General features: G+C 59.5%; 4 protein-coding genes across 9 annotated transcripts in view; 3 read left to right on the plus strand and 1 right to left on the minus strand.

The window, feature by feature from the left end:
* Positions 1 to 4,175: 4,175 nt before the first annotated feature.
* LOC143833746 (TLC domain-containing protein 4-B-like) lies at positions 4,176 to 13,399 on the minus strand. 2 transcript variants are annotated; one of them, XM_077329934.1, is made up of 7 exons: positions 12,994 to 13,399; positions 11,004 to 11,178; positions 10,709 to 10,798; positions 9,846 to 9,904; positions 8,905 to 8,999; positions 7,805 to 7,878; positions 4,176 to 6,417 (listed from the first exon to the last, which is right to left on the minus strand). In XM_077329934.1, exons 2-7 carry the CDS (start codon positions 11,156 to 11,158, stop codon positions 6,126 to 6,128), a joined length of 765 nt encoding a protein of 254 aa, XP_077186049.1. In that variant the 5' UTR covers positions 11,159 to 11,178; positions 12,994 to 13,399; the 3' UTR covers positions 4,176 to 6,125. The 2 variants fall into 2 exon arrangements, with proteins under 2 accessions (XP_077186049.1, XP_077186050.1); XM_077329935.1 differs by lacking the exon at positions 12,994 to 13,399 and adding an exon at positions 12,435 to 12,837.
* A 214-nt stretch (positions 13,400 to 13,613) lies between these two features.
* On the plus strand, positions 13,614 to 22,070 carry ECSIT (ECSIT signaling integrator). Its single transcript, XM_077329929.1, has 8 exons — positions 13,614 to 13,754; positions 14,194 to 14,374; positions 14,537 to 14,954; positions 15,598 to 15,821; positions 18,886 to 18,943; positions 19,390 to 19,542; positions 20,994 to 21,095; positions 21,591 to 22,070. Exons 2-8 carry the CDS (start codon positions 14,267 to 14,269, stop codon positions 21,803 to 21,805), a joined length of 1,278 nt encoding a protein of 425 aa, XP_077186044.1. The 5' UTR covers positions 13,614 to 13,754; positions 14,194 to 14,266; the 3' UTR covers positions 21,806 to 22,070.
* A 3,966-nt stretch (positions 22,071 to 26,036) lies between these two features.
* ZNF653 (zinc finger protein 653) lies at positions 26,037 to 36,639 on the plus strand. Its single transcript, XM_077324319.1, has 9 exons — positions 26,037 to 26,365; positions 28,802 to 28,845; positions 31,885 to 32,100; positions 32,512 to 33,090; positions 33,637 to 33,838; positions 34,231 to 34,342; positions 34,643 to 34,757; positions 35,097 to 35,196; positions 35,639 to 36,639. The coding sequence occupies exons 1-9, from the start codon at positions 26,037 to 26,039 to the stop codon at positions 35,814 to 35,816; spliced, it is 1,875 nt and encodes a 624-aa protein (XP_077180434.1). The 3' UTR covers positions 35,817 to 36,639.
* An 18,637-nt stretch (positions 36,640 to 55,276) lies between these two features.
* ELAVL3 (ELAV like RNA binding protein 3) overlaps positions 55,277 to 67,050 on the plus strand; it is a 56,256-nt gene continuing 44,482 nt past the window's right edge. For 2 of the 5 annotated variants that reach the window (XM_077329942.1, XM_077329946.1), the window contains exon 1: positions 55,361 to 55,845. In XM_077329942.1, the coding sequence (XP_077186057.1) occupies positions 55,837 to 55,845 (9 nt within the window). In that variant the 5' untranslated portion in view covers positions 55,361 to 55,836. Of the gene's footprint in view, positions 55,846 to 67,050 lie in introns of all 5 variants that reach the window. The other 3 variants (XM_077329945.1, XM_077329944.1, XM_077329943.1) reach the window with 3 other exon arrangements.

The raw sequence follows: 67,050 nt of genomic DNA on the forward strand, positions 1-67,050 counted from the left end.
GGAATAGGAAGGAAGGAAGGAAGGAAGGAAGGAAGGAAGGAAGGAAGGAAGGAAATTGGAGTGGAATAGGAAGGAAGGAAGGAAGGAAGGAAGGAAATTGGAGTGGAATAGGAAGGAAGGAAGGAAGGAAGGAAGGAAGGAAGGAAGGAAGGAAGGAAGGAAGGAAGGAAGGAAATTGGAGTGGAATAGGAAGGAAGGAAGGAAGGAAGGAAGGAAATTGGAGTGGAATAGGAAGGAAGGAAGGAAGGAAGGAAGGAAGGAAGGAAGGAAGGAAGGAAGGAAGGAAGGAAATTGGAGTGGAATAGGAAGGAAGGAAGGAAGGAAGGAAGGAAATTGGAGTGGAATAGGAAGGAAGGAAGGAAGGAAGGAAGGAAGGAAGGAAGGAAGGAAATTGGAGTGGAATAGGAAGGAAGGAAGGAAGGAAGGAAGGAAGGAAGGAAGGAGGGGGGGAGGGAGGGAGGGAGGGAGGGAGGGAGGGAGGGAGGAAGGAAGGAAGGAAGCCAGCCAGCCAGCCAGCCAGCCAGCCAGCCAGCCAGCCAGCCAGCCAGTCAGTCAGTGCTGGGAGGCTGGGTTAAGATAGCAGAGTTTTGCCCAGCCATAGAAGTGTGATCCTGAGTGTAAGAAATAAATCTCCCAAAAAGCATATTGCCAAAAAAGGTCAATCGGCATGGACTCAAGTAGATCCCCTTCACATTCAGGGTGCAGTTGAAAGGAGAGAGAGAGGTCCTTTCCTGACCGCAAGTGGCCAGCTTCTCTGGCATCCTCTGCAGGGGGGTTGTGTGAGGGATTGTCTCTCCGGGAGAGACCTGCAGAGAGAGCCCTGTGTCTCCACAGCAGGCCACATAAAGCGAGGGAGAGGTCTACGGGAGAGGGGTCAGAGGCAGCCCCATGGAGGAGAGGACAGCCCCACACCCTCAGCGTGATCTAGCCCCCCCCCAATGGCCAGGCCTGCAGGGGGGGTCCCTGAGGTTAGCCCTGTGGGGGACAGAGGTCTGGCAGAAGAATGGGCATGCGTCCTCTCCACTTCAGGCCAGAGAGGGGGCCTGTTCCCAGAGGCTCCCCCTTTGGGGCCGCCTGGAGCCCGGGGGGGGGGGGCGGGGAAGGGAAGCATCCAGGGCCCTACTTCTTCCGAGCCATGGAGGGGAGAGGCTTGGAACAGGGGCCTGCCGGTCCTTGCCTCCCCAGTCGGAGGGCAGAGGGTGCTGCTTGGGGGTCCAGGGCCTGGGAATGTGGCGTGGGGGCAGCCTGAGTGACAGGCTCTCCCTCTGGGCCTGAGGGCAGAGATGCCTCGTGTCCTTAAGAGGGGGGGAGGGCTCCGGAGGGGCCCCTCGGAGGAAGCGGGGGGGGGGGGAGATCCCCGCCCCTCCTACTCTGCTATGGCTTCTGCGGACCAAACGGAAGCTGCTGAGAAACCCTGAACCTTTTGGGGGGGCGGGGGGGCTCCTCAGCGCTGGGAAGCTAAGCGGGGTCAGCCCTGTTTGGGATTTGGATGGGAGTCCCCCAAGGAAGGGCAGGGCCAAGGCAGGCCTCCCTCCCCCCCCATTTGGTTCTTGCCTTGACTGGGAGGAAGACCTGGAAGACCCCGAGAAGGGCAGAGCTGCTCTGTAGGGGCAGCTGGGGGGCCCACCTAAAGCCCCTCCGTCAGCCAGAATGCTGGAGCAGGAACCGGGAGGGCCGGGTTCGAGTCCTCACCTTCACCATAGAAGCCGGCAAAGCCAGCCACACCCTCCCAGCCTAGCCTACCTCAAAGGGCTGCTGTTGGGAGGATCAAATGGGGGGGGGGGGCGGATTCTGTCAGTCACCCTGGGGAGTGGGGGTCTCTGTGTTAGAAATGAATATGTCCCCTGGGGCTTGGCAACGTCCTCCCCCCTCCAAGAAGCCCACAGGAGTAAGTGAAAACCAGCCCTTTGTCCCCCAAGTCTCCCCCCAGCCTCTGGCAGCCCCTTCTCCCGTTTGCCTTGACGGGTCCTCAGAGGAAGAATTGGGGTGCCCTCGTGCCCTCCTCCACCTGACTGAGCCCCCCACACCCTCCTTCTGAGGTTACTCCTGGGGGGGGGGCATGAGGTTAGCCTTTGTGGACCCTTCCCATGTCTCTGGAAGAAGGACCCCGAGAAGGCCTGAGGTGGACGCTGCAGCTGAAGCCCCTTCGGCCGGGTGGGGGGAGACTTCCCGGGGCTCTGCCTTCCAGCCAGCCTGGCACCCGTGCCAATCGCTCAGAACCGAAGGGTCCCCTGGGCGGCCTGGCCCTGCCATTCCTGAGGGAGCCGCTGGCCGTGTAATTCCTGCTGCTGCTGAGGGTCGGGGATGCGGGCCCGCTGACTCAGAGCTAGCTGTCAGTGTGGAGAAGGAGCATGGCCATTTATAGAGCTGGGGGCGCTGCGGGGACGTCACGCCTGGGCTCACTTGGGAAACGCAGCCTGACCGGGGCTCCTGCAGCCTGCTCCTGGCCAGGAGGGCTGTGAGGGACTCTGAGGCCTCCGTGGCCGCCCAGGGGAGGGGGAGGGAGTCCTGGCTCCGGGATTTCCCCTGCAAGGGCTGGAGGGTCTCCCCTGGGAGGCAGCCTGGCCACCTCTTCTGCTCCTTGGCACTCTGCGGGGGCCCTGAGCGGAGACCCCCAAGAAGCAGGGGATTCCGAGGGAAGGCTCTGCTGGCCAGAGTGATGGCAGGGCCCTCCGGGTGGCTCCCCTAGAGACAGCTCTGCTCCGCACCAGATTTATTTCCCAGTCAGCTCCTGGGGGCCCCGAGAGCCCTCCTCCTTCCCTTGCCGCCTGCTGCCCATGGGCAGAATATAGCCCACCTCGCAAGGGGGTTGCTGGGAGAAGGAAAAGGTGCAGGGGAGAACAGTGTTATCGGTTGCTCTGGCTTCCCCCTGGAGAGAAGACCGGGATAGAGATCTATAAATGCGTGACTTGGCAGGCTTCCCCGTGCCCTGGATGGCCCTGATCCAATCACGGAAGCTGAGCAAGATCAGCCCCGCCTACTACTTGGATGGGAGACCCCCCAAGGAAGTCCACAGGCCGGCCCTGGCAAACTCTCTTGCCCTGAACGCTTTACGAGGTGCAGCTTCCCCTGTAAAACGGAAGCCCTTGGTCCCCCCAGTCTCCCCCCAGCCTCTGGCAGCTCTTGTGCTGTGTTTAGACACCCTGGGCGGACTCCAGCCTGGCTGGCCTGCCCTGCCCTGCCCCTCTTCTGCCCCTTTGGGCCAGAGCCCCCCTGCCCTCCTCCGTGGCTGCTCCAGTCCGCTCTGCTCCCAGTAGGCGCCGAGGCAGCTGCCTGAAGTCCTGGTGTCCCGGGTCTGGAGGCTTCCATGTGGGCAGGAGGCCAGCCTGGGCCTGCTCTTCAGAGAGCTCCTGAGCGCCAGCACATGCCTCATCCTCGGAATATGCACACGCATTTTGCTACCAACTTCAGGGCTGCACAGGAGGAATGCGGGGGGGGGGGGGGAGCGATTCACGTTCCTGGCCAGTGGCCACACAGGCGCAGCTGGCTCAGGCTCTGGCCATTTGTCTCCATGGTGCTTCCTCGCAGAGATTTTGCTCAAGAACGGGGTCCTTTTCCAGGGGAGGGTGAACCAAGCCTCATCCACGATCCATGGTTTCCCCCTGATTTGCTCTCATCTTTCCCATGTGTAGTTTGGACAGGCCACCCTAAAGTTGTCATGGGCTCATCGTGTGGAGAGGAAGATGCCCCCCCAAGAACCACTAAGGGCTAGTCAGTCACTACCCCTTGTTGTTGTTGAATTACACCTTTCCCCTTATACCTCCACAATGAAAAAAAAGCTGGAGATTACGAGGACCAAAGGTAATGGCAACAGATGGTTGCAGTGCTCCAGCCTTGGCCAGTTTTTGTCCTGTGATGCAGCAGGGGAGAAGACAGCTCACGGTGGAACGTGTGTACATAATTCTCCTGTGGACATGCGGATAGCAATGCTGCTTCATGCGCAGCAACAATAACAGGGAAACGGAGAATCCCGTGTCTTGCCTCTGCCTCTCTTCTCACTCGGGCATGCAGACGTCCCGCCAGCTGTGTATTCAAGGAACAGCTGGGGAAATGTACCGAATGGACGACACGCCTCATTTCTGGTTCACTTCTTGCGGCATTTGGAAAGGCGCATGGCCGCAAAATATAACACACCGATGCAAGCAAGACCGGGTAACAATGAGCAGAGGTCCCTGTTTAATAAATTAGATCTTTATTATTTTAACATGATGATTTCTGTTAACAAGATTAGAAAATTACAAATACTGCACGGCTTAAGAATTCTCCATTGCAGGTAAAAAAGAATCAGCAGAATTTCAACTGCCTGGATCTGTGGGAGACATTGGCCAGACAAAAGTGTCCAGTGCCTGAGCTGCCTTTAGGCTGGCCACCAAATCTGGTGCTCAAGGCTCAAACGGGTGTAAAGGAACGGGGGCGGGAAATCCTGTGTGTGCACGGGGGGGGGGGGGGGGGCTTGTGTTAAGGCAAGCAGCGCCTGCCAGAGGGTCAGCGTGAGGCTGCTGAAAAGCTGGTGCCCCTGAGGGAGGAGAGCAGCACCCCTCACCGTGGGGCCTTGGGGGATTCCGTGGGGCCTCCAGGAGCACCCCTAGAACCTTCTTGCTCCTTCAGGACCTTGGGGGTGAAATTCAGAGCCTCTCGAATGGGACAGAAAATGAGAGCCAGCTTTGGGGGTTCCCTACCCTTGGGTGGCCGGCCAGCCTAGCAAAGCAACCCCCTTCTTCCAGGCAGGGGCACCACACACCGGGCCCTGCAGGGAGTGACCCCTCCCCGTGGAAACTGAGGCCAAGCTGACCCCAGATCTCTCCGAAGCTGACCCCAGATCTCCTCTGCAGCAAGCAAAGCGCATCATCTCAAGGTGCGCGTTCAGAAGCAGCCACCCCCATCAGAGGCCTGGAACCTCCCAGCATTGTGTGATATAACAACAATAAGAACGCCCGACCCTGCTGGTCAAGGTCTTGCTACTTGTCTACTTGGAAGTAAAATTCCTTCAGCTCAGGCTCTGCTTCGCTCTGCTTAGCCCTTTGGGTTTAGCTTAATTTAGCCTCTCTGTTCTCCAGGCTTACGAATTCTTTGTTGGGGGGAGGGGGAGCAATTCAAAGGAATTGTGTTTACTTTGTAGTGAGTTCATAATTTAAAAAAAATTGTTATGATAACACAACTGCAGAACTACGGAGTGAAAGAGCTGCAGTTTGGCTTGTTAAAAAGTTATTTTCCAGAAATGGCCGTGAAGTCTGCTCCCTCCCCCATCTTGCGGCCGTGCATTTACTCAGGAGTAGTGGGAGGGCAGGCATTCATCTGGGCTCCAGGGGGGAGGTGAACAGGTTGGTGGATCAGTGCTCTGTCCCTCCACACGGGAGAGCCTGGGGCGGCAACCCCAAAAGCCCAAAAATCTGCACCAAACGAAAAACTGCAGGCTTGTGTTGCCCTCCATGCAAGCTGGACTGTCTGCAAACACCTGAGCGAGGAGGTGGGGACCCCTCCGGGCTCCTACAGAACCAGCTGCCATATCTCCCGTGCACCACCCCGGTCCAAGGCCCCTCAATGCCCCCTCCCCAGCCACTCCGCGGAGGCCCCGGGCAAGAGGACACGAAGGCAGGCGACTCCCCAAAGGTTTGCCAGCCCCAGGCTGCCAGATACACTGCAGACAGAGCCCACTTTCCAAAGCAGATGTCGGCTATGATCCCGGGAGATCCCCAGCCACCAGCTGGAGGTTGGGAAGCCTCACACGGGCATCCCACCCCTCTCAAGGCGCAGACTTCCTGCTGAGGCCACACAGCTTCCTGCCAACAGTGCCAGCTGCCTGGCTCCACTGAGTTCCTTTGCCAACGTGGGCATCTGTGGCTGAGCCGTGCCCCCGGGGCCACTCCCCCTCCACTCCGCCCCTCTCCCCCTCCCTGGCACGCCCAGCTGGGCCGGCTCCCGGGCAGATGCCCCACTCAGGGCTCCACGGCCAGGTCTGGTCCGGACGGCACGGGCGTCCCCCGGAGTCAAGAGCGGACCGAGCGCCCCGTTGTGTGGGCCCGGAGGAGGCTGCCTGGCGGAGTCCTGGAGGTTCGGGAGTCTGTCAGCTTGGCCTCCGGCTGTGCTCCGGAGGATGTCCGACTTGGCCCGCTGGTGCTCCGTCTTCACGCTGCCTTGTGTGGTCGGGGCCGGCAGAAGGTCCGGTAGAAGCCGCGGGTGATGCGATACATCCAGACCGCGTTGAGCACCTCCAGAGCCAGACTGGGCACGATCCAGGCCAGCTGCACCCTCAGGCCCAGGCGGTCGTACTCGGGAGTGCCGTACCAGGCCAGCACCTGCGCATAGTAGCTGGGGACGACGGCGATGCGCACCACAAAGAACACCACTGTCATCGCCAGGCCATTGGCCAAGGCCAGCCGGGAGGATCGGGGCCAGCCCACCGTGTCCAGGAACCAGCTGAAAGCATTGCAAACGGGAGGAGGAGGAGAAGGAGGAGGGGGGGGTCAGGCGTGCCGGGCCCCTGGGGCAACCCAACTCCTCCAGGTCAGCCACGCAAGGAGTTTGCACAGAGATAGTTGAACCCAAAAAGAAATGCCCTTGCAAATAGGGGCTCTTAAAGATTGACACTCCCAGAAGCTGGAGGGGTCAATGTCGGCTCAGCTGCCAATGAAACGCTTTGCATGCTTTGGAAAACTCATCCTGGAGTATATGAAAAGCTTTGCTTTTGTGGGAATTGTCCATTAAGAGCGGTCCTAAACCCTCATTGTGAGGATTTGCTGCGAGTCAATTGGAGGAGAGGAGGCTGGGATGGATCACACCCCAGGCAGGAACGGCTCCTTGTACTCGAAGCCACGATCTGCATAGGCATTTCTTTAGGCTCCAGCCATGGAAGGACCCTCCCACCCTCCTCTTGACTTGTGTGTCGCTATTGCTTCCGGGGTGGGGGTGGGGCATCGAGTCTCAGCCCACTTATAGTGACCCCCCCATGGGGCATCGGAGGCAAGAGAGGCTCAGGGGCGGCTTGGCCACTGCCGGACTCTGCATCGGAGCCTGGACTTCCTGGGTGGTCTCCCGCCCAAGGACTCTCCAGGGTCGACCCAGATTAGCTTCTGAGATCTTACGCGTTCCGGCTCGCCTGGCCTACCCAGGGTCTGCACTCAGTCATCGTGGAGGAGGGACCATGTGCAGCCGATGCTGAAGGAGCTGCACTGGTTGCCAGCCTTCTTGTGGATCAAGTTCAAGGTTCTGGTTTTGACCTTTAAGGCTATATGCAGCCAGGGCCCTACCTGTCTGCGGGACTGCTTGTCTCCTTATGCTCCCTGCAGGGCCCTCCGCTGTGCGGGTATGAATTTTCTCCGCCTTTCAGGCCCTGGGGAGCTTGGAAAGTCTTCTGGGAGCTCCTTCCAGCGGGCCGGAGCCAAGGCTGAGAAGGGCCTGGCTCCTGTCAAGGTCCGTTGAACATCTTTGTGGATGGGGACCACTAGCCTGTTTGCGCTGACTGAGCACAAGGCTCTTCTGGGGACATGTTTGGAGAGACGGCCCCTGAGGTGCACATGGCCCAGGTCGCGTGTGGCCCTGAACGTTCGGATCATCACCTTAAACTTGGCCCCAGATACAACCGGGAGCCACGGAGCGGGAAGCCTGAGGAGTGGGGCTCTGTCACTGGCAGCTCCAGATTACAGGGGTGTGCAAAGAGTGTAAAGGCAGGAGGGGCTTATCCATTAGCTCTTTGGCCGGGGGGGGGCAGCATCTCTCCCCCGAGACCCACATCTGCAGCGGCTGATGCAAGCCCTTGGCCCAGCCCGTGACTTTGCCACCCATTCAACCACGTTATACGACTCACCGGAGGTTCACGAAGGGCGTGGACAGCTCTGAGAGGAGACGGAAGTTGGCAAAATAGGGCAGGACCCCCCGGCTCTGCAGAGAGAGAAAGAGACACCGCGAGTCTGTCTCCTGCCCTTTTAGCGACCTCCATGCCCATGGCTGTCCCTCCCTCCCTCCCTCCCTCCAGTGGCAGGCAGTTCCACCGTTTAAAGAGCTCTTGAGTAAGATAGAAAAGTATTTCTAGTTGCGCCTTGTCCCTAACCGCTTGGGGTGACTCGGGGGGGGGGGGGGGCTCCAATCCCTGCCCTCCAAAGAGCCAGGAACATCTGGCCTACCCCAATACAATTTCATCCCAGCAAGGAAATGCTGCCAGAATTATACATCCTCCCCCCCCCCGGACTTTACAAATAGAGAGGGACCGACAGAGAAAGAGCTAAGTGATTTAGGGGATGCCACAGCTACAGGACTGCCACACCTGGAGATTTGGGGCTGGGGCCCAGGGAGGGTGGGGGTGGACAGCTCCATTCAGCCCACCTCCCAGAGGAGCCCTTTCCTCCTGAGGAACTGCTCTTGGTCATTTGGAAATCCATGGTCATCACAGGAGTCCCCAGGAGCCAACTGGAGGGTGGGAACCCCACCTCATCTGATTTGGGGTGTTCTGAAGTTAATTTTGGGGTGAGGAGGTCAGATAATTGTGGTCAGGTTTGCTTATAAGGAAACAGGAACTGCCTTGTTTCAAAATCCGCTATCTGCAGGGCCAGAGAGCATTGGTCCCACATTATGAGAAGCAAGAAATGCTAAATGTGGCGGATGAAGCCCTTAATGCCATCAACCTAGGTGGTGTCGAAAAAGACAAGAGTCCACGTTGCACACAAATCTGCAACAGACAAAATGGAAACCTGATTCATTTTCTATCCCATAGTAAACAAGACTGGCTACAGTTCCAAGTTGGAGATGCCAGCAGATAAACCCCCCAGACTGTTCCTCCCCAGTTTGTTCCACATGACACGCCCCATCGGCCCATTAGGGTGCAGGACTGCAGCTTCAGAAGCCCACTCGGACCTCCCCGGGGCTCAGGGCAGAAGGGGACATGCGCTCGGTGGCCAAACACACACTGACCAGCACGTATCCGTAAGCGTACAGCGCCACCAGGTGGTGGCAAACGAAGAGGGCATCGCCCAGCGTCCTCCAGTAGCGCAGGAGTAGCAACAGATCTAGAACACAGAACACAAACACGGAGGGAGAGTCTACTGCAGGGGTAGTCAAACTGCGGCCCTCCGATTCCTGTTTGCTGGCAGGGGCTCATGGGAATTGTAGTCCATGGACATCTGGAGGGCCGCAGTTTGACTACCCCTGGTTGACTGGGACCAGAATGGGTTGGGCAGGGTTCAAGTGAGGTTGCCCCCTTTTCGTTCTAGCCCTGCCTGCCCCCAGCCGTCGCCTGGCAGAGACACAACTGGGCAGAGAGGTTGCTGCTGCCCGTTGAGCAGCTGCTAAAGGCCAGGAGGAGAGCTGGGGGAGGCCAAGGGGGGCTGGCATTCTGGCCACCCATCCCTGCATGCAGCACAGCCCATTCTCTCTCTGGGGCAGACTTCTGTGTGGTGGGGGCCATCTCCTAGCTCCTTGCCCTCTGCATCCATCTAGCTCACTTCCCCAGCCCCTCCCCCCCACTCTGACAAAATCTAATTGGAAACATTCACATATTATGAGGGGAAGTAATGGGAAGCGAAGAAAGTCCCTCAGAGCCCGTGCAGAAAAAAGCTCTTGTCCCAAGGTTGGGTTGCCCTGGATGCAGGTAATTCCTACCTGTATGCCGGGACACCTGTTAGCAAGAGCCAAAGTGTGCTCACTTCACAAATGAAACTTGGGACTAGTCTCTGGGTGACCCTGGGCTAGTCACAGAACAGTTCTGTCAGAGCTCTCTCAGCCCTACATGCCTCACTGAGTGTCTGCAGCAAGGGCAGGAAGAATCTTCCCCCGGCAGGAGTCCCTTGAGGCAGGAGTCCCCTGAGACTGCCTCGTGGGCCCTGCAGAGGTAAACTGGGGGGCCCGTGACTTACCATAGAGCAGGTAGCCGGAAGTGATGGCGACATTCAGCTTGACCAGGCGGGGCTCTCCCCTGCAGGGAGAGGAGAAAGTCGATGGGGGGGGGGGGCTGAGCCGGCCTCAGGCACTCCCTCCTCCCCCACAGGCAGGGGGCATCCTTGCGCCATTCCCTGCCCTCGGGCCTCTCCAGAGACAGTCCCTCCTGGCGTGGCCAAAGGGCCCAGGCAAGGACAAGTGTGGCTGAAAAGCGCCCAGTCCTCTGGCCTGGCTCCACTGCGGCCATTCCCACCGCTCTGGCCACCACCACCCTTGGGCAGGCATCAGACCGAGCCCGGAGGAGCCCAGAAGCCAGGGGAGCGAGGTTGCCCCCGTCAGCTCCCCACACTGTGGGGCTGGTCCCCAGGCTGCCTCTGATCTGGAAAGCCGGCTGGATTCCCCACTCCTTCTCCTCCACATGCAGCCAGCTGGGTGACCTTGGGCCAGTCCCAGCTCTCCCAGAGCTCAGCCCCACCCAAGCTGCTTTGGGATTCCTCCAGGTAGTGAAAAGCGGGACACCCTGACACAGTTCTTCTGCTGCTTCTCTTTCTCAAGGAGTGGGAAGGAAAAGGGGCAGAGAAAGAGAGAGACTCTGGCATGGGCAGGGACCGAGCCTCCACCTCGGCCCAAGGCCAGTCCTGGCCCTCTGGACTCCTGCCCGGAGCGGCCCCCCACCCCCTTCCCCAGCCCCAAATCCCCCGGGGGAACAAGGGCCCTTTGTCCCGCCACACAAGACGGCCCTTCACTGCTTCCCATGTGAGCCCCCCCGCTCCCCGCCCTCGGCCCTCCAGCTTTCCTGGTGCCAACAGGTGGCGGAACCAGGCGGGCGGCTGAGCCTTACCAGATGGGGTTGGCGTTGACCGCGTCGTCATACTGCAGAATGTAGAGGCAGAAGAGGCCGACCACCACGGCATGCACCGTGGACACACATCTGGGGAGGAGCGTGGGCAAGGCTTGGGTTACCGGTGGGGGGAGGGCAACGCTGGCGTGTGCGCACACAGACACACGTGCCCCCTGGCTCCTGCTCTCTCTCTGTCACACAAAGACACACACACACACACACCCCGCCCAGAGGCCCTCTGGCTCCTGGCCCCTCCCCCAGAGAGTTGCGTGCTCTCCTCCGCCCTGGCAGGTACCTGGAGTCCCATTCGCTCCGCTTGGTGGAGGGGAGGCCGGAGTAGCCGGGGCAGAGCGATGCGGAGAGCTGGGGGCTGACAGCTGAGAAGCAGAACTGGAAGGCCACGAAGCTGCCGGCCACCACGCAGCAGCCCAGGCGGCTGGAGTCCTCCATGGAGCCCTGGCAAAGCCTGCCTGCAAACGGAGGTGGGGGGGGGTTGCACAGAGGGGGTAGACAGGAGCACAGCCCCCCCCCCCCCCCCCCGGAGAGGCCTGCTGGGCTGTTTGGCAGCTGGGAAAGGGAGGTTCTCGTGGCCAGACAGCGTCTAGCAAGGGCACGCCGGACTCTGCCGGCCCAGATGACCTGGGCCCTGGGAGACAGATGCTGGACGGCCGAGGCCTTTCCCTGCAGCTGCCCCCTGGCCCTGGGATGGAGGTGGAGACTGCCTCTGCATGTGGAGGCTCTCTTTAGCCGCCCCTGAATCTGTCTAGGCCTTCCCAGGGAGCAAATCCCCCCCCTTCTTCCAGGATCCCATTTCCCATCGGCTCCCTGCAGCTCCTCTTCTCTGGGGAGGGGAACAAGAAGCCTCCCCCCAGCTGCTGCTTTCCACACAGGGACACACTTCCGGGGGGGGGGGGGCTGGGCGGCCCAGACAGAGCAGCTGAGCCATCCCTCTGGGTTGGGAGGGGGCCTGTCTGCATGCGGCACCCCCCCCCCTCAGCGTGCCTGCTGGAGTGGCCTGCTCCGGCCCTCGGGTCTTCCGGTCAGCCACAGAGGACGCTGGGCAAGCAGCCCCTCCTCCTTTACAGCATGGAGGCGGAGGGTCCAGAGGCGCCTGGAGAGCCTTGGGCAGAGGCAGCCGTAGCAGCAAGGGCCTTGCAGAAGCATGTCAGGGGCCCAGCGGGGGGGGGGAGGGGGCTGGGGGGAGCCAGGCAAGGCAAGCCGACCTCTTGCAGAAGCAGCAGCAGCAAGAGCAGAGGGGAGGATCCCGGCTGCTCCTCCTGGGGCTCTTGGGCTGGGGGGGGGGGGAGGCTTAAGCAAGGTGCTAAATATAGGAGACGTGCAACAGGAATAGCCCCGGGAAACAACCTGGAGCAGCAGGTACAGAACCACGGAGGTCAGGGCTTCCCTCAGCCCCACAGGAGGGCGGGCAGATGGCTGAGCCAGGCCCAGGAGGATGCCAATGGGAGGAGCCAAATGGCCAAAGGCTTAAGAGCCCCCCCCCCGCCCCCCAGGGGAGTTGAGCAGGTGATCAGGGCCCAAAAAGGGCCTCCGAGGGGAAGGAGGGCCAGCCAGGGGAGCAGTGCAGGTGGACCGAACTGCCGGGGAGGAAAAGAGCTTGTCCCCTTCTTGCCCCCGGGAACAAGGAGAAAACTGGCAGCAGCCCCCCCCCCCCCGCCCAAGGAAGACGTGTGATTGCACACCTTTTGAAACCCCCTCACCGGCTTACCCTGGCATGGCACAGGGGAGGACAGGGAGCCGGCTGCTCTAAGCTCTGCCTGCTGCCAGGACCAAGAGGTTTCGTTTTGGGCAGGAGCGGAGCTCAGCCGCCAGCAGCATCAAGCACTGGAACTGCCCTGGCTCCTTGAGGCCGAGGGCCTTCTTGACCCCACACCTCCTTCCACCACATGGACTACAATGACCAGCGTGCTGGCAGGGGCTCGGGAAAGCGTCGTCCACGGACATCTGGGGAGCCACCCTTGGGCCCCCTGGCCGCGCACCTTTCCTACACGCATTCCTGCCCCCAAAAGCCCTGGCTGGCACCGCTCTCCCTCGCACCTTGCCTCGCCTGTCCCCAATTCCTCCCTTGTTTTCTTGTAGTCCTTCTTGGCTCCAGACCCCCCTCTTCCCCGCCCTCCGCGTCCCCCCTCCGCCTCTCCACCGCCAGCCTTCTGAGTGGCTGCGTGGCGCAGGGGGTGGACTAGATGACCCCGGCGGTCCCCTGCTGCGGCCCCTCCGTGGCCCGCCCGCCCGCCCACTCGCCCCCGAGGGCTTCCCCGCGGCCGTACCTGCGCGGCGGTGCGGGGCTGTGGCGGGCCCTGCCCAGCAAGACTTTGCCCCCGTCCCGTCGGTCCGCTGCCACGTGGCCCCGGCCGATCACGCGCCGCCAGGCCGGCTAAGCCTCCGCAAACAGCCCGGCTCCGGCCGCCGGAGGGCAAAGTCCGGCCCCCGCGGACAGCGGGGCGCCCATCCCGGGGGGGGGCCCTCTTGGGGGGGAGGGGACTCCCGGGCTGCCTTCCTTTCATCTGGGCCAGGAGGAGCCCCCCGCGCCGCTCGGCCTCCCGCCGGGACACGCCGCTCCCGGGCGGGAGGGAGGGAGGGGGGTTCGTGCCCGCCCCCCCCAGCCAGTAGCAGCAGCAGCAGCGCACGGCGGGAGGGGGAGGGGGAGGGGGAGGGAGGGGCGCTTTGCGGCGGGGGGGGGGGGCGGACACGGGCTTCCCCTCCCCTCCCTCCCCGACGCGCCCCCGGCCAGGTGGGCCGCTCGCCCGCGGATTGGCCGTCCGGAGGCGTGCGTCACGCGGGACACCCAAGATGGCGGCGCCCGGGGAGCGCTAGGAGGGCGGGCAGGGGCGGGCAGGGGTCGTGCGGCGGGGGGTCTGCGGCCCTCCCAGGGGTCTCCGCCGGCACCGGGGCTCGCCGGGCATCGCGCGGGGCGCCCGCACCTCCCTCCTCCCCCCCTCTCCCCCCCTCTCCTCCCGGCGCGGCCTCTGCTGCGGCTTCGGACCGGGGGAGGGGGGCTGGCTGCTCGCCCGCACGACGACCCTGCGAGGTAGGTGCCGCCCCGGCCAGCCCCCCGTGGCCCTGTGGGAATCAGACCCCGGGGCGGGGCGGGGGCCTCCGAGGGCTTCTTGCAAAGGGAGCCTTCCCAGGCCGAGCTGTGGAGGCCCCGAAAAGCCAAGCGAGGGACGAGGGATGCCGAGAGCCCCATAGGGGACAGGGCATAGGGCCAGCCAGCCAGCCAGCCATGTGCTTTTGCATCCCGCCCCATATCCTCCTGCCAGCCCAGTTTCCCCCCGTGGCTCCATCTCAGTGCTCCGGCTTGGTCCATCCTGCCCATTGTGTTGGCATCCCCCTGGGTGGGCGCTTAGTAAGGGAGGCAGAGCCCGGGGTGGAGCCCTGCAACCTGCCAGCATGCCCAGGGTGGGCTGGCTGGAGAAAGGACAGGAACAGGGGCTTGCGTGTCCTTAACATGTGTCGCTCTTTGCCAGGCCTTGACCGCAGGGATCGCTGGTGCCTGTGACCTCAGCCGCTGACGCCCCCCCTGGTGCCAGGGAAGCAGCCATGCACCGAGTGCGCCCGTCCCTGCTCATGCCCGCGTGGGCACTCTCCTCCGGAACGGCGGCTGCCAAACAGAACCTCCTGCAGCTCCTGAGGCCGGATGGCCTTCGGGTAATGGGCCCCCTGAATGCCCCTCGAGGCTCCTTTCCCCCACGTGCCGCACCTGCTTTCCAGGGAGGGTGCGTCTGGGCTGCGCCTCTGCAGGACCCTTCTGCCCCCCCCCCCCGCTGCCCTGCCGTCATCCCTGCCAGCGTCACCTTTTCTCTTTCTCAGGGCCCCCGGCCGGTCCCTGTGCGGCACTTCCGACTGAGCTCGGTGTCCTGGTCCTCCAAAATCACCTGGCGAGGCAAAGGGGACAAGGACCGGGATGAAAAGGAGACCGGCAAGAGCCTGGTGACCACTGACCATCTCTTTGAGGGAGGCCCGAAGACCAAGGCCGTGTTTCAGCGAGGCGTCGATGTCTTCTGCCAGCGGGACATCCGCCGTCGGGGCCACGTGGAGTTCATCTACGCGGCCCTGAAGAAGATGAAGGAGTTTGGCGTGGAGAGAGACGTCGCCGTCTACAACAAAATACTGGACATCTTCCCCAAGGAGGTCTTTGTCCCTCAGAATTTCATCCAGAGGATGTTCAATCACTACCCCCGCCAGCAGGAGTGTGGAGTGCAGGTGCTGGAGCAGATGGAGACTTACGGTAGGCCTCCGAGGAAGGGGGGGAGAGGGGGGGACAGAGTGGGAGGGGGCGAGAGGGAGGGAGAGGGATAGAGAAAGGACAGGAGAGGGACAGGGAGACAAAGAGAGGGGGGAGAAGGACAGCGAGAGAGAGAGAGGGAGAGCCAGCACACTTTGCAGGCGTCTGGCCGAGCTGTGCTTTTCACAGGGGTGTGAGCGGGATTCCCGGCCATAGGGAATTCTGTCACAGGTTTGCTGCGACAGGAGGTGTGGCATGGCTCAGTGGTAGGGCATCTGCTTGGCCTGCAGGAGGTCCTGGGTTTGATCACCGGCATCTCCAGCTAGATGGACTAGGCAGGAGGGGATGGGAAAGGCCTCTGCCTGAGACCCTGGAGACCACTGGCCAGCCTGAGCAGACCATGCTGTCCTTCGTGGTCTGATTCTAGAGGAGACAAGTACTAGGGCCCTGGGAGGGACCCTGGCTCTGTGTGGTGCCTCTGCTTGGCCTGCAGGAGGTCCCCGGCTGCCCCTGGGAAGCCTGGCCACAAGCAGCAGAATGGGCTAGCCCCAGCAGCACTCGCTCTGGACGGGGGGGGGGGCACAGAGCAGGGAGCTTCTCCCCTCTCCTGAGGGGGTTCTTCTTCCTTTCCTCCCTTTCTTGGCAGGTGTCATGCCCAACAAGGAGACGAAGCTCCTGCTGCTCCAGATCTTTGGGGACAAGAGCCACCCCGTGAGGAAATACCAGCGGCTCATGTATTGGTTCCCCAAGTTCAAGCATATCAACCCTCACCCTGTTCCGGACCCTCTGCCCCAAGACCCCGTGGGCCTGGCACGGCTGAGCCTGCAGAGGATTGCCGCTGACCTGGATGCCAGAATCACGGCCTACCAGGTGAGCGGGGGCCGGCCGCTGGGGGGGGGGCGAGCGGAGGGAGTTCCGGAAGGGTCGCTTGCGGGATGGCAGAGGGGGCCCCGTCCGCTCTGTTGGGGCTCTGGAATCTGCCTGGGCCTTGTGCTCCCGTTGCTGCTCACGAACTCCTTGCCTCTTTATGGGAAAGGGGTTTGTTTTATGCGTTTATAATTTGATATCTAGACCTCCCTCTCTCCCTTCTACTCGCTCACAGCAGTTTACAACATAAGTCCCCAAAACCTATCCCAATACAATGAAATACAGAAGAACAATAAAAAGGAGGGGGGGGAGGGAGAGAGGTTTCTTTTAAAAAATCCAAGTGTTACCTCTCTGGACTGTGCCACAAAAATTATTCGGGGAGTATTTATGCAGAGTAGCCGTACGAAGCGCTGACCGGGACGCCCCAGGCTGACTCGATCTTGTCAGAGCTCAGGCGGGATCCTGGGTGGGGAACGGCCAGGTGGAGTCCAGGGCTGCCGCAGAGAGGCAGGCAGGCAACGGCAAAGCCACCTCTGTGTGTCTTCTGCCCTGACGTGGATGGCCCAGGCTGGACTGACCTCATCGGGTCTCGGAAGCTGAGCACGGAGGGCCCTGGTCGGGATTCGGATGGGAGACCCTCGCCCCCCCTCCAGACAGTTCTGCTGTCTTCTGCTGGGGGAGAAGCTGATGGGAGGGCAGGAAAATGACCCGAGAATGGCAGAGTCTCTCTCAGGCTGTAGCTGCTGCCACTCTGCCATGCCTCCGTGGGGCCACATTGCCCAGGGCCAATTCGGGGGGAGGGGACAGGATCAGCCTGCACTCGCAGTACTAATTTTTATTACTATTATTTATTCGATTTCTAGCTCGCCATCCCCAAAAGGCGGGTTACAACATACATAAAAACCCTGATAAAACTACCCCTACATAAAAACTACTCAGTGCACATAAAATAACCAGAACAAACACAAAATGTCCAAGGCAGTGGAAATTACAATAACTAGGCCTATCCCACTAACAACCAGGGGGGGGTTGCTGACCATTCACCCGCCCTAAGTATAACCCAGAGCCCTTGTGCTCCTAAGATGCAGTTGCCCACAGGAATCGTTGTTTCTTTTGCTTTGCGGTATTGCTTTTGTGTTCACCTAGAGTGCTACTTCTCTAAATAGACCAGTGGCGTGACCCAGCAGGGCTCTTCTGCTGTTCTTCCCAGGGGCAGGCCTCAGCCTCCATGATCTAGTTTGCTGTAGCAGTTGGCTTCCAATCTGGAGAGCTGTGTTTGATTCCCCACTTCTCCACACACAGCCAGTTGGGTGACCTTGGGCTAGTGACAGTCCTATTTGTACAGTTCTCACAGAACAATCCTGTCAGAGTTCTCTCAGCCCCACATATGTCACAGAGTGTCTGTTGTGGGGAGAGGATGCGAAGGTGATTGTCAGCCACTTTGAGGCTCCTTCGTGTCCTGTTCTTGGCTCTGCAGAGGAACTGGCTGGCCCCTGTGTGAGATGGGAGGCTGGACTGGAGGGACCCTCCCTGGCCTGACCCAGCAGGGCTGTTCTGAGGGTCTTCTCAGGGGAAGGCCTCGGCCTCTCTGCCCTGTGGCTGGCCCTGCAGAGGAACTGGCTGGCCCCTGGGTCTTCTCAGGGGAAGGCCTCGGCCTCTCTGCCCTGTGGCTGGCCCTGCAGAGGAACTGGCTGGCCCCTGGGTCTTCTCAGGGGAAGGCCTCGGCCTCTCTGCCCTGTGGCTGGCCCTGCAGAGGAACTGGCTGGCCCCTGGGTGAGACGGGAGGCTGGACTGGAGGGGCCCTCCCTGGCCTGACCCAGCAGGGCTCTTCTGAGGGTCTTCTCAGGGGAAGGCCTCGGCCTCTCTGCCCTGTGGCTGGCCCTGCAGAGGAACTGGCTGGCCCCTGGGTGAGAGGGGAGGTGTGACTGGAGGGACCCTCCCTGGCCTGACCCAGCAGGGCTCTTCTCAGGGGAAGGCCTCGGCCTCTCTGCCCTGTGGTTGGCCCTGCAGAGGAACTGGCTGAGCCCTGTGTGGGACGGGAGACTGGACTGGAGGGACCCTCCCTGGCCTGACCCAGCAGGGCTCTTCTGAGGGTCCTATCAGGGGAAGGCCTCGGCCTCTCTGCCCTGTGGCTGGCCCTGCAGAGGAACTGGCTGGCCCCTGGGTGAGACGGGAGGCTGGACTGGAGCGACCCTCCCTGGCCTGACCCAGCAGGGCTCTTCTGAGGGTCCTATCAGGGGAAGGCCTCGGCCTCTCTGCCCTGTGGCTGGCCCTGCAGAGGAACTGGCTGGCCCCTGGGTGAGACGGGAGGCTGGACTGGAGCGACCCTCCCTGGCCTGACCCAGCAGGGCTCTTCTGAGGGTCTTCTCAGGGGAAGGCCTCGGCCTCTCTGCCCTGTGGCTGGCCCTGCAGAGGAACTGGCTGGCCCCTGGGTGAGACGGGAGGCTGGACTGGAGGGACCCTCCCTGGTCTGACCCAGCAGGGCTCTTCTGAGGGTCTTCTCAGGGGGAGGCCTCGGCCTCTCTGCCCTGTGGCTGGCCCTGCAGAGGAACTGGCTGGCCCCTAGGTGAGACGGGAGGCTGGACTGGCTGGACAGTCAGAGGTCTGGTTCAGCAGGGCTCTGCAGGTGGCCTTGCATTTGGGGGACTAGGGCTCCTTCAGAGAACTGGTGTGCCTGCACCTGGACCCCACCTTGCCTTCTCTATGCCGGACATTCCAAGGGCTGCACCTTCTGTTCATGTGCATGTTCCACGGGGGGGGGGGGGGTTGGGGGGCTCTGAATGATTGTGTTTGTCACCCCCCCCCCACATTTAAATCTTTAGTTTTTGCAAAGGCAGGTTTGCTGCCGCACTCTTCCCATTTGTCCTTAAGGCAATTAAGCGTGTTCCGAGTGATTTGGTCAGTGAGCGGAAATGCTGCTGGGACTGGCTCTTGCCCCCCAGTGGGAAGTTCCTTTTAGTTCCAGAGCCTGAAGTGTCCTCTCGCCTGGGCCTCTAGTGTGAATCTCTCCCCCTGCTTGTGGCGGCCTTTCAATGTGTCCTTCCTGGGTTTGTCTTCATCTTTACAGCTCCCTTATGAAGAGGTCTTGGACTCTGGGAAAGTGATCGACCACCCGCACATCATAGGTACGCTCTCCTTTGGGCCTGCTGGGTTTGGGGTCTGAAAACAGCTCCACTCTTTGAGATCTCCGCAAAGGAGGGTGCAGCAACTGTGCCAGAAGGCGGGGAGGGTGACGTGCAGCAGACCAACTGGGTCGGGGTGCTGGGGAAATATTTGGGGGGGGGGGCAGAATGGCAGCTCCGGGGCCTGTGGGGACAGTGCCTGGGCTCTCCCATTCCTCCTCCACATTGGCTTCCTGGCAGCCTGCCAGGTGTGCTCTTCCCAAAATGAAAAGCCAGCTGTGGAGGTGGAGGAGTGGGCACTCCCTCCAAGGAACTTTCTGCCTCCCTGCCCCCTCCCCCCCACCTTTCTCCGAGTAACCCCTGCCCCCCCCCCCGCCAGTCCAAATGCAGCAGCCGAGTTGGCGCGTCTTTGTTCTTGCTGTTCCTCTCCCTCCCTCCTCCCCCTGCAGGGATCCAGAGTCCGGAGCAGCAGTCGCTTCTGTCCCGCCACCGCCCGGAGAGGCCCGTCTTTGTGGAGGGCCCCTTTCGCCTGTGGCTCAAGAACACTTGTGTTTATTACTACGTGCTCAGAGCAGAGCTGCTGCCTCTCGAAGAAAGGGCAAGTGGCATCAGACCTGCTGGTGTGCTTGGGGGGTGGGCGGGCTAGAGAGGGTCTCCCTGGAGCAGCCTGTTAGCAGGGCAGTGCCCTTGAGCCTGACTCCTGTGCAAAGGCCGGCGGGGGTGGGTGGGATCCCGATTGGGGGAGCGTGTCTGGCCCGGGCCCACGCCAGGAGAGCCTGCTGGAACCTGCTAGCATGAAAGAGGAGGCAAGCCACCCCCTGAAGCCTGGCCAAGCATAAATGTCCATGCGCAGGCCTGCCCGCTCTCACACTGCCTGGACACCTCGTGTGGCTGATCTGTCCTTTGAAACCAGGGCAGTTGGGGTGGATTGCAGTTTATGGGTAAAGTGCGTGAGGCTGGTGTGCACGAGAGGGGTGGGGGAAGAGGCTTGGAGCACAGGAAACGGAGTGTGCATCCCTAATATTTCAGAGTCCGGCAGGGGGGAGGGAGGAAAAGTATCCCTCCTGATATTTCTTCTGAAGAGAACTGATCCCTTGGCAGCATGGGGCTGTAGTTCAAATTTGGAGGAAGCCAAGGTGAAAGGAGACCTGCCCATTTTTCTGGTATTTTGGGGACTGCAGCCTTTTGGGCTTGGTGCCCCTTTGGACTTGCAACCCCACCAAGGGGGTGAGGGTGGGGCGGCCTTCCTGTGGGTCCCCAGCCTGGCGAGGCAGCTGTCCTTAGCTTTGGCCTTAGTGGTGCTGCGGTGGGGAGCCCCGTGATTTCTCTTCCCTGTTAAGTGAATATTCTGCAACAAGCTGGGGACCCCAAGTAGCCTCCAAAATCAGCCTGACGCTTGTGGGGGGTGGGCAGGGGGAGCGTAACAGCTCCAGAATATTCTACAACAGTGGTCCCCAACCTTTTTATCACCGGGGACCGATCAATGCTTGAAAGTCTTACTGAGGCCCGGGGGGGGGGTAGTCTTTTGCCGAGGGACACCGCTGCCTCTTGAGCCCCTGCTCCTCTTGCTTTCCCCTCCGGCACCCAACTTCCCGCCACTCACTGGGGGGCGCTGCCAGCAGCAATTGCGCAGTGCCATGCCAAGGAGGAGCCCCAGCCGTGGCGGCTGCTGGAGAACACCAAAGGTGAGCCGGTGGCAGAGTGGCAGGGCAGCCCCCGAGGCAGCAGCCGGGGAGGAGGATGAGGAGGAGCCGCAGCCCGGTACCGACTGATCCATGGACCGGGACCGGTCTCCAGACCTGGGGGCTGGGGACATCTGTTCTACAATACTCCCCGAAGTTAAGACCAATGTATGCGTCGGTCTGTTTACTGCTGGGCCTGCTTTCCATCGGCACTGGAGGTGCGTGCAGCCAGGGATAGACATGCACGGAAAGTTGGGTGCCTCACAGCCCAGGGGGCTACGTGGGAAACTACCTGGGACCCTGAGCCCTGGGCATTGACTAACGGGGAGGCCTCCCCTTCCTCCTCCTTTCTCTCCCCTTTCTGCAGCAAGAGGAGATCATTGACCCGGAAAGGAACTTCTACTACCCCATGCAGCTGGACTTTGACCTGGAACGAGGGCCTTGGGACAACGAGGACTTTGACATAGATGAAGGTAGCTCTCCTTTCTCCATTTTAAAAAGAATTACTGGGGAGAGATGCTCGGCCGACACTGCTTAGTTGCCTGGGCTGCTCCTGGGAGGGCCAAGTGGTCCCCAGGGAGGGCCAGCACAAGGAGGTGCTGCTGAACTGGCCAGGGTTCTAGACAGCCCCCCATGGTGCCGTGGAGGGGGGCTTTGTTTGGGAGGGGCCAGGCTTAGGGGTGGGATCTTTCCTCACTCCTCTGGAAAGGCCTGTCAGTCTGGGGGGACTGGAACTGCCGTGGGCCCCCAAGGAAGTTGTGCCTCGGGATGCGGGGTATGCAGAAAAGGTGTCGGAGGAGGCATCTAGCCCTTGCCGAGGTCCTTTACTGGGGGTGGGATGTGGGCTGTGGGATGTGGCAGAGTGAAGACTGGATCTTTCCGGGCTCTGCCTGCTCGTTTGAGTCCTTGCTGAGGTTTGCTTTCCTTCCGCCTGCTCCTGCTGACAATCTTTGTGCCTCTTTCTGCAGTTGAAGAGGGCCACGTCTTTGCCATGTGCATGGCTGGGGCCGGCGACCAGGCCACCTTGGCCAAGTGGATTGTGGGCCTTCAGGAGACGAACCCGATGCTGAGTCGGACGCCGGTCGTGTTCCGTCTCACCCCAGGGCCTCGGGAGCTGCAGGCGAGGCCTGACGCGGAGGAGAACGGTGAAGAGGAGACGGCACAGTCTCAGAGCAGCAGCTGAGAGTCCCGAACTTCTTCAGATTCTTGTCTGGTGGCGAGAACAGCTGTGCGAACTGGGCCTCAGAGCCTCAAGGCCTTGGTGCAGGACCCTTTGCCTTGCCTTGCCAGGGCAGGAAGGAGCACGTGGCCCGCCCGGCAGACTTCCTCTTCGCCAGTCATGTTTTGAATGTAGCCAGGCAGGCCTGCTGCTTCTGCCGTGTCGGGAATGAATGTTGGGGGAGCTACTCTGCCTTTCGGCAGCCGTGCTAATAAAACTGTGAGGAGTTTGTGAGCATTTCAGTCCTTGCGTCTCAGCTGTCTTGTGCTGCAGGGGTCTTCCCCTTCTGGAGAGCAAGGGCTGTCCAGCAGAGAGGCTGTGCCCACGGAGGGGTCCTCCTGCTGCATTTCCTGGCTAGAAGGGCCCTGACCTTTTGTGCTCCCTGCTGCTTGCCGGACAGGAAGGAGAAACTCATGAGAGGTTCTCCTTCTTCCTGCTCGTCTCCTGGGTCCTGAGGATAGCAACACCTGAAGGGTCTGCAGAGACACAGGAGGGAGCCAGGAGCATGGGGGTTGCTCCCTCCTTCCTAGCCGATTAGCCAAACTCTGCCAGGCCGAAATCCTGATGTCTGTGGGCTCAGAAGCCTCTCCCTGGAGATATGCAACATCCTGAGGCTGGCCTGAGACTTGAGGGGTTACTGGGAGATTGTTTTCGTCCCTGGAGCAGCTCTTGGGTGGTTGCAGCTACTCCCACTTCCCAGACACCCAGTGTGGTCCACAGGGGAGACTCCTGGGCAAGATGCTCATTCTTAGGGAGCCTTTATAATCTGGATGTCTGCAGCACTTGGGGCCTTAGCTCAGTATGCATCTAGAGGAGAAGACCGAGAGGCTTAAAAAGAATAACTTCCAGGCCCTGTCCAAGAGGCACAGGTTGGAGAGAGTTGGCAAGAGGGAACTTCTTGCTCCAAAGACGAACGGGAGGGCATCCGATGCGGCTGATGGGCAGGAGGTACAGAGCAGACAAAAGGAAGGGATTAAAATGTAGGATTCACCATCAGAGGTCGTAGTGATGGCGACAGCAGTAAACAGCTTCCAAAGGGGATTAGACAGATTCGTAAGACATCAATGGCTACTAGCCATGGGGGCAGAAGGAAACACCCACATTCGGAGGCACTAATCTACCAAATACTGTAGGTAGGAGGTGACATCAAGGGAAGGCCTCAGCCTCTCTGCCCTGCAGGGCTCTTCTGAGGGTCTTCTCAGGGGAAGGCCTCGGCCTCTCTGCCCTGTGGCTGGCCCTGCAGAGGAACTGGCTGGCCCCTGGGTGAGACGGGAGGCTGGACTGGAGGGACCCTCCCTGGCCTGACCCAGCAGGGCTCTTCTGAGGGTCTTCTCAGGGGAAGGCCTCGGCCTCTCTGCCCTGTGGCTGGCCCTGCAGAGGAACTGGCTGGCCCCTGGGTGAGACGGGAGGCTGGACTGGAGGGACCCCCCCAGCAGGGCTCTTCTGAGGGTCTCATCAGGGGAAGGCCTCGGCCTCTCTGCCCTGTGGCTGGCCCTGCAGAGGAACTGGCTGGCCCCTGGGTGAGACGGGAGGCTGGACTGGAGGGACCCTCCCTGGCCTGACCCAGCAGGGCTCTTCTGAGGGTCTTCTCAGGGGAAGGCCTCGGCCTCTCTGCCCTGTGGCTGGCCCTGCAGAGGAACTGGCTGGCCCCTGGGTGAGACGGGAGGCTGGACTGGAGGGACCCTCCCTGGCCTGACCCAGCAGGGCTCTTCTGAGGGTTTTCTCAGGTGAAGGCCTCGGCCTCTCTGCCCTGTGGCTGGCCCTGCAGAGGAACTGGCTGGCCCCTGGGTGAGAGGGGAGGCTGGACTGGAGGGACCCTCCCTGGCCTGACCCAGCAGGGCTCTTCTGAGGGTCTTCTCAGGGGAAGGCCTCGGCCTCCCTGCCCTGTGCTGGCCCTGCAGAGGGACTGGCTGGCCCCTGGGGGAGACGGGAGGCTGGACTGGAGGGACCCTCCCTGGCCTGACCCAGCAGGGCTCTTCTGAGGGTCTTCTCAGGGGAAGGCCTCGGCCTCTCTGCCCTGTGGCTGGCCCTGCAGAGGAACTGGCTGGCCCCTGGGTGAGACGGGAGGCTGGACTGGAGGGACCCTCCCTGGCCTGACCCAGCAGGGCTCTTCTGAGGGTCTTCTCAGGGCAAGGCCTCGGCCTCTCTGCCCTGTGGCTGGCCCTGCAGAGGAACTGGCTGGCCCCTGGGTGAGACGGGAGGCTGGACTGGAGGGACCCTCCCTGGCCTGACCCAGCAGGGCTCTTCTGAGGGTCTTCTCAGGGGAAGGCCTCGGCCTCTCTGCCCTGTGGCTGGCCCTGCAGAGGAACTGGCTGGCCCCTTGGTGAGACGGGAGGCTGGACTGGAGGGACCCTCCCTGGCCTGACCCAGCAGGGCTCTTCTGAGGGTCTTCTCAGGGGAAGGCCTCGGCCTCTCTGCCCTGTGGCTGGCCCTGCAGAGGAACTGGCTGGCCCCTTGGTGAGACGGGAGGCTGGACTGGAGGGACCCTCCCTGGCCTGACCCAGCAGGGCTCTTCTGAGGGTCTTCTCAGGGGAAGGCCTCGGCCTCTCTGCCCTGTGGCTGGCCCTGCAGAGGAACTGGCTGGCCCCTTGGTGAGACGGGAGGCTGGACTGGAGGGACCCTCCCTGGCCTGACCCAGCAGGGCTCTTCTGAGGGTCTTCTCAGGGGAAGGCCTTGGCCTCTCTGCCCTGTGGCTGGCCCTGCAGAGGAACTGGCTGGCCCCTTGGTGAGACGGGAGGCTGGACTGGAGGGACCCTCCCTGGCCTGACCCAGCAGGGCTCTTCTGAGGGTCTTCTCAGGGGAAGGCCTCGGCCTCTCTGCCCTGTGGCTGGCCCTGCAGAGGAACTGGCTGGCCCCTTGGTGAGACGGGAGGCTGGACTGGAGGGACCCTCCCTGGCCTGACCCAGCAGGGCTCTTCTGAGGGTCTTCTCAGGGGAAGGCCTTGGCCTCTCTGCCCTGTGGCTGGCCCTGCAGAGGAACTGGCTGGCCCCTTGGTGAGACGGGAGGCTGGACTGGAGGGACCCTCCCTGGCCTGACCCAGCAGGGCTCTTCTGAGGGTCTTCTCAGGGGAAGGCCTCGGCCTCTCTGCCCTGTGGCTGGCCCTGCAGAGGAACTGGCTGGCCCCTTGGTGAGACGGGAGGCTGGACTGGAGGGACCCTCCCTGGCCTGACCCAGCAGGGCTCTTCTGAGGGTCTTCTCAGGGGAAGGCCTCGGCCTCTCTGCCCTGTGGCTGGCCCTGCAGAGGAACTAGCTGGCCCCTTGGTGAGACGGGAGGCTGGACTGGAGGGACCCTCCCTGGCCTGACCCAGCAGGGCTCTTCTGAGGGTCTTCTCAGGGGAAGGCCTTGGCCTCTCTGCCCTGTGGCTGGCCCTGCAGAGGAACTGGCTGGCCCCTTGGTGAGACGGGAGGCTGGACTGGAGGGACCCTCCCTGGCCTGACCCAGCAGGGCTCTTCTGAGGGTCTTCTCAGGGGAAGGCCTTGGCCTCTCTGCCCTGTGGCTGGCCCTGCAGAGGAACTGGCTGGCCCCTGGGTGAGACGGGAGGCTGGACTGGAGGGACCCTCCCTGGCCTGACCCAGCAGGGCTCTTCTGAGGGTCTTCTCAGGGGAAGGCCTCGGCCTCTCTGCCCTGTGGCTGGTCCTGCAGAGGAACTGGCTGGCCTCTGGGTGAGACGGGAGGCTGGACTGGCTGGACAGTCAGAGGTCTGGTTCAGCAGGGCTCTTCAGGTGGCCTTGCATTCGGGGGACTAGGGCTCCTTCAGAGAACTGGTGTGCCTGCACCTGGACCCCACCTTGCCTTCTCTATGCCGGACATTCCTGCAGAGGGACTGGCTGGCCCCTGGGTGAGAAGGCGGGGGGTGGGCTGGACTCTTTGGCCCCTCGCTGTTCTGATCCTGCAGTTCCGAAGGGGTTTGTCCGGCCAGTCTGTCGCCCGCAGGCTGGGATCTATTCTAGGGGCCTGTCCCTCCCGGCGTCCCCCGCCGGGGCTCCCGTGCCGGTTGGCATCCCTGGTCCCTGCGGGTTCTGCGCCGGGCGGCCAGAGGGCGCCGCTGGCCCATTGGTTGGCTGCGCCTGGGCATCGCTCCGCCCATTGCCCTCCGGGTAGGCCCCGCCTGGCGGGGGGCGTGTCCTGGCGCGGGGAGGGGGCGGTCGCGGGCCGTGACGCCATCGGTGCGCGCCGGGGTCGGGCCGGGTCGGGATGAGCGGGGCGGCGGCGGCGGCGGAGACGGAGGAGGAGACGGAGGCCGAGGCGGAGGCGGGCGGCGCGGGGCCGGGGTCGGGGTCGGGGTCGGGGCCGGGGCCGGGGCCTGGCGGGGGGCGGGCGCGGGGGCGGCCGAGGCTGGCGGAGCCGGACCGGGCGAGGCGGCGGCTGGCGTCGCGCAAGAAGTACGACGTGCGGCGGGTGTACCTGGGCGAGGCGCACGGGCCCTGGGTCGCCCTCCGGCAGCGCAGCGGGTGGAGCGACGCCAAGCTCGCCGCCTACCTCCTCGAGCTCGAGCGCACGCAGCGCGCCCCCGGAACAGCACGGTGAGCCCCACGGGGAGGGAGGGAGGGAGGGAGGGAGAGACCCCAACCCCCCCCAGCCCCGGGCAGCGGGCAGAGCGCCCTCGGGGTCCACGGGGTGCAGCTGCAGGTCAGTCTGCGGAAGGGGCACCGTCCGAGTCCCTCAGCCCCAATTCCTGAGAATAGAGTCTTTGGACAGCCTCACGGAGAATACGGCCATAGAATCATAGAGTTGGAAGGGACCTCCTGGGTCATCCAGTCCAACCCCCTGCACTAGGCAGGACGTTCACAACCCTCTCGCTCATCCACTGTCACCTGCCACCCCCTTGAGCCTTCCCAGAATCAGCCTCTCCGTCAGATGGCTCTCCAGACTCTGCTTAAAAATTTCCAAGGATGGAGAACCGACCACCTCCCGAGGAAGCCTGTTCCACTGAGAAACCTCCACTGAGAAAACTTCTTCCAGGTGTTTAGACAGGATTTCTTTTGAATTAATTTCATCCCATTGGATCTCGTCCGTCCCTCTGTCTTGGCTACTGTGGATATGGAATCACTGCACACCAGCCTCCCACACAAACCATGAGGAACGTGATTTCTGACCATGCCACGGCTGACTTGGGCATTCTGTACTCACTCATAACCACTTCAAATGTGATGCTGTCTTTTTCCTTCAGACTAATGGCACAGCCGTGGGCAACCACAAGGCCCCACAGTACGTTAACATCTATATGGCTGACCTGGAGCAACACTTCTTGAACTCTGATTCATTCACAGCTGTCTCATACCTCTAGTTCATTGATGACATTTTTGTTGTCTGGACACACGGTAAAGAAGCTCTGGACAAATTCTGCCGGCATTCATCCGCTTTTATCCCTCTATCAAACTGACAGTGAACCAAGGAATGTATTGGCTGAACACTACTGCAAAAATACACAATGGACCCAGAGATGCCACCTTGCACCAGAAACCTGCTGACTGACAAACATATCTATAGGCTTCCAGCAACCAGATGATCCACTGCATTCTATTAGTCTCCCCCCCCCCCTTTCAACCTTTTTGGAACTGAAGTATCCACCTGATGAGTCCAAGGAACAGATTAACAAAGCCAGAATTATACCCAAAGAAAACCTGTCACTAGACAGGCCCAAAGGAGTTCCTAACAAACAGAACAAGCTCAGCGCCTCAGCAACAACTTACACTCTGCATAATGACAGTTCTCTTTCACAAGTACTGGGGGGCAAATCTTTTCTTGCCCATAGACAGCTCCCCCATCTTAAACAACTCCTCACCCACAATAACGCAATACCTAATTTGAACAGGAACACTGGGACCAGAGCTTGCAATAAACCCAGATGCCAACTTTGCTGCCACACACACCCAGAGAGCACAGTCAGTGGACCTCACAGTATCAGCTATGGCATCTCAGGTGCATTCTCTTTCTCATCCTCTAACATGGTATATGCCAACATTACCCTTCAGTTGACTATCCAGGGCAAACAAGTCAAACCCTAGGCCAAAGGATAATTGGACTCATGTCTGACAACATCAAGTATATTAAAAGAGAAACCTACAGAAAGACACTTCAGCCTTCCAGGGTATTCAATGGAAGATCTCAGTGTAGCTGCTTTATTGGAAAGGAACTTTAGAAATGAATTAGAATGGGCGATGCTGAGGTGACAGGTTATCACTACATTCAGGACAATGGAACCTCCAGGGCTTAACATAGACATGGATTTCTTATCTCACTACACATGCTAACGTCATTAAGTTCTCATATCTATTTTTAAAATCTTTTATTTTGCTGTATGATGATTTGTTGCTATTCACAGGTCTTACCAATGGCCTCCATCCAGTCTTAGCTATATTTACTGCTCAGTTACTTCTGCATCTTGACTGTAATTGGCCCTTCCTGGGAACAGCCTCCCCATCACCACCACCACCACGTGTAGGGGATGGTTGGTGACTTCTGTCTCAGTGTCCCTGATGAGGTGTGCATGCACACAGAAGCTTATCCCCAGAGGAAATCTTCATTCGTCTTAAAGTTGCCCCTGGACTCAAACTTTGTTCTCAATAGATGGCCATTCTTAGCAGATTCCTCTGTGCTGTAGTTATCAGGGGGTGCATATTGCTCTGGCTGAGGGAGAGTCATTAGCCACTTCATAATTGCATTAAATGTGTGACATTAAGTGCAAGTTTGCTGCTATGCCTGGGTTGAAGGGTAGTCTTGGGCAAGCCTCAGCCAGTCTGTGCTCTCAATCCTTCATAGGGATTCTTAGGAGTAATGAGAGAAGCTGTAAAGCATTTTGCATGAAGCTGCAAGGTTTGCCATTGCTTGCTGTGAGAGCTGGTACCCCAAAATTGTTTGTTTTGCTCTGGGGGCCCCAACTAAGCCCTTTTCTGATTCAGAGGGGGCTATTCCTTTGGAGACTGCCTGCTGTGATGCACCCCTCTTCTCTCTTGCAGGAAGCCCTGGGAGCAGATGCCTCATGAGCCACAGCGGAAGAAAAGTAAGTAAATGTTTTGCCCGTCAGCTGCCTGGCTTGATTTGTGATGCTGGCTGAATAATTTTCTTAGCAGAAAGGGCAGCTCTCAGCCACACCTGGTCCTCACTTCCAGGCTTGCTGCTGGCGAAGCAGTGACAACGGCTGATAGTTGACATGGCAGATTTACAAGGCTTAGCTGGGTTTGCAAAGCCTTTGGGGTCTGAGACGGGGACTCTCACCTATTCCTTGAGGGGCTGACTGAAACCCTATGAATGGCAAATTAATTAAACTTGGAGGTGAAGATCAGGTAGAACACACTTATTATGTCAGCAAAGGAACGAAAACATCAGGGGAAAGGTAACCAAAGTGGGCTGGTGAAGGTAGTGCAAAGACAGTATGCATTCACAGGAGGACATTTTATTGAGTTTGAAATTTCTTAAGAATAAGCAAGCAACAGATGATGCTGTGAGAGATTGCTCCTGACACTAGGAAGTAATGCCTGTTGATTTCAGAATGGCTTTTCCAATCTAAATTAAGTTTTGGTTTTGTTAAAGTTTATATAGAATAGAGTTCAAAGGGATCTCCAGGATCCTCTAGTCCAACCCCCTGCAGAATGCAGGAAACCACGACTTCCTGCCCATCCACAGTGACCCCATTTCCATGCCCAGATGATCCCCCCCCAAAAAAAACCCTACCAGAATCTCTGACCTGGAAGAATTTTGCCTCCTGGCCCCAAAGTAGTGATCAGTGTTTGAGAGACAAGGAAAATCAGGAAAATAACTCCGCCTACCTAATCTGTTGGCTGATAATTTTCTTGTCGGAAAGCCTGCCAATTTTTATGCTCAGTCCAAACCCCAAAGAGGACCAGTGACCCCTCCAGTCAGTGCCGCCAAGTAATGCGCACTAACTTAATGGCTGCTGCTTCTTTCTCCCAGATTGCCCAGTTCCTCTTGGTGACACGTACGTGCAGGGATGCAACTGCCTCTCACCCCCCCCCTTTACAAAATTATGCCCCCCCCACTGCCTTGTCGCTTGAATTGACCTGCAAGACAAAGGGTCCCATGCGGTTGGCGTGGCAGAGAAGGGGCTCAGTGGTAAATAGCCGTTTCTGCTCTTCAGTGGACCATTGCAGCGGTGCTCCCAGTCATTTCTCGTGCCCCTAGAAGGGACCTGCTGGTCTCACAGCAGGTCGGCCCCATTTCCCGCCCACTTGCAGGTCTCCCTTCCCTCCTCTTCCAATTCCACTGAGGAAGGTGGCATCAGATGCTCCACCAATGGCGTCAAGAGTTCACGAGCCGCTTTGCATGGGGGTCTTGAACCTCCGGCTGGGGTAGCCAGTTTCCTCGGTCCCGATGAGGTGCTTGTTGCGACGGCCCCCGCTAGCGGTTTCGCCTCTTTCTGTGAGGGGCAGTCGGCGAGGAAGCGACGGGCTCCTCTGCGTGCCCCACACAGGTCTTTCTCCTGGGGATGGTTGCGCTCTGCTGTATCCGGACCGCTAAGCCTCCACTTTGCCATGATCCGGAACTGAGCCTCGATGTCTCCTCCGAGACGCACCCACCCAGTTACTCAGCTCATAGTCATAATCTGTAGCCATGCGGCTTTTTTGCCGGTTGGTCACATAGCACCCGGGAAAAATAACGGAGCAAATGGGTGGCTTAGCAGTGATATGGGGGCGGGGGCGGAGGGACGGAAATGCAGGAACGAATATCGGGGTCATAAACAAAAGCAAAGGAGACAAGCTGCCCCCATCTCCTACACAGGAATGCATAGCCTAGTCACATAATGGCAGAATCCACAGGAACTTCTTTTGGATGTCTAGCCGAAAGTTCTTTTGAATTAATTTTGACTCATTGGTTCCGGTCCCACCCTCTGAGGTCAGAACCATCCTTTCTATAAAGTTTCTGGCTTCTTTCAGCTGGGGGAAGATCCACTTAAACCAGAAAAGGGATTCATAGAATCATAGAGTTGGAAGGGTCCTCCTGGGTCATCTTGTTCAGCTCCCTGCACAATGTAGGAACTCACAACTACCTGCCTACCCACAGTAAGCACAATTTCATGCCCTAATGATCCTCCCCCCACACCAAAAATCTCCAGAATCCAGCCTGTCCTGGACAGCCATCTGACGGAGAGGCTGATTCTTTGAAGATTCAAGGGGGTGGCAGGTGACAGTGGATGAGCGAGAGGGTTGTGAGTGTCTTGCATAGTGCCAGGGGGGTTAGACTAGATGACCCAGGAGGTCCCTTCCAACTCTATTCTAGGAAATTCACCCACCATCCCACTGTGGCCATCAGCAGTTCCCTGGGGATGCAAGGAAGGGCCACAAACTGAAGAAGAGTTGGTTCTTATATGCCGCTTTTCTCTACCCAAAGGATTCTCAAAGCGCCTTCCAATCGCCTTCCCTTTTCTCTCCCCACAACAGACATCCTGTGAGGGAGGGGAGGCTGAGAGAGCCCCGATATTACTGCTCAGAACAGCTGGGGATGCAAGAAAGGGCCACAAGAGACAAAAACTGGCACATCCCTTCCTGCCCACCCACTCACCATCTGCCTGAGTTCATAAAATCAGCATTTCTGTCGGATGACTCTCTAGCCTCTGCTTAAAAACTTCCCGAGGAGGAGGACCCACCCCCTCCCGAGGAAGCCTGTTCCACTGAGGAACCGCTCTCACTGTTAAAGAGGATCTTCCAGATGTTAAGCCAAAAATCCTTTTGAATTAATTTCAACCCATTGGTTCTGGTCTGACCTTCTGGGGCAACAGAAAACCACTCTGCTCCATCTTATTATATATTAAATAAAGAAATCTTCTATATGACAGCCCTTCAGATATTTGAAGATGGTTATCATGTCATCTCTCAGTCGTCTCCTCTCCAGGCTAACCCGACCAAGCTCCCTCCACCTTTCCACGTACGACTTGGTCTCCAAACCCCTCCCCATCTTGGTGGGCCTCCTGTGGACACGGAGGGACACCTTCCACCCTCCCGTCTCCATTTGGCAGAGCCTTCCGTTCTGTATTCTGCAGACTGACCTGCTTTTCCTTCTTCTCTCCTGTTCCCCATTTCCTAAGGAAGAAGGCGGAATGTGAACTGCCTGAAAAACACGGTGATCTGGTACGAAGACCACAAGAACCGCTGCCCCTACGAGCCGCACCTCTCGGAGCTGGACCCCACCTTTGGGATGTACACAACAGCCGTCTGGCAGTGTGAAGTTGGGCACCGCTACTTCCAGGACCTGCACTCGCCTCTGAAGCCGCCCAGTGACTCCGACAGCGAGGGTGCAGACGGTGAGCCCCAGGGGACCTCGGCTCAGAAGGGCTCCCGCTCGGGCCTGGCATGGCGGCGCCTCCCCTGGGGAGGGACCAGGCCGGAGGACGTCCTCCTGACGGGCGCTGCTGTCCCTCCGTGTTCAGGGCTGCTGTGGGGAGGCAGGGGCTTGGGGACAAGACTCAGGAGAGGGGGGCAGAGAGGAGAAGGAAGGAAGAGAGGAGAACGTGGGAGTTGGCTGCATGTGGGGTGCCTGGAATTCTGAGCGGCCCTGACCCACAAGCATCCGCACATCTGTGGGTGGGGAAGAGCAGGGAGATCCCTTCAGTGTCGCGCTCAGGGAAGCCAGTGGGGAGCGACCGCTCTTTGGGTCGGAGCCTGCCCTGGGCACAATGGCCTCCGCGCTCACGATCTTTGCCTTGACCTTCCAGTTGGCAATGGCCCGGGGGCCGGGTGCTCAGAGTCCTCAGACGCCGGGTCCAGCTCTGAGTCGGAGGAGCAGCCCGAGAGCCAGATGGCCCAAGCCCCCGGGGGCCAGCAGCCGGGCCCGGCCGAGGCGGACGGGGAGAGCGCCAGCGGGCTCATCACGCCGGAAGGCATCCACATTCCCTTTGGGCCACACATCGAGAACCTGACTGCGGAGCAGGGCTCCGGCATGTGCCGCAGCCCGCCCCTTGGAGGCCCGGAGGCTGTGGGGACGGTGGTGTGCGTGCCCGTCCCCGTGCAGATGAGTGGCGGCCATGGGGCGCTGTTTGAGAGCATGGCCCAGGAGGCGCTCGGCGAGGTGGTGGCCAGCTGCCCTGTGCCAGGCGTGATGCCCGGCTCGCAAGTGATCATCATCGCTGGGCCCGGCTACGATGCCCTGGCTGCAGAGGGGATCCAGCTGAACGTGACCAGCACGGGCGGGCAGGAGCTGCCTTGCACCCTGATGGAAGGGGTGGCCGCCTACACGCAGACGGAGCCCGAGAGCCAGCCGCTGAGCACTGCGGGATGCGCCGGGACCAAAAAAGGTAGAGCCTGCCCCCACCCCCAGCCCTTCTCTCCGCATTTCAGCAGGCCACGAGTCTGTCGCTCCGTGGGGAACGGCCCACGGGAGGCCAGCCTGCCCCTGGCTCTCCAGGCCAAACGCTCCCTCTGCACTCTGCTGCGTCCTGCCGGTTGGAAGCCCGAGGGGGGCCTGCTGCCAGGAACAGACCGCAGCTCCAGCAGGCAGCTCTTTCCCAAGCTGGGAACCGGCTGCAGGAGCCTGATGGGAAAACCGCCTTAGCCACTCAGGCCAAGGAGAGGACGTGTCCGTTCCCTCCGTCTCTCTCCGCCTGCGTTCGAGGATCGAGAGCGAGCTCTGGTGAAGGCCAGGGGCAGAGCAGCCTTCTGCATAGCTTGTGGAAAGCCAGGGGAGGGCACAGGGAGGGGGGGGCAGTGGGGAAGGCCCGTGGTGCTATGTGTACAGCATGTGTGCTGTACAGCTGTCCAGAGAGGCCTGAGGGTGCCTGCCTGCAGAGGGGGTATTTGCCTCCACTTTGGCCTGAGCTGGATTCCTGGCCACTCTTTGCCAGAACACAAGGAGCTGCTGGAACTCAAAAAGGAGGCGCCTCAGGCCCTGGCAGAGCTGGACGCCCCCTGCGCCTCGGAGGCAGCTGGTGACGACGGTGTGGCTGGGGAGCCAAAGCATGAACCCGAAGAGGGGGAGGAGGAGGAGGCGGCAGAGGGCAGCCATGGGCCCTCCATCATCTACGAAATCCCCAAGGAGCCAGACAAGTGAGTGGGCCGGAGGGTTTCTGCGGACCTCACACAGGCCCTGGCTGGCTGGCTGGCTGGGGGGACTCCACCTTCCCTCCGGCTCTGGAAAGTGGCCGAGGCGGTTTGGCAGACATTGCAGGGGCTTCGTTCACACGTTGGTCATCCCAAGCCCTGTTTGGTCTCAGCATCTTCGAGCTCATCGGTCCATCTTCTCTTCTTTAGCCCCCAAAGAGGATTCTGGCCAGGTTGCCCTCTGTTGCACCAGGTGGGCTGCCTGATGGACTCTTTTGATGCCCCCTGTCCAGGTTCCCGGGCTCTCCTCCTCCTTGGGCAGGGAAACGTTTCCGTCGGGATGGAGGCCCAGAGGCGGTCCTGGCTCATGCCTTCCCTCCTGTCCCCCCCCCCTTTAGGAGGAGGCGGAGCAAGCGGGGACGCATGATGGACGCGGACGGCATGCTGGAGATGTTCCACTGCCCTTACGAAGGGTGCCCCCAGGTCTACGTGGCCCTGAGCAGCTTCCAGGTGCGGCTTCTCTGCCTCTCCCCAGTCCCCTGGCGGCAGGACCGACCAGTTGCCAAAGCAGTGGAGGAGCCTTCGCTTCGTCCGAGCTCCACCTCCTTTCCTCTTTGGTTCCGCGTGGATCAGCCCTCGGTGTGGCCTGAGCATGGCCTTTGTGTGGCAGTGGGGGCACTGCGGTGGCGGCCCCCACGGCTTCACTGGCAGCTGCCCTGGGGGCCCTCCTGGTTTATTGGGTGCGGCAGGAGCCCTGGAGCTGGCCCAGTGATGCCCTGGTGTGCCTTTCTCGCTTCTTCCCGTGCTCAGAATCACGTCAACCTTGTGCATCGGAAGGGGAAGACGAAGGTGTGTCCTCACCCCGGTTGTGGCAAAAAGTTCTACCTGTCTAATCACCTCCGGAGACACATGATCATTCACTCAGGTGTGTTGCATTTCTTGGGGGACTATCAAGCTCTTGTCCTGTGGGGCGTGCTGTGAGGAGAGGAATGCATGTGGGAACTAAGACCCTGCTGGGTCGGACCTGGGAGGGTCCCTCTAGTCCAGCTTCCTGTCTCTCATGCAGTGGCCAACCAGGTCCCTCTCTGTGTGGAAGGGGGGAGACTCACGGGGGGAGGGTTGGCGTTGGGCCTGGAGCCTCTTGAGCAGCATGGGGGTGCTGCTGGCACGGCCTCTTTCCGGAGCTCCTGGGGCAAGCGTTGATCTCCTGGCAGGGAGGTCTCTGGGGGAGGCCTCTGCTTCTCTCCTCCCTCCTCCCTCCTAGGAGTCCGTGAGTTCACCTGTGAGACCTGCGGCAAATCCTTCAAGAGGAAGAACCACCTGGAAGTCCACCGCCGCACTCACACCGGGGAGACACCTCTGCAGTGAGTGCCCTGGACCGGGGGTGGGGTGGGGTGTAGAGGAAGTCATACTCTGGGGCCTGGTCCCGGGGTGGGGGTCGGGCTTTGGCCCCCACTGGGCAGAACAGAGGCCATCGCCAGAGTCCGGCATGGCTGAGTTCCTACTCCGGCCATTTCCAAGGGCAGCGTCATGGTGGACGGCCAGTCGGAGACATCCTTGCCTATGATGACGGTGGGCTTCACCGGCCTGGCTTCCTGCAGGCTTTGGGGAGAGGGGAGGGGGGATGTCAGGAGAGGCTGCCTGTGGGTTTCAGAGTGCTGGCAGCTGAGCAACAGAAGGGTCGGGGGTGGGCGGGGGGGGGGGGAGAGGGGCCTCCAGAGGAGAGCCTCACTGGGGCTGGCCATAGGCCCACCCTCTGTGGGGTGCGTAAAGTGCCTTGGCCTGAGGGCACCCTCCCCCCTGCAGGTGCGAGATCTGCGGCTACCAGTGCCGGCAGAGGGCCTCCCTCAACTGGCACATGAAGAAGCATACCTCCGACATCCACTACAACTTCACCTGTGAGCACTGCGGCAAGCCCTTTGAGAAGCTGGACAGCGTCAAGTTCCACAAGCTCAAGAGCCACCCGGACCACAAGGCTGCGTGACCTGGCCACGGACCACGCCGGGGCCCCGGAAGATAGGGGCTGCTGTTCCTCCGTAGCCAGCCAGGGGAGGGAGGTGCCCCTGCAGGCCTGCCCGGCCCGTGAGCGGCGGGAGAGCCGACAGGCAGCCACTGGCAGCGGTAGCTTGGTTGGGCGAGGAGCGTCCACAGAGTGCCGGACTGCCCTTTCCTGGCCTCCGGGAGGGAGGGGGAGAAGAAGCCCCCCAGCCGATCGCCAGCCTTAGTGCTGGGCCACGCCCGTCTGGACCCCCGGCGCTTGGACAGAACCAGGAGCGGAGCCCAGGGCCCGACCGCCGGACTGCCAGCCGTGGGGAAGCTGCCTCTGGGTTGGGGCCTCCCCGAAGGGGCTTGACGGGGGCGATTGAGGCCTCTCGATGACGGTCCGAGGCAGCCCCTCCGCAGACTGCTTGTTGCTCCTCGCTGGCCACCCGGCTTCGCTTCCCTCTGGTGTTCAGGGAGGGACGTTGCTGTGGGAAACACCCCAGACTTTGCCTGGGGGGGGGAGGGGGGGCTTGGGCCCCTTGCAAGCGTAGTCACAAGTGCTCCACCTTTGCGGGGGGGGGGGCAAGATCCCGGACCGCCCCGATCCTCTCGCTTGGAGGGAGGTATTGAAGCAGCCCTGTGGGCCGGCTGAGCAGAGTGGTCTGCGTAGGCCCTGCAGGTCTGCCTGGGAAGCCCCCTCCGCTGCTTCCTCGTCCCCGCCCAGGCAGAGCCCGCAGTGCTGAAGCCTCTCAGGGGCAAAGGGAAGCTTCTGCTTGGAGAACAGCCTCCAAATCTTCCTCTGTAAAATGTGAGAAAATACGAAAGCCTAGTGGATTTTATTGGGGCGGGGGAGGCGGGGGAGGGGGAGGGGGCAGCGGGGTTGGTTTTTGCTGAAGTCTGACGTGATGAGCGTTCCGGCCACGTTCTCTGCCAGGGATTGGGATTGGCCTGGGCCAAGATTTGTGAGTGGCACCCTGCCTCATTTCCTGTGACGAACTCTGGAAAGCAAAGCAAAGCACTGCAGAAAGCTGGAAATCAAGTTTCAGCCTTGCCCCAGATGTTCCCGTTGCAAAACTTGAGGGCTTCGGAACAGAATTCCTGGCAGGGCAGCGGAGGAGCTGGCACAGTGGGCAGTGGAGGCTGGACGTGGGCAGGCTGCTCCGTGTGGAGATCCCGCAGGGCCCTTAGCTCCTCCGGGAGCTCGTTCCACCAGGTCGGGGCCAGGACCGAAAAGGCCCTGGCCCCGGTTGAGGCCAGGCGTGCTTCCCTGGGGCCGGGAACGAGAAGGCACGCCTCCTGGACTCTGGTGGCCCCCTTCCCTTTCCGTGCACCTGCATAGCTCAGAGTTCTGCCTCCGTGGATCCCTTCCCAACTCTGCATTATCTGTGGTGCAGAGGATTCTGGGACAGGCGTTCCCAGCGAGGGCAGTTGCCGCTTCCTGTGTTGGGAGCCCTCCTGCTGGACACCCCCCCCCCCAGCCTCTTCTTTGGGGCTGTGCTGCCTCGGGTAGGGTGACAGGCAGCCGGAGAAATCCCTGCCTGCCTTAGAGAGCCCAGGCTCCTAGTACCAGAAAAGCAGGAAGAACCTCCCCCCCCCCAGCCCTCCTGCACCTGGCAGGACGGCCTAAACCAGGGGTAGTCAAACTGCGGCCCTCCAGATGTCAATGGACTACAATTCCCATGAGCCCCTGCCAGCAAACGCTTGTAGTCCATGGACATCTGGAGGACTGCAGTTTAACTACTCCTGGCCTAAAGCATCCTCTGCAAGCCGGGAGGGAAGGAGCACCACCACTTTCTGCAGCGGAAGGGCCCTTGACACCTGTGGTCCTTCTCCCGCCTTTCCTCCCCTCCCCCATGCCCTCCAGTCCCGAGGCCCTTGGGAGGGAGACTGAGAGAGTGATGCACCTATGGGCCTCCTGTCGACCCCTCTTCTTGCCCCTTGAAGGGACCGGCCCTGGACCCCAGGCAGATGGGAACCCTCAGGACTGCCAGCACCTCACGCCAAGATGCCCTACATCCAGTCTGACCCGCACTCCTCACTGTCTGCTCAGACTGGCAGCAGCGGTACAGGGTTCAAGTCCTCCCATTCTCTTTGGAGCCCCTCCCTATGGGCTGGAGGGGGGGGAGCCAGCTGTTTCCTTTGGTAATTCAAGCCTTTGCCCTGCAGGTGGCGCCGAAGCGGCATCTGCGGCTCTAAGCAGAGGTGGGGGGGATGTAGAAGAGGAAGCCTGTCTGTCCTCCGGGGCATATGCAGAGGGCGCTGCCAAGCCCACCCCTGGCTGCAGGGATGGGGTCTCGTGTGCTTCTCTGCATGGTCCCGCCTGCCCACCCTCCGTCCGACCTGAAGCCGCCGAGCGGGAGGCAGGACCGGGCCCAGTCTTGCTGGGGGGCCCTCGGGTGTGGCCCCTTTCACGACCCGGCCGCTGCTCCCCCCCCCCGTGTCGGCCATGGGCCCTGGGCTTGGAGGGAGGGGGCGCTTGAGCAGGGAGCGTGTCCCCCCCCCCCCAGGATCCCAAAGGGCTTGGCTTGTGCCGCAGCCGTAATCGAGAGGGCAGCCTTCCGGGGAGGGCCTGGGGTCTCTCTCGCGCCCTCCACCCCCCCTGCCCCCTGCCATTCCTGCGCTGGGTTGGGCCGCCTTCTGCCCCTTGCATGGAAGGGTGGCTTGTGCTTCAAGGTGCCAACTCCAGAGTCCCACCCACAGGGCGCCGTCTGGGCCCTGCCCCTCCGGCGGCGGCCCTGGTGGAGAGGGCGCCCGCTCCCTTCCCCGGGCTGCTTCCTCCCGGGTCTTTGCCTTGCCTCGGCGCTGTTTCCAAGGGGGCGAGGTGGGCTGTTTCCCCACGTGCACGTCCTCCTCGAGGGCCAGCCCTGCCTTGCCGGCAACTCTGCGCGCTCTCTTTCCGCAGCTCTTCAGCTGCGCGCCCGGGGCCTGTCCGTGGGTGTCGTCGGCGGGGCTTAATAAAAAGGGCCGGGCCGGGCTGGGCCGGGGGCCCCGCCTGGGATCAGGCCTCCGGGAAAGGGTTGACGGCCTGTGCCAGCGGTCCCAACGCCTTTGCCCTTCTGCGAGAGGCCCCTGCCGGGCCGGGCCGCAGTTCTTGGCGGGGCGCCTCCTGGCTGAGCGCGTCGCAGCGGTGCGGTGCGGGGGTCGTGCGGCCAATGAAGAGCCCTCGCCGCCCGGCCCGGCCGCTTCCCTCCTGCTGAGCCGCCCGAAGCCCCGAGGGGCGCGGCCCTTGCGCATCCTGGGGAGGGTCGAGCAGCCGGCCGGCCAGCCTCGCCGGGTCTCCTCGTGCCTAAGAGCTCAGCAGGGCTGAGGCCGCGGAGGAAGCCAGAGGCAAGGAAGGGCCGTCTGGAGGACACCGCGGCCACTCAGGGGACGGATCGGGGCGGCCGAGACACCGCCCGCCCGCCCGCCCGCTGCCTAATGGCTCTCCCTGGCGCCCCCTCCTCGCTCGGAGTCAATTAGCCCCCATTAGCCTCCATGAATAATTCAGCAGCCCGAGCCGCTCCTCTCGTGGCTCTCCTGGCCCCCTTCCCCCCCCCCCGCCGGAAGCCAGCCAGCCAAGGCCAGGCATGCGGGGGGGGGGGGAGAGGTGGAGTGGACGCCCAGACCCCCCGGGTCAGCCCCCCCTGCTGCCGGACAGGCTCCATCGAAGTGAACGGGAGCGGCGCCCGTTCATTGCAAGCGAGGAGGGGCACAAGGAGGGGGGGGGTCTATCTCTCAGGGATGATATCCGCCCCCCCTCTCCTCTCCTCTCCTCTCCTGGCCCCAGGTGGCCTCTGCGGGAGAAAAGAGCGCGGGAGGCCCCTTTCCCCCAGGCACGGTGTGTGTGTGTGTATGTGGGGGGGGGGGGTCCTCCTCAGCCCTTCCCACCTTACAGATTCAGGCTACAAACTGGAACTGCCCGCTTTTCTGCACCTGAAGGAGTCCTTTCTGCCGGCCCTTTCCTCTGCCCGGTGAGATTGGTGGGGTGGAGAGAGCTCTGAGAGAACAGCGACCGGCCCAAGGTCAGCCGGCTGCCTGCATGGGCTGGACAAGTGGGAAGCTCTCCCGGTCACCCGACGGCGATGCTGAGTTTTGGTGGGGAGATCACTTGGGCATGGAATGGCTTTCCAGGTCCGCGGTGTGGCGTCAGTTGGCACGGGCCCTCCTGCCCCCCGAGCAGGCCCTCCCCAGATGCGCACCAGAGCCTGTTCCGACCCCCTCTTGCTGCTGGGACCGACCCCCCCCCCCACAAACAAAAAGTGGCTCCTTGCAGTGGAGGTGAGGCGGCGGGTGGGAGATGGCATCCTTTGCTGCCAAGAGGGCAGGCAGGAGCGCTGGGGCTCCAAGAGGAGGGTCTCCACTCTCCTCTGCCCCCCGGGTTTCTCTGCGGGCTGAAGCACCCCCTCCCCCCTGCAGCCATCTGGGACAGCAGGTGGTTCCCTTTGCTGGGGGGGGTCAGGCCCTCCTGGAAAGCAGTGGGGCACCCTTAGCTTGCCCCTCCCCCCACTATATCTTCCTGGAAGACCTGGGGAGGTATTTGGGGAAGACACCAGGAGAAGTGTCAAATGTGCCCAGCTGTCACCTCCATCGTCCAACCCCCCCCCCCAAAGCCTTGGTTGCAGCACCACAATCACTCAGATCCCCCCCCCCCCCAGTTAGCAGCTGTCTCCTTCTCGGGCCGTCCCTGCACCATCAGAGAGAGGCCGCAAGAGGCCCCAATTCGCAGCAGCCGAGCTCGCCTTCTTGAGAAGCATCATTTCCTCTTAGAGGACAGCACTGTTGCCATGGCAAAGGCGGCCTGGCCAGTTGCTTTGCTGGAGTGGCCACCCTCGGGGACCAGGCCTCAGCCAACCAGGCTGGCTTCTTCTGCTATACAGAAGAGGAAGGAGGGGAACCGGTGGTTGTACCCCGCTTTGTATTACCCCAAGGATTTCCAAATCAGCCTAAAATACCTTTCCCTTCCTCTCCCTACAACAGGCACCCTGAGAGGTGGGGGGGCGGGGGGCTGAGAGAGCTCAGAGAAAACTGTGATTGTCCCAAGGTCATTCAGATGACTGCATATGGAGGAGGATGGGGAATCAAACTTGGTTCTCCGGATTAGAGGCCACGCTGGCCCACACGGCCTGGTTCAGCCTCTGACTGAGTGGACCGGGAACTGTCCAGTGTGCCCCCTCCTGTAATGGCCACAGGGCAGAGGGGTGGGGGTGGGGAATGACATGCTTGGGCCATTTAGGATCCCCATGATCTCTGAGCCACAGGCCCTACCTACCAGCACCCAGAGAGAGAGAGAGAGAGAGCTGCATTCTGCACCCCGGTTTTTAGTACTTGAAGGAATCCCAGAGTGGTTCACAAACCCCTTTCTGACCCCACCAGAGACACCCAGTGAGGCAGGTGGGACTGAGGGAGCTCTGAGGGACTCCTAGTTTGGCTGTTTGAAGGAGTGCTTGTTAAATAATATGAGGATGTGCAGTCATTAATTTATTAACAGAAATCTAACCCAAATTCTTCCTTGTAAATATTATTATTATTATTATTATTATTATTATTATTATTTAATTTATATCCCACCTCCCCCCGGAGGCTCGAGGTGGGCCACAATTATATTGTTAAATATAATAAATGCTCTTCATCCAAACAGAATTATCACTGACATTAGGGAATGTTTAGAAACCTTCGAGTCTGACAATAATTCTGGCATCTCAGCACCTGGCTTCATTTTCCTGAGAAACAGCAACTCAGCAGCACTTTTCCTCCTAAGGATGTCATCCAACCAGAAGACTTGGCTGATCTTCCCACCGAACAGGATAGTCTCCATGACCATTACTGTAACCAGGAGCTGCATTTTCTGCCAGTTACTGGGGCACTATCTGACTCAGCTGGAGCACAGGCCTTGTGGGTAACCCATTTTGTTTCCTGTGCTGGTTCTTGCTGCAGAAGCAGAGGTAAATGCATAGCGGAGAGGCAGGGGAGCTGGCCGAGGCTTTGCCCCTACATGGCAGGCAGCCCACCTGCCCTGCAGCTTAAAGTCCCCCTCGTGTGATGGTGGAAAGCAAATGCACACCATGCAAACTTGTTGATCCATTTGAGGTCAGGCTCTGCTGCCTCGCAAGAGATCTGTGTTGCATCCCAGAGCATAGAGTTGGGGGAGGGCAGCATCCAATACAGCCCAGCCTGTCTGACTGCATGCAAAGCAGGTGGGCATCTTCTTTTGAAATAAGGCCAAGCCCACTCCCTGTCCAGTTGCCGTCTGCAGCCGGATTTCTGCAGGCCCATTCCCTTTCGCTGAGGCAGCTGACCAGGGAGGGAGCTCAGAAGGGGCCTGGCGGTGACAGAGGGAGGTGGCAGGAAGGAGCCCTCCCCTAGCCACAAAAACAACTCCCCTCAGTGGAAATCTTTAAGCAGAGGCTGGATAGAGAGGCTGATTCTGGGAAGGTTCAAGGGGGTGGCAGGCAACAGTGGAGGAGCGAGAGGGTTGTGAGTGTTCTGCAGAGTGCAGGGGGCTGGACTAGATGGCCCAAGAGGTCCCTTCCAACTCTAGGATTCTAGGACTCAGGGGAGGGGAAGGACACTATGCAGGAAGCCTCCTCTGTGCCCACGAGCCAAATGAGGAGATGTAATTGCCGGCCGCGAACGGAAGCTCTGCGGAGGGAGGGAGTGGGTGGGGGGGGGGTCACGCCAGGAGATGCAAGCCCGCTCAAGGCCGGGAAAGGACTGCTGGATCGATTGCCTAACAGAGGCCATTTCCACGCTGCTGTTAAGGGACATCATACACAGTTTTAAAAACCACACAAGAACTTAATGGGGATTTTACTCCCTCCCTTCTTATCCTGTGTCTGTTAAAGGCCACACACCAGGGGTGCCATCTCGAGCCACAGAAATTCCTGGAGATTGGGAGATGGATGGGGGGAGGGGCATTTGGGGAGGGGCCTCAGCAAGGCATTACGCCCTGGAGTCCCCTCACCAAAGCAGCCCTTTTCTCCAGGGGAACAGCTCTCCGCAGTGAGGAGATAAGTTGTAGTCCCAGGGCATTGACACCACAGCTGCCATTCCTGATGGTCTCTGCGGAGCCTACCCGTGAGTTCTGCCTGGACCAACCCGGGAGAAGTTCCAGGCCTAGCAAAAGAAATTGGGCCATTGGGGTGGGAGGAGGGGACATTCATTTGCTGCATTCATAGCTGGTCTTTCTCCCAGAGGGGGGCAGAGTGGCTGATACCGTTCTCTCCTGCATTTGATGCTCACAACAACCTTGGGAGGTAGGCCAAGCCAAGAAGGTAGCCACGCCCGGCTGGTGAACCGTCAGAAAACCAGGCAACACCAACACCACAGTCGAATGTGCCAAGAATGCCTCCATTCTCCAAAATGGCTGCTCCAAGTCCTGAGGGGAAAGGCCCCTATTCTCTCTCTCTCTCTCTCTCTTGGCCACAGCCTGGTCCCTTGTGGAGTGGCCGTCCCATCCTGTGGCTTGCCGGACTGGGCCCTGCCTGGATCGCTGTGAGAAAGGCAGACTGGGCTTCACACCAATCAATAACTGCTGCGATTTGCATTGGACCATGTCGGGGAGACACTGAGCCTTGGAAAGGCCAAACTGACGGTGCCAGAGAGGGACCCTTGGCCATGCTCGACCCATGCACCTGGCACCGCTATGGCCAGCTTCGCCAGAGCTGGGGCGCCAGGAGGCCATGGTTGTGGCCAGAGCTCTGGCAGGGGACCTGGAGACCCACCACCGCCACCGATGTGGTTCTTGAAGGATCCGCACCCTAGAGAAGAAGGAGAAGGAGAAGGAGCAGAGACAGCCCTGGTCTGGTGTCCCTGCTGAGCACGTGCTTTCCTTTGGAACCTGTGAGGGGGGAGGAGGGCCATGGGGAGGGGGCTTCGGCACTCCCCAGGGGCATAGTCATTGCGGGGGAGGGGGAGTGACATCAAGTGGCAGCTGACCTATGCAGCCATGTGCCATTCAGTGGGGCCTTCCCATTGCTTGGCAGGGCATCCGGCGGCGCTGCAGTCCCTCTGAGGCCTCCCATCCAAACAGGAGTCAGGGCAACCCTACGGTGCTTCCGAGGTGGCTCCGGCCTGGGCCCTCTGAGTTGGTCAAGGGTGCAAAGCAAGGCGGGGGGGGGTCAGGCTCTTTTCCCACATGGCGGTTGGACCCGGATCATCTGGCAAGCTGCTCTGCAGACCCAATCGGGCGTCTGGTTAGGAGCAGCAGCCTCTAATCTGGAGGGCGGAGTTTGAGTCTTCATCCTCCACATGTTGCCATCTGGGTGACCCTGGGCCAGACCCAGCTCTCTCAGCTTTCCCGGTGTCTGTTTTGGGGGAAAGTGTTTGTGAGCAGATTTGGGGGTTCCTTCGGGTAGCGCAAAGTGGGGCACAACCCCCAACTCCTGACCGCCTCCTTGAGGTGGCTGAGAAAGAAGGTAGCCCGGAATGGCACAGGGAAGCTCAGCTTCTGCAGATCTCCTGCCAGGGCTGCCAGTCCATTCAGTGCAATAGCGAAGGAATCCCAGGAGTCCCATCCCTTCCTTGGGTCGGTGGTGCACCTGGGGCTGTGCAGTGGCCCGAAATAAGACCTTTGCAGAAGAGGCACCCGGGACTGCGAACCACAGCCTCCCACTCGCCCCTGAGACAGAGAAGGAAGGGAGGCAGCTGGGGCCCTCGTGGAGCCCACCAGGAGCATCCCTGGCACCAGGCCGGAGGAGCAGCAGCAGAAGCAGAGGAAAGGGCTCCTCAGAGCACATGCAGAGTGCAGTTGTGCCCTCCCTCCCTGAGGAAGAGGGCTGCAGGGCTCCAAGGCGTCCCCCTCCTGAGGGTGGTTTTGAGCGGCTGCCGGGTGCCTCCACTGCCCCTGCCCTGCCTCCACTCCTCCTCCCGAGGTTGTGTGCTGGACCCACCCACCTCCCACCAGGCCAGCACGAGAAGGGCCCTGCCCCCCCCCCCAATCTTGGCCACTCTCCTTTGGGCTGCCGGGGGAGGAAGAGCCTGCAGGAGCAGGGGGGAGCGACGGGCCTTTCCCGCTGGGCAGGGCAAAGAGAGGGGCATCATGGGGAGGAGCCCGTGGAGGTGGGGCCATGGCGGATTTAGGGAGGGGAAATTATCGGGCGCTAGTATCGCCTCATCTCCCCTTAAGCTCACGTCCTGCAAGCGAGGCCACGCATCTCCTGAGGCCCCCCTTCAGCGCGGTGCCCATAGTCAGGGCTCCGAACACAACCCCCAGCGACGCCCCCTGGGATTTGGCACGCCTCGCTTTGTTGGCGCCCTGCTTCCAAGTCCACCTGAAGACCTTGGCTATTCGGAACAAATCCTCTCCTCTCCTGCCCCCCCCCCCTGCTTGGCCTGGCTCCTGCTGGCCCACGGCCTCCCAGGGACACGGGCGGGCCGGACAGGTGAATTCCCTCCTGCAGGGAGGAGGCCGGGCGCCGGGAAGGCAGCGGGGTGCTGTCTGTGGTGCTGAACGGGGTTTGGTGGACGGAAGCCCCGGCGGGCCAGTGGGCCGTCCCAGTGCGGAGGGCGGGAGAGAGAGAGACTGGAGCCGACCCGTCAGCCCCTCATGAATCGGTGGGTTTCCTGGGAGCAGAGGCTGGAGGCCGGAACGCGGCAGGCGGCTCCCTCCCTCGTGGCTGGGCTGCCTGCCGACAACAGGGCACGCTCCCCCTCGGCTGGCCCCGGTCAGGCCCACAGGAGCAAATGGCCAGCGGATTTCTCTCCACTCCGTCCAATTCAGGCGGGTGGCCTGTCTGTCTGACGCAGCAGGACCAAGTTGGAGTCCAGCAAACAGGGCCGGTCTTATGGGGGCCTGGCCGGACTCAAACTCTGTTCCGCTCCATCTTCCGTTCCTTTGTTTCTGGGATGGGAAACGTCTCTGGCTGACGCGAAGTCAAATTCCGGAGGGCCTGAAGCATTAGAATGAAGCTTGAGCTCAGGGGCACCTTGAAGACCCACAACGTTCAACGGGCATGCACACGTCACCTCAAGGCCCACGGACACAAAGCCAAAGAGCCGGAATTAGCCTTGGTTGGTCTGACTGGGCTCAGGCTTTGCTCTGTGGGTGAAGGGAGAAAGGGATTTCCCAGAAGTTTTAAGCTGGAAGAGGTTCAGTTGCTGGGCTTGGTGTCCAATCATTTCTAATGTTCTTGCTCTCCAAGGGTGTGTACCGCAGAAGTTCCTGGCATCTCAGGCTGTTATCAGTCAATAAGAATTCCAGCTATACCAGTATAGCAATTACAGTGCCAGTGTAGCAAGGCCAGTATAGCAGTTACAGTGCTATACAGCCAATAGCCACACCGGACCGGACATTGCATTTTAAAGTGGTTTGAATAAACGACAGAAGAATGATTGCAGCTTCCCCCACTCCTGGTTGCTCACTGATTGAGGATGGCAAATTCAGCTCTGGAGATTTCCCTCATCGTGAGAGGCCAAAACTCAACCCAGCTCCTAGACAGCCTCGGGATGCAGGCGACATTATGTGAAGGTGGCTGTAAAAGCCACCAGCATTTGAAGGCTGTCCAGGGGCAGATTCCTCGTGCGGAAATGGTCTTGGTTTCTAGGACTGCGACCCAAGTTTCCTTAGTAACTAGCTGAACCTCAGAAAGACTTGACAGAACCAAGCTCTGCATGGAGTGGAGGCATCAGCTGTGAGGCAAGCACAAAGGGAAGGGCTCCAGGTGGAAGCTCAGCATCCCGGAGGGGATTGTGGGCTGCCTAGAACTTCACCCCCAAAAGGAGGCTTCGGAGTGTGGCATCCCGTTACAATACTTTAGTACTCCACGTAGGGGGAATGCGGTGTCTCTGATCTCCCAGGCTTGGAAGGTAAATTTGACTAAAGCGCTGGTTGAGGCTTGGTGGGAAGACTCCTGAAAAATATATCTCCTGAAAAAATATATAACTGGAGGGAAAGGGGAGCTGTGGCAGAGGTGGGGAAGGAGCACCCCTGCCTAGAAATCCAGCAGGGGGGGCCCTCTGGAGAGCATCTGGGTAAGAACAAAGGGAGAAAGCAATCGGGGCAGGATGGGGGGTGGGGTCTGCGGCTGAGTGACAAGCCCAGGAGCTACTGAGGGTGAAGCTTCCCCAAAACAGCTGCAGATATCTCAAGGAACCTGGAATCAGTAATAATGGGAGACATCTGCTGGCAGTCTGGTTTGTTTCATTATTTATGTGCTCTGTAAAACCATTGTCGCCATGTCACATTTCGCCAAATCACTTCTGACTTATGGAGACCCACTGAGTTCACGACCTCCGAAACCTCCTGGGGTTAGCGGCCTTGCTTGGGTCTTGCAGACTGAGGGGGCCCCTCCCCCTCCTGTTGGCCCCTCCCCCTCTTTTCCTCCTGCCTTACAGTTCAGAAATGTAATTAATTTGGTTTCCCCTCAGACATTTAGATAATTATTTCCTTTCCTCCCCCTTTTTTTTCCGATTTCAGGCCCATTCCGGGAGTGGCCAGTCTTCTGCAGGTTATCCCTCAATTAACAGGGTGCTGCTGAGTTTGACTGGCAGCAGAGAGGAGGAAGGCGGGGGGGGGGGGGGCAAAAGGCATCTGCTGCTGCTTCTTGCATCTGGAGACAGGAGGTACTTTTAGGCCTTGGTCCGTCCCTTGGGGTGAGGGATTCAGAGGCTGGACCATAGGATGGGGGTTTCTAATTATATTTTAGCTCTTCTGGATGTGCTGTTAAATTATGCACCAGAGTTTGTGCTGTGTGCAGAGCTATATTTTACTTTCTTTTCCTTTGTTCTGACCTGTCATTCCCCCGCTTTCTTGGGCCACTCCACGCAGGTTGGGTAGGCACAGAGGCTGGGCTCTGCGGCCTCACAGTCCTGCTGGGGTCCTTCCCTTCTTCCCCAGGAATTCCCAGCCCTACAGAGTGTTCTGCCAAGAAGAGCCACAGCAGAGAAGGCCCAGATGCAGGGGGAGGGGCTGCAGGGAATGGCCTGGCCCAGCAGCAAAAGACCATGGAAGTGAGAGTCATCCTCACCAGTAATATTTGGGAACAGAAAACAAGCACAAACCTGGCTTTTCCCCAGCTGCCAAGTCTCAAGGGGGAGACCGTCTGGTCAAAGGGATATAAAATAAGATTACTTCTACATCCAAAGCAGCTTCTTTCCATTGGTCAAATTAGATGTGGTTCTCCCCGCCTCTATTTTGGTCCTAAAAAAGCTGGTGTGTTGTGTGTGTGATAGAGACTGGGGTCATATTTATTCTCCCTCTTGCTGCCAGAGATGTCGGGAGGATGAATTTTCACCTTTTCTTTGCCCTTGTAGCTACAGGAAGGGTGTGGGATTGGTGGGACTGCTGGGTCGCTGCTTGGCAGGGCTGCTGTGCCCGAGGATGAGGGCTGGTTCTGAAACTGGTGGGCCTGGCTCTGGGCCGGAAGAGAAGATAAGAGCTCCCCTCCCCAGCAGGAGTCTCAGGCCCGGCCAAAATCCCCAAGCTCAGCAAAGAGTCGGATTCCTTGGTGCTCTAGAAGACAGTCGTGTGCCGAGTGTTCTCAGACTGGCTCTGTGTGCCAAGCTCCGCGGGCACTGCTGCCAGGCCAAGGGCCGGGAAGAAATGCGTCTGCAGCAGTCCTGCTGCCGGTCTCTGGGCCGGGAAATTCCTGGAGACGTGGGGGGTGGAGCCGGGAAGGGGCGGGGTTTGGAAGAGAGGGGGCTTTGCCTGGGCTGAGGCTACCCCTTTCTCCAGGGAGACTGATCTCTGCCCTCTGGGCAGTGGTAGCAATGCCAGGAGGACCCCAGAGCTGCCCTGAGTCTCCTTCACCATCTCGCCTGCCGAAGCCTCAGCCAGGGCTCACCCAGCAGCAGCGGCCACTGCCTCCGGAGGGACCCCCCCTGCAAGGCCCTGCCGGAAACGACTCTCTCTGCCTCTGCCGTGGGGCCCTGCAGGAAGCTCCTCGGGGGCCCTGGCCAGCCTTCTCTTGGGCAGCCCCCACCCCCTCAAGCTGGCCTGGCTCTGATCCCAGGGACCAGCCTGCTCCTTCGGGGTGCTGCTTTGGCCTCTGTGAGCGCCTGGTCAAGGGGCTGCTGGTGTCCTCTCCCTCGCAGCAAGGCCAGAAGGGTGACTTCCAGATCCCCCCCCCACACTTGATGCAGCTATAAATCACCAGACGTGGATACACAGCCGTTACCTAGTTATGCATGCGTGTGCGTCTCTCTGGCCCTCTCCCCCGGGACAGGCAGTAATTCTCTCTCTCTCTCTCTCTCTCTCTCTCTCTCTCTCTCTCTCTCTCTGTTGAAATGGAGCCAATGCCCACCAGGCCCAGAGAGGTCCCCCCCCGCCTCGCTCGAAAGGGCTGGAGGGGCAGAGCTCAGCACCCCTCCGGCACCAGGGAGGCCAAGGGTCAAAACCAAGCAGAAGCGGTCTTGGGAGGGGGGGCATCAGGACAGTGGGGGGCTGGGAGAGCAGGGAGTCTAGTAGGCGAGGCTCATGGGGGGTCATCCCCTCCCCCACCCCGTCTCCTTGCTCCGTGGCTTGCGTGGGAGTTGGCGTGGCAGGCCGAAGTTGAAGGGGTGAGGCACAGAGGGAGGTCTGCCGCCCCACCCCCAGAGGAGTCAGGAGGGACGGGGAGGGGGGCTGCGAGGGCAACCGGCCCCAGGGGAGCAAGAGGGAGACATAGGCGAAGGAGACGGGCCTTCCCCACAGACCGCCGAGGAGGGCTTTGTGGGGAGAATGGGGCTCTGAAGGAGGTTCTCGGAGGAATACCCAGGCAGCATGGAGGGACCGGGAAGGAGATGGAGCCAGACAGCAGCTCTCCGGAGGCCAAAGCGGCTGTGGAAGGGGGAGCAGAACTTGTGAGGGTGGATCTCAACTCTGTCCCATTGGGGACGGGAGGGCAAGCTCTGGGACCCTCCTGTGGAGCCCCAGAAGCCAGGTGACTCCCCCACCCCCTCCCGTCAGATATTTCAAGAAGGATAAGGATACTGGGGGGGGGGTGAGCCAGGAAGGCATTCTGCAGAGAAAACAAATAGATCCCGGTGGCCAGTCCTATGGAAACGTTTCACAGGGCAAGGTAGAAGGAGCCCAAGGCTAAGAAATCGGAAAGGCGGGCCACCCCCCCCCCCCCAGCAGAAAGATGAATGCGGAGAAGATTCCGCTGAGTCCTGACTCAAGTTCTCCTGCACAACGCTCCTGCAGAGCAGAACTTGTATGGGCTGCCCAACATTCATTACTCACTGGAAGTCTTCAAGCAAAGGCTGGATACACACTTTTCTTGGATGCTTTAGGATGCTTAGGGCTAATCCTGCGTTGAGCAGGGGGTTGGACTAGATGGACTGTATGGCCCCTTCCAACTCTATGATTCTATGATTCTATGATTCTATGATTACAAGGAAGCTTCTGGTCTCTCTGCAGCCCAGACCAAACCCTTCTCTCCCCCTCCCCCCCCAGCCAATGAGGGGCAGTTGACTGGCTTCCTCACAGAGGCTGAGAACAGATCACAGAAGACAAAGGGATGCAAACCCCCCCCTCCCCCGAAGTCCCTGCACCACGTCTGAACACTGAGACCCAGCCCAGCCCAGCCCAGCCCCCCAGGTCAAGGCAAGAAATGGACAGAGGGGTTGGCCCTGGGCCTTCCCGGCTGGCCTTCCACCCAAGGACCAGCCAGGGCTGACCTTGCTTAGTGAACCTGAAGGGTCCAGATCGGCCCACGTGCGCCTTGCCTCCTCACCCAAGGACCAGGCCCACCTTCTTCCAGGGATCCTAAAAAGCAGGCTCTGTTTTGGGGGGCTCAGCTCTGGGAAAGTGGAGCTCCCACCAACCGAGGGGGGGCAGCCACGTGGGGCTGTTGCTACTCCCACCCCCAGGGCCCGGGCGGGTGTGGGCCTGTCCTCTGCAGCCCCCCTCCTGCTGGAACCCCTGCACCATCCCTGCGGATCACATCTGTCTGGGGAGCTGGCAGAGGTTGGGTTGCTGAGCTTGGGGCCTCCCAAGAGCAGAGCCACCGGGTGTGTGGCCTGGATCTGTGGATGGAAAACCCAAGCCAAGACAGGCCGCTTCTGGGTGGGCATTTTGCCCCCTGCAGCCAGCCAAATGCCCCTGCAGGGGTGTGTGTGTGTGTGTGTGGTGGAGGGGGGAGGATTTCCACACAGCATGCAAATAGTTCCCCTCATTCTTCTTCTTCCAGCCAAAATGTCAGGTCCTGCTGAGACCCACTGATGCAGCTGGGAGAGAAAGCCATGGGGTGAGGGAGGGCACAGGCGTGGCAGCCAAAGAAGGGGGGCAAAGCTAAACCCCACCTTCCAAAGGGCAGGGCTCCACTGGCTCCCCCCCCCCCATCAACCCTTCAATGGCTCTTGTTCCTCTGTTCAGAGCTGAGCTGAAGAGGGGGGGGGAATGTCCCTCCAATCATGGCCCAGCAGGAAAGGGGGGTGGAGGGCCAGAGAGACTATTGTCAGCAAGGCCAGAATGAGCCTGGCACAGGGTGTGTGGCCTCTCTTCCTCACCCCGGCCAGCTCCATCCTGTGTGCAAAAGACCAAGGAGAAGCCTTCTTGGTTGTTTCTCCACCTTGGACTCCAAACTAGAGCTCTTTAAAAGAAAAAAGAACCACCTCATTCTCTGTCGTCCCCTTCTTCTTTTACCCTCAGTGACTCCCAGCATCAGGCTCTTCTCCAGGGAGTCCTTCCTTCTCATGAGGTGGCCAAAGTATTTGAGTTTCATCTTCAGGATCTGGCCTTCTAAGGAGCAGGCAGGGCTGATCTCCTCTAGGACTGACCGGTTTGTTTGCCTTGCAGTCCAAGGGACTCGCAAGAGTCTTCTCCAGCACCAGAGTTCAAAAGCCTCATTGTACTTGTAGTTTAAACCCATTACTGTGTGTCCTTTCCTCTGCAGCCAACGGAAACAGCATCCTGCCCTCCTCCAAATGACAACCTTTCAAATACTTAAAGAGGACTATCATGTCCCCTCTCAACTTTATTTTCTCCAGGCTGAACATTCGCAAGTCCCTCAACCTATCTTCATAGGACTTGGTCCCTTGGCCCAAGATCATCTTCGTTGCTCTCCTCTGTACCCTTTCAATTTTATCTACGTCCTTCTTGAAGTGAGGCCTCTAGAACTGCACACAATACTCCAGGTGTGGTCTGACCAGTGCCGTATACAATGAGACTATGACATCTTGTGATTTTGATGTGACGCCCCTGTTGATACAGCCCAAAATAGCATTCGCCTTTTTTACCGCTGCATCACACTGCCTGCTCATGTTTAGTTTACAATCCACAAATACCCCAAGGTCTCGTTCACACACAGTGCTACCTAGAAGCGTATCCCCCATCCAGTAGGCATGATTTTCATTTTTCTGACCCAGATGCAGAACTTTACACTTATCTTTATTAAATTGCATCTTGTTCTCATTTGCCCATTTTTCCATTGTGTTCAGATCTCGTTGAACTCTGTCTCTATCTTCCGGAGTATTTGCCAGTCCTCCCAATTTGGTGTCATCTGCAAACTTGATGAGTAGTCCCTCCACCCCCTCATCTAGATCATTAATAAATATGTTAAAAAGTACCGGGCCGAGCCCCGAGCCCTGAGGTACCCCGCTACTCACCTCCCTCCAGTCTGATGAAACACCATTGACAACAACTCTTTGAGTGCGGTTCTCTAACCAATTCCCTATCCACCTAACTATCTGAAAATCCAGATTGCACTCCTTCAATTTATCCATCAGAAAATCATGGGGAACCTTACCAAATGCTTTACTAAAATCCAAGTAAGCGACATCAACTGAATTTCCACGATCCAGCAAACCTGTCACTTGGAAAGGAAAAGGAAACCAGGTTGGTCTGACAGGACCTGTTGGAGACAAATCCATGCTGACTTCCTTGGATCACCAAATTGTCCTCCAGATGTTTGCAGATCGCTCCCTTTAATATCTGCTCCATTATCTTCCCCACAACAGAGGTCAGACTCACTGGTCTATAGTTTCCCGGGTCATCCTTCCTCCCTTTTTTGAAGATCGGAATAACGTTTGCTCTCTTCCAGTCCTCCGGGACATCTCCAGTCCTTAAAGAGGTTCTGAAGATGATGGACAAGGGCTGTGCAAGTTCTCTGGGAAGTTCTTTGAACACTCTCGGGTGCATTTCATCCAGACCAGGGGATTTGAACTCATCCAGTGCAGCTAAATGCCTCTCGACAACCTCTCTGTCCATGTCAACCTGCCACCCAGACACTATCTCTTGGCTACTGCCTTCTCTAGATGTGCCTAAACCCTTTGACCTGTGGGAAAAAACAGATGTAAAATAGGCGCTGAGCCTTTCTGCTTTCTCTGCATCCTCCGTTAGAGTTTGTCCATCTGCACCCAACAGTAGGCCTATTGCCTCCTTTACTTTACGTTTGCTCCTCACATAACTGAAAAATCTTTTCTTGTTACAATGGGCTTCCCTGGCCAATCTTAGCTCACTCTCAGCTTTGGTCTTTCTGATGATTGATCTACAGTGCCTAGTAACCTGTAGGTACTCTTCTTTAGAGCTCTGTCCTTCCCTCCATTTCCTGAACATTTTCCTTTTCTTTCTTAGCTCCTCTTGAAGGTGTCTGTTCATCCAAATAGGCTTCTTAGAGCTCCTGCAGTGTTTTCGTCTTTCTGGGATAGTCATTGATTGAGCATGCAATAGCTCTTGTTTGAGTAGCGCCCACCCTTCACATGCTCCCTTCCCTTCCAGCATTCTCGTCCATGGTATGACACTCATCATGTCTCTGAGTTTATTAAAGTTTGCCCTACGAAAATCCAACATCCGCATCTGGCTACAAGCTTCCTTGGCTCCCCATCTCAAAAGGAATTCTATGAGGACATGGTCACTTCCCCTTAGGGTCCCCCCCTCCTTCACCTCATCCACCAACTCTTGCCTGTTGGTCAGTATTAAGTCCAGTATGGCTGAACCTCTTGTGGGTTCATCTACCATTTGATAAATGAAATTGTCAGCCAGGCAGGTCAGAAACTTGCATGACTGAGGACGCTTCGCAGAGTTTGTTTCCCAGCACACATCTGGGAAATTGAAGTCACCCATGATGACAAGGTCCTGCCGTTTGGATATTTTCTCCAGCTGCTCACAAAGTGCAGCATCCACATCCTCTCGTTGGTCAGGCGGTCGGTAGCAGACACCAACCACCACACTGTTTGTTTTCCCCTCGCTTATTTTCACCCAGATGCTTTCCACTGTAGATATGCTCTCCTTCACTAGAATTTCCTGACAGGTAAGCCCTTTCCTCACATACAGTGCCACTCCTCCACCTCTTCAATCTATTCTGTTTTTTCTGAACAGTTCATATCCATCCACCATTGCATTCCAGTCATGAGAATCATTCCACCAAGTTTCTGTGATGCCTACTAGATCATACCTTTCCATCAGCATGAGAAGTTCCAGCTCATCCTTCTTATTGCCCATGCTTCGGGCGTTAGTATAAAGACATCTGAATCCTTTTACTTTTGGTTCCCTATGAGTTGGCCTTGCCGGTTGGGCTGCCCCCGATCGGTCTCCTTCCTTACACTCCCTATGTTGATCGTCTCCTTCCCCTAGTGGCTTCAGTTTAAAGCTCTCCTGATGAACCTCTGAACATCTCCTGCCTGACTGGCAGACAACGGTGTGTAACCACTGGAGGTTTTCCGAGCTAAGCTACCACCATGTGATAAAGAAATGACAAAACCCTGAATGCCGGGTTGGGTTTTATTTTTAAAAAATGATGATGCAGCCCTTTTTGTTGTGGAGACAGGAGGTGAAAGATACAGGAAGGTCTCCTGATGGCTTGCAAAGGAATGGGGAGGGGAGGTGGTTTGAGGGCTGGAGGAATACCATGAGCTGGTTGACTGCCGCAGGGAAACCATCTATGTTTGAAGACCCCCCTCCCCAAAACCAGCCAGGAGTTGCCACAGCGGAGCTGCCCCAGGAGTTGCCCCCAAGAGCCCGTGTGGAGCCAGGACAGAACAAGTCTTGGGGGGGGGGCAGTGCCAGGAGGCGCCTCCGGCCCCAGGGAGGACGGGCCGCGGGGTCTCTCTCTCTCTCTCTCTCTCTCTCTGTCTCCTACGCAGCAACTGCAGCCGCGTGTCGGGCGTACCTGCCGAAGGGGCGCGGGCGGTGGCCGAGGCAGGCCGGCCTTTCCCGTCGCGGCGTCCGCGGCCCCTGGACAGCAGCCCTTCTTGCGACTCGCATTTCAGCAGGGCGGCGGCCCTCCCCTCCCCTCCCCTCCCCTCCCCTCCCCTCCCCTCCCGCCCGGCGCCCGCCCGGGGTCGGCCCTGCCAGCGCAGCGCTCCCGCTTCCTCCCGGCCCCGCCACCGCCACCGCCTTACCTGCGCCCCGCCGACGGCGCCCGGCCCACCCTTTCAGGGTCCGGGGAGTGTGTGTGCGGGGCGAGGAGCTGATGCCCTGATGCCCCCCGCTGCCCCCCCGGACCGTTTCCCGGGAGGGGGACAAGAAGCGGGGAGGGGCGAGGCCAGGCGCTGGCGAGGAGCCGGCAACCAATGAGCGCGGGCCCCGTCGGTGGGGGGGGCACTTAAAAGCCCGCAGCTTTGGGGGGGGGACACAGAGGGGCTGCGCGGGCGGCGGCGGAGCGAGGCCAGCTACGGCTGCCGGCCCCCCCAGCCCCGCCCCGCGCCACCCCGGCAGGCTAGACAGCCCCGAGGGGGGGCCCGCAGAGCCCGGCGCCCGCCCCTCCTCTCCCCTCCGCCCCGCCCGGCCCTCCCCTCCCCTCCCTGCGCCAAAGCCGTCAAGGGCGTTTAAAGGACCATTGCGCGTGTGCCTCTCTGCGCGGAGCCCCCCCCCCCTCCGAGCGCGCTCCTGGGCCGAGGCCGCCTCCTCCTTCCCTCCCTCCCTCCCTCGATCGCTCGCCCGCCCTCCGTGGACCTGCGCGCTTCTCCCCGCGCCCGCCGCCCGGACGGGGCCCCCCTCTGCTAGGCGCGCGGCCTCGCCCTCCAGCGGGAAGGCACCGCGGGGCTCCCGCCCGGCCCGGGACCCCGCCCGGAGAGCAGCAGCAGCAGCAGCAGCAGGAGGCGGCGGCGGGGAAGGCGCCGGAGTCGAGAGCCGTCCCCGCAGGAGCCAGCGCCGCTGCCCGGTTGCAGCCCGCCGCGCCCCAAGCATGGTCACGGTAGGCACGGAGGCGGCCCGCGGGGGGGGGGCGGGGGCAGAAGGGCCCCCTCACTGTGGGGGGGGGAGCGGGCGAGGCTGAGCCGCAGGGGGGGAGGGAGGGGGGAGAGGGCGCGCAGCACGACTGGCAGGAGCGGAGGGGGTGGACGACGCCCCTGCATCGCTGTCGGGGGTGGGGTGGGGGCGCGGAGGCGGGTGGGTGTGCCGGCGATCGGGGGGTGGGGGGGGTGCTGGCTCCGATGTGCTCCCGGCAGGTCTCAGGGGGGGGGGGCGACCGTTTGAGGGGCACCACAGACATCGTCCTTGGGGACAGCATCGCTGCGTGGCCGCGGGGAGGGGGGAAGGGAGAGCCAGGGCCGCTCCCTTGGCGTCGAGCTTCGGGCTAGACCAGGCGGCAGATCTGCACCCCCCCCCCGGGCGCCCGCCCGCCCGCCCGCCCCCGATCGCCGCCGCCGGTGCACTTGGCAGCCCCCGGGGGCATCCTGTGCCTCCCCCCCCCTCGGCGGCGCTTCTGCAGACGGGCGGCGAACAAAAGGAACGGCGGCGACGGGGGGGGGGGCGGGCGTGTGCGGGAGAAGGCGCCGCTGCGCGTGCGGGGGGGCGCGCACAGGCACGCGCCTGGGTGCGCACAGCAGAGAGAGGAGGGTCGCCGGCTCCCGCGGGCCATGACAGCCCCCCGGACAGCGGCCGCCCTCGGGGGCACAGACGCCCCCCACCCCGCCCCCGCCCCGTGGTGGCCCGGCTAGGCACCCCCCTCCTGCCCCCTCCGCCGGGCCCAAAGGCACGCTGACCTTGCCGCGCCGGCCACGGGGGAGCCGCCCTGGGCATCGGCGGCATCGGCGGCATCGGCGGCATCGGCGGCATCGGCGGGGGGGGGGGGCGGCCTTTGTGGCGGGCGCAGCTGGGCCGGCCGCGGGCGCCCCGACAGCTGCAGCGCCGCAGCCCGCTATTGTGCGCCGCGGAGGAAGGCCGCGCAAGGCCCAGCCGACATCGCCGCCGCAGAGGGAGCCCCGCCGGGGGGGGGGGGGGAGCGGGCTGGGTCTCCCAGGCGCAGTGCGGGAGGAGGGCGCCCCCGTCGCCCCCACCCCTGGGACACTCAACCGGGTCAAGCTGCCGCCCTCCGGGGTCTCTCTAGCCGCCCCCCAGCACGCCTCGCCCAGGGCTGCCTCCCCTCGGAGAAGTGCCATGCGGGGGGGGGGGGGGGCAGGGTTCTCATGGGAGGCCTGGGGAGGGGGGAGGGGGGGGCTCATGTCCTGGCTGCTGAGGCTGCCTTGCCGGCTGAGAAGGCAGAGCAAGAGAAGGGGCTAGACCCCCTTGAGCTGCAGGGGTGTGTGTGTTGGGGGGGGGGGTATTGGACCTCCAGCAAGGGAAAGAAACCACCAGGCAGCTCCTAGCTGTGCTGCACCTCTGCTGACCAGGACTATTCCACCTGCAGAAACCCTGGGAAAGATGATGGCAAAAGTGGCACAGTCCCTCCCCCCATCTCCCGCCCCTTTCTCCCTTCTGCTGCAGGCCCTTCTGGTGAGCAGGGATCCCTGTGGCTGCTTCTGCTGACTTTTCTGGGTCCTGCCCCTTCTTAGGGCACCCCCTGCTTGTTTGCCTGAGCGCGGAGAGGTGCCTCTGGGCATGTTGTTCTCAGTGTCTTGAGTTCAGAGGCCACACCAATGACCCTGGACGAGGGGCTGTCCTGTTTGTTGGTCCCTCTCTCTGGTTCAGAGCCCTGCTGTCCTCCCGCCTCTCCCCCCAGCAAGGAAGGCAGCCAGGAGCTTGACTGATGTCTCCACTCTTGGTTTGCATCCCAAGCTGGGCCTCATGTGAGGGGGGTGAGCCCAGCTGGTGACCAGACCGGGTGCTGCCCAGGCGGGAAGCTCAGGGCTTGGTGTGGGGTCAGGGCTAAGAGAGGTGGCTTCTCATCAGGACCGCCAGGTATGATTCCCTGCTCCTCCTCGTGCATCCATCGGAGTGGCCTTGGGCCAGTCACAGTCCCATTAGAGTTGTTCTCTCCGAGTAATTTCTCCCAGAGCTCTTTCAGCCTCACCTGCCTCACTGGACGTGAATTGTGGGGAGAGGAAGGGAAGGCGATTGTCAGCTGCTCTGAGACGCCTTCGGGCAGTGAGAAGGGGGTCTGCCAAAGCCAACTCTTCTTCTTTCCAAAAGTCCAAGAGGAAATGCCAGGATGAGGCAGTGCTTTTTGGACTCTGCAGGAAACTGTGCTGCCGGGGGTCCCGGCTGCTGCCTCCGGTTGTGGCCCTTGCTCTGCTTTCCCTTCTGCTTGCCAAAACCAGTCCGGAAGCGTGCCAGAGGAAGATTAGATTCAGCTGAGAGCCTCTGGGGAGATGGTTTGGAGAAGGCCACTCAAGCGCATTCACATGAGTCCCAGGCAGGGGTTGTTTTGGTTTAGACCTCAGATGTTGTGTGCATAATTTGGGGGCTGCTCAGACCCTGGGCTAAGGAGAGCTCTGGAGGGGTTTGGTTTCTGTGCTGGGCCAGCCTAGACTCTAGTGACCAGTTGTGCCTCTGACCAGTTGTGTCCGTTCCTGCTCTGGGACCTGAAAGAAGCAATCGTTGCCTGTGGAAGAACCCCCCCCCCCTCTAGCCTGCCAGCCAGTCCCTGTGCCACTCTGGCACGTTTGAGCCATGGTCCTTTGGACTTTCGGACAGCCAGTTCTGTCTGGGTCCCGTTGTCTCAGATAATGCCTGGATGTGTTTTGCCAGGCTTTGATGGTACCCCCCGGTCCCTGTTTATGATTGGCCAGACTTCACAAGCAACCTGGGAGGGGGCAGAGAAGGAGCTGGGGGGGGGGGTCCCGGAAGAGCCGACTGTGGGCCTGGAGTAAGCACATCATGCTGGAAGGAAATTTGGTTGGCTTTCAAGGGGCCCAACTGGACACAACCTTTGTTCTGCTGACCACTTGGATCTATTTTCACATGAATCTCAGAAGTCATCAGCACTCCCAAATCTGTTCTGATTTCTCTGCCACTGGGAGAGACTGAAAAGAGTGCATTGCACATCCCTCTGCTTGGACTAGCTTTCTTGTTTAAGGCAGGCCTACCATCCCCACAGGGGTCTCCAACAGACCATCCATGGTGCTCTCCAGTACCTTTTCCTGGTGCCAGCGAAGTGATTTTGGAAAGTGGGTGGGATCAGCTAGGGCTTTTGCTCAACACGGCTTCTGATTGGCCCCTGCAGATTGGATGGCCCATGGAGGAATACAGACATATTTCTGCCCAGAATGTTGATGCATTACTATGAGAATTATGCAGACTTTCGAACCCTAGAATCCTAGAGTGGGAAGGGGCCACGCAGGCCATCTAGTCCCACCCTCTGCTCAGCGCAGGAATAGCCTCAAGCATCCAGGAGAAGGATCTGTCCAGCCGCTGCTTGAAGACCCCCAGTGAGGGGGAGCTCCCCACCTCCTCAGGCAGCCCCTTCCACTGCTGAACTAGACTCCTAGAATCCTAGAGTGGGAAGGGGCCATACAGGCCATCCAGTCCCACCCCCTGCTCAGTGCAGGATCAGCCTCCAGCATCCAGGAGAAGGATCTGGTCCTTAAATATAAAAACCGTCCCTTGAAAAAGCTGTAGGCGAAATGCGTAGGGACTTGTATGGAATAAGAATTAAAGAATAACTGAAACTGAAGAGAGACGAATCTATTTAAGTCCAATGTAGAGGCTGGAGCAGAGTTGTTCTCTCTTGCCCCGGAGGGACAGACCAGAACGAATGGGATGAAATTAACTCAAAAGAAATTCCATCTAAACATCCGGAAGAAGTTCCTGACAGTCAGAGCGGTTCCTCAGTGGAACAGGCTTCCTCGGGAGGTGGTGGGTTCTCCATCTTTGGAGATTTTTAAACAGAGGCTGGAGAGCCATCGGATGGAGAGGCTGATTCTGTGAAGGTTCAGGGGGCGGCAGGTGACAGCGGATGAGCGAGAGGGCTGTGAGTGTCCTGCATTGTGCAGGGGGTTGGACTAGATGGCCCAGGAGGTCCCTTCCGACTCTATGATTCTATGATTCTACCACAAGACGAGGCAGAGGCCTTGGATGAGATGATCCTCGTCCAGAATACAAAGTTCTCAGAGAGACCGGACTGAGAGGTCATGGGAGATTTCAGTTAACCAGATATCTGTTGGAAGACCAGCTCTGCTAAAAATAATCTCGGGGAGAAGAAAAGCTGTGGGTAGTCACACATACAGGATGGAGTTCAGGAGAGCAAATTTTAACAAAATTAATGTTATGTTGCGTAGAATCCCATGGTCAGAAAAACTCAAGGAGATGGAGGTCCAAGAAGGCTTCGAGGTTCTCAAAAGTGAAATACTGAAGACACAATCATAGACAATTCCCTAGAGAAGGAAAACTGGGAGGAACCCAAAGAAACCAGGGTAGCTCCAGAAACAGCTTTCAAAAGAATTGAGTGATTAAAAAGACTCATTTAGGAAATGGAAGGAGGGCCTTATAGCCAAGGGGAAATATAAACAAATAACCAAGGCTTGTAGGGAGAGTGCTAGAAGAGCCAAAGCTTAGGCTAGCAAGAAATGCTAACAACATTTCTTTAGTTATTTTCAAAGAAAGAAAAAGAATAGGGATGTAATAGGAACATTGCGGGGCCAGAAAGTGACCTGGTAGCAGGTGATGAAGAGAGAGCGGACCTGCTCAATTCCCACTTCTCAGTCTTCTCTTGCAAGGGGAATCCTGCTCAACGTGGCAAAATCATGATGAAGGATGGGAATGGTGGTGTAGGATCACTGCAGGGGCAGTCCACAAACGCCTAGTTTCTTTAAATGAAATCAAATCCTCTGGAACAGATGAACTGCATCCAAGGGTGCTAAAAGAACTTGCAGTTGTAATTTCTGAGCCTCTGTCCATTATTTTTGACAATTCTTGGAGAACAGGTGAGGTGCCAGAAGACACCTCAAGAGAGGGGAAAAGGAAGATCTGGGTAACTACTGACCCATCAGCTTGGCATCTATAGCTGGCAAAATTTTAGAACAAATCATCGAGCAGTTGGTCCTTGAGTAGCTGCAGCGGATGGCTGTATTTACTAAGAGTCAGCATGGCTTTCTCAAGAACAAGTTATGTCAGACTAACCTTATCTTTTTTTTTTTTTGAGAAAGTTATTACCTTGCTGGATCAGGAAAATGCTGTGGACATAATTTACCTTGATTTCAGTAAGGCTTTTAGAATCATAGAATCATAGAGTTGGAAGGGCCCACACAGGCCATCTAGTCCAACCCCCTGCTCAATGCAGGATCAGCCCTAAGCATCCTAAAGCATCCAAGAAAAGTGTGTATCCAACCTTTGCTTGAAGACTGCCAGTGAGGGGGAGCTCACCACCTCCTTAGGCAGCCTATTCCACTGCTGAACTACTCTGACTGTGAAAAGTTTTTTCCTGATATCTAGCCTATGTCGTTGTACTTGAAGTTTAAACCCATTACTGCGTGTCCTCTCCTCTGCAGCCAGCAGAAACAGCATCCTGCCCTCCTCCAAGTGACAACCTTTCAAATACTTTTGATAAGGTTCCACATGATATTCTTATTAGCAGGTTGGTAAAATGCTGCCTGGATCGAGAACTGGTTGACAGATTGCACCCAAAGGGTGCTTGCAAATAGTTTGTCATCTTCTTGGAGAGGAGTAACCAGTGGAGTGCCTCAGGGGTCTGTCCTGGTCCCTGTGTTGCTCAACGTATTCATAAATTATTTGGACGAAGGGATAGAGCGGGTCTTTATTAAATTTGCAGATGACACCAAACTGGGATAGCAAACACAGAAGAAGATGGAATCAGAATACAGGATGATCTTGACAGGCTAGAAAACTGGGCTAAAATGAATAAAATGAATTTTAGTAGTGAAAAATGTAAAGTACTGCACTTAGGTAGGAAAAATCCTATGCATCACTATAGGATGGGTGAGGCTTGTCTTGACAGAAATACATGCGAAAAGGATCTGGGGGTCTTAGTAGACCAGACACTGAACATGAGTCAGCAGTGTGTCTTGGTGGCTAAAAAGGCAAATGGGATATTGGGCTGTTATCAAAAGAAGTCTCGTGTCCAGACCATGTGAAAGGACTTTACCATTTTACTCTGCTTTGGTTCGACATCACTTGGAGTCCTGAGTTTAGTTTTGGGCACCACAACTGAACAAACATGTAGAGAAACGAACGTGTCCAGAGGAGGCTACGAAGATGGTCAGGGGTTTGGAGACCAAGTCGTAAGAGGAAAGGTGGAGGGAGCTTGATCTGTTTAGCCTGGAGAGAAGATGACTGAGAGGGGATCTGATAATCATCTTCAAATACTTGAAGTCTGTCAGAGAGATGATGGAGCAGAATTGTTCTCTCTTGCCCTAGAAGGTCAGACCAGAACCAATGGGTTGAAATTGGTTCAAAAGAAATTCCGTCTAAGCATCAGGAAGAAGTTCCTGACAGTGAGAGCGGTTCCTCGGTGGAACAGGCTTCCTTGGGAGGTGGTGGGGTCTCCTTCTTTGGATGTTTTAAAGCAGAGGCTAGAGAGTCATCTGACAGAAATGTTGATTTTATGAACTTTGGCAGATTGTGAGTGGGTGGGCAGAAGGGATGTGCCAGGGTTTGTCTCTTGTGGCCTTTTCTTGCATATCCAGGGAATTGCTGATCACCACAGTGGGATGGGAGGTGAATTTCCTCCAGGCCAGGCTGGATTCTAGAAATTTTTGGTAGGGGGGATCACTTGAGCATGAAATTGGGGTCACTGTGGGTAGGCAGGTAGTTGTGAGTTCCTGCATTGTGCCGGAGGTTGATGACCTTGGGGGTCCCTTCCAACTCCAGGATTCCATGGCTGGATGATCCCATGACTCATGGCCGGAAAAGCATAGGGCAGGGCAACCTCTTCTGACCTCTGGAGTCCCTGTGCCTCAAGTCTTTCACCCTCGGGTTTCTGTGGTTTCCATCCTGCACTGTATCACTTATTGTGTCCCATGTCAGTTTTTGTGCAGTGTGGCCCAGCTGGCTTCTGCAACCTTCCAGCCCTCTGCCAAAAAGGGGTTTCAGACCTCAAAAGCCTGTGGGGCAGTTGGCCCAAGAGCACTTTAGGAGCCCTGGAGACTCCGGTACCTTGAAGGGCATCTCTATCCTTGCAGGAGTTTGAAGCGCCACTTCTCAGATGAAGGCAAATCTTTTGGTGCCTGCGTCCTTCCCTGCTGCCCGCCTTGCTTTTCCCGCCCGCCCAGCGAGACAGGCCAGGCCGAGAGTGTGACTGCACCAGGTTGGGCTAGATGATCCTGGAGGTCCCTTCTCACTCTATGATTCCACGTCTGGCCGGAGGTCACCCAACAAGCTCCCTTGGCAGAGCAGGGATTCGAACCTGGGCCTGCCGGATCCGGTGCTGGCTACTGCACGACGGTCCTGCAAGGCCAAGGAGGGAGAGGGGCGGGCAGCTCCCTGCCTCAGAGCCGCTTTCTGCTCAGATTTTCTCAATCAGCAGGAGACTGTGGGAGCCCCCAGCCCCCAGCCCCCCCTGCCTTCCTCTTCCGGGGACCTCCTCAGAAGTTCAGCAGAGACCCCCCCTGATTGGTGGGGCCTCAGCAGGGCAGCCCTGGGGCGGTCAGTCATGCTCTGCAAGGAGCAGCAGGGAGTCCCTGCCAGGGACAGGTGGGGGGGCTGACTTTCCCCAGTGCTGAAAAGGTTTATTGGACCTCGAGGGACACACAAGCTCAGTGCCTCAGGACCTAGGGGGGGGGGGTCTTTGCAGCTATGCCGCTTGTGCTCCATGTGTGCCCTCAACAAGCAGTGCACATGCTCAGCTCCTAACAGAGCATGCGTATCGTCCTGTTTCCTTCTTCAGAAGCATGAAGGCCTCCAAGCCACACCGCACAGAGTAATCCCCTTCCTTCTGCTGGCCACCCTCCTCCCGTGGCACCAGCTGCGTTTCCTTCATGAGCCAGGCGGCTTTCTGGGCGGGGGCCTCTGGCAGCCTGTGGTTGAAGAGCCTCCTTCCCTGGTTGTCCTGTTGTTTATGGCTGAGGAGGGGGGACAGCCGTGGGGTGGGGGACTGGAGGACTGTCAACCTTGGGGCGGGTGGCCTCAGGCATTCTCCACCGCTGGCCTTTCCCTGGGTGCATCGTGTCCCCAGCCTGGCCTGGCCTGGCTGGCCTTTCCCTGGGTGCCCCGTTTCATGCTGGTGGCATGAAATATTCAGGGCCTCCTGCCATGTTTGGGGCGAGGGGAGTGGTGCGATGGAGTCCCAGCCTGCCAGGTCTCCTCTTCAAGAAGGGCGCTGCCCCTGGAGTTTCGCTCTGCCCTGCAGAGGGGTGGGTGGGTGTCCTGCTCTTGCCAGCAAGGCCCCCCATCCCTGTGCCCTGCTTCTTCCCCCAGCCCTTTCCGCATAGGGCCTTTCGTCCCAGTCTCTAGCCAGACAGCCAGCCAGCCAGCCAGCGGTGCAGCCCTGGGTTCCAGCCTCTCCCAGCCACTGAGGCTCACCCCATGGCCTCCAGAGGGGCAAGGGGACTGCTGTGGGTGGGGGGATCACAGCAGGGCTGGCTGCCAGGAGCTCGAGAGGACCAGAAAGAGCACCGCTGGTTATATAATGGCTGCAAAGCACTGCTGGACACGCCAAAATGACTCAGCCGCTGTCTTCCCTGCACTTCAGAGGAGGCTGCCAGCTCCCCCCCCACCCCCACCCCGTGCAAACTCTGGATTGGCCACCACAGGACTGCAGGGGGGCCATGGATGCTGGGCCCTGGGGAGGGGTTGGGTGCCTGCTCCGCTGGCTGGATTTTGCAGCTGTGTGCGACAGCATCGCTGTTTCTGGTGGTGCTTTTGTCTTGCCGTCTTCCGCTCCGTTCTTCTTGTCCCTGAAGGCTTCCTGGACTCTGTGCCCACCCCCACCCCTTGTTGCCCATTTGCACCTTGGCCACACGTGGCAAAACCCGCCCGTCCCACAGTTCTTCTGAGGTGTCTTTCCCTTGAACGTGGCCTGCTCGGGATGCGTTGTCCTTGGCGCCGGAGGACACGGGAGGCTTTGGGGCGATGAGGTCTCCAGCAGCCGTGGGGGGGGGGGAGCAGGGGGAGGTGGAGGCCAGAGCGGCTGGAGTGAGAGCTGCCTCTGCCCAGGAGGTGGGAGGTGGGGAGGCCTTGCCCCTGCTGTCCGGCTGGCATGGGATTGACTGGGCAGAACCCCTGTGGGGTTCTCCCCTCCTTCACACCCAAGGGGACCCGTTGGCCAGTGTGGGGCAGCCAGGCGTGTGGGTGCATGAATGCACACATCTGCATGCCTGCCTGCCTGCCTGCCACACAACCGTCGCTGACTTTAAGCACACTCTCCTGCCAGGCTGGGCGATCTGTGGTGCGTCTAAGCCTTGCCCGAGGAATGGGCAAAGATGGGCTTGGTTGTCCACGGAGCCATTTTCAGCATCTGGCTGGTGAGCCTCCGCCTGCCTGCTGGGGGTGGGGGGGTGGGGGTGGCTAAGCTGGATGTGGCTTTCTCAGAGAGAGGCCTTGGTTCTGCCGTTCGCCTCGAAAGATCTCCGACTGGAGAGCTGGGACAGGGTTCTGATATGGACTGGGGTTTGTCCTCTCCTCTGGCTTTTGCCAGCGGGCTCTCCTGTGCTCTGAAAGGGGCCTGCTCAGCCCCAGCCCCCCCCCCCTGCTAGCCTTTTCTTCTGTCCGAGGCAGACGTCAGCCATGCGGGCGGGGGCTGGGGGTGAAGCGGAGTGGGGCTGGGATGCTTAAGCCCTTTCTTTCCTTCCTTCCTTCCTTCCTTCCCTCCTTCCTTCCTTCCGCCCCCTCCGCCCAGCTGCCGCTTGCCTGGCTTGTTTGAATGCTCGGAAGGTCTCCTCACGCATCTCAGCTGGAAAGGGAGCCAGGCCTGTGCTCTGCAGCAGCGGCAACAGGGGCAGATTCCACGAAGCAATGCCCGTGGCAGGGACCGTGGCGCTGTGCAGACCTTGCCCCGGACGGGGGCTGGATTCCAAGAGATGGGCCTGGCGGGGCGGCCCTGTCAGCCCAGAGTGGTCTGGGCAGGGCTTGTTAGGTCAAGAGCTGAGGTTGGGCTAGTTGCAGCTCTTCCTCTTGGCTCTTCGCTTCATCCTGACCTCTGGTGGGGAGACCATCGCGGGGGGCAGAGAGGGAGGCCATGGCGGGCCTACGAATGGAGGCTCAGCAGGGGTGTCCTGCGAGATGGGCACGGCCTCCACAGCTAAAATAGTTAAAATATGGGTTGGACCTTGCAGAGGAGATTCCTGGGCCCCCGCATGAGACCTGCAACGACCTCTCAACTGTTCCTGGAGGGCCCCCTCCCAAGAGCAGATTTCGGGGGGCTGTTTGGGGCTGCAGAAGGGAAGGCGGAGAGGTCTTACTCTGTGGACCAAACTCCCCCCCCCACACACACACACAGCTTCCCCGAGGGATCTTGGCCTGGGGGTCCGTTGGGGCCTGAAGTGCACCAGCCTATTCCTCCTGCCGTGCGGCCGCTGGCAGGAAACGGTGCCGCTGGCTCTTCCCGCTGCAGAGGAGAGGCTGGGCGGAGCTGTCTCCGGCTGAAATCCCTGTCCAGGGGCTGAAACCGCTGGCTCCTGCTCCTTGCAACGAGACGGGTTGTGGCCTGCGCCTTGTGCTGCTGGGGGTGGGCGAGCAGAGCTTTAGCAATCAAAACTGCCGGGCCCCATGAAGGCACAAGGCATGGCTCAGGTGGTGCCGGATGCCCGGATGTGGCGTGTTTGGGGAGACGCAGGCCGTTCTGGGGACTGCCGCCCAGTTAGGGATAGAGTCCAGCAGGCGGCCGCCAAATTGTTCTGCAGGCAGAGCACCAAGCCGGAGTCCGGACGAGCAAAGTGTCCCTCTGAGCAGTGGCTTCCGTGGGCAGGCCCACTTCTCTCTTGCTGGCCAGAATGACACTTTGCTGTCCCGGAAGGTGCCTGCCAAGGTCCCGGCTGGGTTCTCCTCCCTGGAGCCCCCGTGCTTTCTAAGGGTCACACAACTGCAGAGGAGAGGACACGCAGTAATGAGCTCACCACCTCCTTAGGCAGCCTATTCCACTGCTGAACTACTCTGACTGTGAAAATTTTTATCCTGATATCTAGCCTATATCGTTGTACTTGTAGTTTAGATATAGGCTAGATATCACGATAAAAATTTTCACAGTCAGAGTAGTTCAGCAGTGGAATAGGCTGCCTAAGGAGGTGGTGAGCTCCCCCTCACTGGAAGTCTTCAAGCAAAGGTTGGATACACACTTTTCTTGGATGCT

This window comes from Paroedura picta, chromosome 3 (genome assembly GCF_049243985.1).
Source record: "Paroedura picta isolate Pp20150507F chromosome 3, Ppicta_v3.0, whole genome shotgun sequence".
Classification (NCBI taxonomy): Eukaryota; Metazoa; Chordata; class Lepidosauria; order Squamata; family Gekkonidae; genus Paroedura; species Paroedura picta.

Bases quoted from the DNA above. Each gene is read 5' to 3' on its own strand.
- LOC143833746 (XM_077329934.1), bottom strand. From the start codon at position 11,158: ATGGAGGACTCCAGCCGCCTGGGCTGCTGCGTGGTGGCCGGCAGCTTC. The intron at 10,799-11,003 runs GTACCTGCCAGG...GCTCCTCCCCAG, and splicing joins CGGAGCGAATGGGACTCCAG to ATGTGTGTCCACGGTGCATG. The intron at 9,000-9,845 runs GTAAGTCACGGG...TCTGTGTTCTAG, and splicing joins TTCCGGCTACCTGCTCTATG to ATCTGTTGCTACTCCTGCGC.
- ECSIT (XM_077329929.1), top strand. From the start codon at position 14,267: ATGCACCGAGTGCGCCCGTCCCTGCTCATGCCCGCGTGGGCACTCTCC. The intron at 14,375-14,536 runs GTAATGGGCCCC...TCTCTTTCTCAG, and splicing joins TGAGGCCGGATGGCCTTCGG to GGCCCCCGGCCGGTCCCTGT. The intron at 15,822-18,885 runs GTGAGCGGGGGC...TCATCTTTACAG, and splicing joins CCAGAATCACGGCCTACCAG to CTCCCTTATGAAGAGGTCTT.
- ZNF653 (XM_077324319.1), top strand. From the start codon at position 26,037: ATGAGCGGGGCGGCGGCGGCGGCGGAGACGGAGGAGGAGACGGAGGCC. The intron at 34,758-35,096 runs GTGTGTTGCATT...CCTCCCTCCTAG, and splicing joins ACACATGATCATTCACTCAG to GAGTCCGTGAGTTCACCTGT. The intron at 35,197-35,638 runs GTGAGTGCCCTG...TCCCCCCTGCAG, and splicing joins ACCGGGGAGACACCTCTGCA to GTGCGAGATCTGCGGCTACC.